We start from the raw sequence: 72089 nt of genomic DNA on the forward strand, positions 1-72089 counted from the left end.
GCCTGGTTTGGCTGTGCGGGCTCTGTAACAGCATTTTGCAAACTGGCTAAGTTTCAAAGATCGGTTTTAGTTAATGGTCGCTTTTAGTACATTAGCTGCATGCAAAGTTCTTAAACATCCAGCTTGTCTTTATTATCCAGAAGTTATCTCCTTAAATATTAAATGACCAAGGACAAGCTTTTCTAAATTTTCAGAGGTGCCTGTTTATTTACTTTCTCTGTTTGCTCTGTTTAAGGGAGTGAAGATTTTTTGTTTGTTTGTTTTCTATTAAGTTGTCACAGCTGGTAAAGCAACTGCAGCGTTCTCATCTTTTCACTTACTTTAATTGTTTCAGGTGGTGTACAGTGGGCCTGCCAATTGTAGGCAGCTTAAGGAATCATCTTCATATCCATTTTTTTCAAAACATTAACTCTTAGATGACAGGCAAGAGCATTGTGTTGAATATATATATTTTATGTAAGTGATCAAAACTTTGCTAAAATGTGATGGTGCATACTAATTTTCAACTCCACTCAGTGAGATCCTGGGTTTATTATCTTAGACTACGTTTAAGTCTCAAGATTTTTAAACATCAAAGTGTAGAAGAAAGCATGCTCTTTTAATTTTAGCATTCTTCACTAGCCAAGTTTTTAAAAAACTTTTCATTTTATATTGGAGTATAGCTGATTAACAATGTTGTGATAATTTCAGATGTACAGCAAAGTGATTCAGTTGTACATGTATCTGTTCTTTTTCAAATTCTTTTCCCATTTAGGTTGCAACATAATATTAAGCAGCGTTCCCTGATCATTAGCCAAGTTTTTGACCAGGCTAGTTCAGTTTACGCTCAAGTAGGGCCTGGGAGAGAAGAAAGGGTTTTGCCGTTTTCTCTCACAAGGAACTTCCACTTTACTGAAGGTGGAATAGTACCTAGGAAGGGATTTATGGCTCTCTTAAAGGCCCCTTGAAAAAAATGAAATTTCCACCCATTCAAATTCTTCTCTTCTCCTGGGACTGAAATTTCACCAATTAAAGATTGATAGTCACAAAAATTAATTGAATACAATTGATTTATTCAGATTCTTCCACCTATTCCCCCAACCCCACATCCTGCTGTTTATATCTAGCTGGGATTATTTGGCTCTGAGAGAATGGAAATGTTATAGGAAAAGAAGAGGTACACTTTAGAGTATAGCATTACATATTAAAAAGAAGAGGGCTCACAGTGCTTTCAAGTTTTTGTTTTTGTTTTGGCAGACAAAATATAAATTTGTTAATACAGAAAAGAGAAAACTCAACGATTTAAGTTCTGTTAATCTCAGATCAGTTATGACTGTTACTAGCGACAGAGGCATTATTTATTCATTTTTTGATTCCTTAGCAAAGTTAACTTTGTTAACGTTAACTACATCCCACCTAAATAAAACCAAGTTTCATCCAGGTCCAATTCTACAAAATGGATTCTGCTTCTACAATTCTGAATATTAGATGGAACATTAGCTGCAAATGTTAATTCATTCCTGCTGTTAAGATACTGTCTCTCTTTAATAATAGCTGATGAACTTCATTTTATACAGGAATCTTATAATGAAATTAATAGTAGAGAATGACCAATATACCATAGGTCAAGACAAATGTTGTTTGAAGCGAGAAATCTAGAATAGTCAAATTCATAGAGTCAGAACGTAACATTTTCAGAGGCCAGGGGCTGGGATAAGAAAGTGGGGAGGGGAAATGGAGAGTCAATATTTAATGGGGACAGAGTTTCAGTTTAGAAAGGTGAAACATTTGGGAGATGGTGAGAGTTGTACCACAATGTGAATATACTTACTGCCACCAAGCTATACAGTTAAACATGGTAAAAATAGTATGCTGTGACTTTTACCACAATGAAACACATTAAAAAAATATTAGACAATGAGTGAATCAAACGTTTATCAAATCCAGTTTTACTGGAGCCTGTATGTGTACCCAAACCAACAAATGAAAATGAAACTGTGGTATGGGGTGATTCTGGAATTAATTGTAAAACTTCCTTCCATCAGGCTCTCTCACCCAGGGCTGATCCACAAGTGAAACAGAGCAGGACCCTGCGGTCCTTCCCCTCCCATGTACTCTGCCTGCTTTTTGTTTGTGGAAAAACTTTGGTTAAAAGAGTAAGTTTAATAAGAGAAGTGAGAAAATCCAGAAACAAAGAAAACCAGCCAAATAGGATGAAATAATAATAGTCTAGTCAGTAAGCCAAGTCAAAGATATGAACTCCTTCTCAAAGTCTATAGATATTAATAATATTCTGAGCCATATCTTGTGAGCTGTCTTGTAGATATTGAAACCCTCATCAGGTGGAAGAAGTTCATTACATGTGACCAGAAAGTGAAGAAGAACTGAAGAGCCTCTTGATGAAAGTGAAAGAGGAGAGTGAAAAAGTTGGCTTAAAGCTCAACATTCAGAAAATGAAGATCATGGCATCCGGTCCCATCACTTCATGGCAAATAGATGGGGAAACAGTGGAAACCGTGGCTGACTTTATTTTTTGGGGCTCCAAAATCACTGCAGATGGTGATTGCAGCCATGAAATTAAAAGACACTCCTTGGAAGGAAAGTTATGACCAACCTAGATAGCATATTAAAAAGCAGAGACATTATCAACAAAGGTCTGTCTAGTCAAGGCTATGGTTTTTCCAGTGGTCATGTATGGATGTGAGAGTTGGACTCTAAAGAAAGCTGAGTGCCGAAGAATTGATGCTTTTGAACTGTGGTGTCGGAGAAGACTCTTGAGAGTCCCTTGAACTGTAAGGAGATCAAATCCTAAAGGAAATCAGTCCTGAATATTCATTGGAAGCACTGATGCTGAAGCTGAAACTCCAATACTCGGGCCACCTGATGCAAAGAGCTGACTCATTTTAAAAGACCCTGATGCTGGGAAAGATTGAAGGCAGGAGGAGAAGGGGACAACAGAGGTGGGATGGGTGGACTCCAGGAGTTGGTGATGGACAGGGAGGCCTAGGGTGCCACGGTTCAGGGGGTTGCAAAGAGTCAGACACAACTGAGTGATTGAACTGAACTGAACTGAAGACTGTATCCATAACATAAGCTGCTACAATTCCAAGAACTGGCCTCAGAAAACTGGGAACAAACCTACCCTGGACCTGAAGACAAACTGTACCTAAATCAATAGATGAAGTGTAGTGAAAGTCGCTCAGTCGTGTCCGATTCTTTGGGAGCCCATGAACTCATCTGTGGAATTCTCCAGGCCAGAATACTGGAGTGGATAGCCTTTCCTTTCTCCAGGGGATCTTCCCAACCCAGGTCTCCCACATTGCAGGTGGATTCTTTACCAGCTGAGCCACAAGGGAAGCCCTCAATAGATGAAAGTGAAGTGAAAGTTGCTCAGTCCTGCTCTACTCTTTGTGACACCATGGACTATACAGTCCATGGAATTCTCTAGGTCAGAATACTGGAGTGGATAGGCTTTCCCTTCTCCAGGGGATCTTCCCAACCCAGGGATCGAACCCAGGTCTCCTGCATTGCAGGCAGATTCTTTACAAACTGAGCTATCAGGGAAGCCCCAAATCAGTCAAGATGACAGTGGTCAAATCACCACATGACCAATGTCAAGATGACTGGCAGAGCTTACTGTACTGTTTCTGCATGGAGCCACCTCCCTCTATATATAAAATCTCTTGCCCATTGATTGTCAGTGTTGGGGAGTCGGCCTTGGATGGGGTGGGGGTGAAATCCACCCCTTGACATTGTTGCTGGCATCCAAAATAAAGCAAACTTTCCTTTCCACCAGCCTTGCCTCTAAATTGGCTTTTGAGCAGTGAGCAACCTTACCTTGATCACTTTCCATTACACAAGTCATATCACCTCAAATTTCAATGTCAAGGCATTGATGAGAATGAAGAGGAAGGGATTATATCACATATCTTGCAATTAAAGTTACTGAAATCCTTCTTTGTATTGCTTCTTCCTTCTCCGAATTTCCATTTCCCTTGGAGATTTCCGCTTGATTTCTTCTCTTTTGTCAGTGTCTTTGCCCTTTCAGCTCCTACATACCATCCTTCTCCTCTGCTTTCTCTTTGCGTTTCTGTCCAGCCTTGTTTGTCTAAACTTTTGGGCTTTTCTTCCCTTCTGGGCTTTTTCCTCTACAACATGTCCTATTACCCATGTTGTTACAGGTAAGTTAATTTATAATTCTCTGTTTCCCAAGGTTTTACCTGCATGATTCACCCATCTCAGAAAAGGAGCAATTGCTCAGAGGTACCCACTTTTAGAAGTCCAGCTGAAGGCAGTGGATGGCTGTTTGTATAACCCTCCTTCATTTGAACTTTGGCAGACCCAGAGCCAGGTGGGTCTGAGAAAAATATTGCCATCCTTCCTTTCAAGGACTTCATGGTAGAATTTAAGTGATTCAAGTTTTATTCAGGTAAAAAATAAGAATACTTTTGCTCTAATAGTGGGTCAAAGATTTAGGCAAAGTAACTTTTGATAGGTTGATTGGGTTACTTTCTTAGAAGAAGTGGCATTTAATTGAATCATGATGTAAATGGTGTGTTCATCGCTCAGTCATATCTGATGTGACCCCATGACTGCAGCCTGCCAGGCTCCTCTGCCCATGGGGATTCTCCAGGCAAGAATATTGGAGTGGGTTGCCATGCCCTCCTCCAGGGGATCTTCCTGACCCAGGGATGGAACCTATGTCTCCCACATTGCAGGCAGATTATCATTTGAGCCATGGGCATCTCAAAGGTTGAGATGGTTTTAGTGAAGGAGCCGTTCCAATAAACAGAGTCAATAGGAACTAAAATTTTAGAGTAAGAATCAGCAGTGCACACTTGGAAATGGTGTTAATTCTAGTTGCCTGGAAGAGCAAGAACCTGTGGAGGAGCTTAGTGGTTAGTAAGTTTGAACTACTTAGTAACGGGAAGCCAATGATAGCTGTTGAATACAATAAAATGGTGCTGAGCTTTGTGAAGACACACTTAAAGAATTGAAAAATGGGTAGGAAGAAGAAAGAGTTTGGAAGCAGAGATATTAGTAGCCATTGTGATATTGCTGGAAAGACACGTGGCTTTTTAATCATTTCTGAACATAGTATAATGGTATTTCCCCCCCCCCCGCCCCAGTGAAGATTTTCTTTCCTTTCTTTTTTCTTATAAACTGATTTAGAGCTCACTTATTTTGTTTTCCTATTTGAACAGATGTATGGTTCATTCATTAATACCTCCCTGAAGTTCAAGCATTTACATGGAAATATGTTTTAGAAGTTTTATATTCCCTTGAAAGGAAATAAAAGGATAAGATTGCAGTATTTCTTGGAATAGTCCTTTGAAAGTGAACGAAAGTTGTCAACTGCTTAATTAGTTTTCCTATTAAGAGATGACATCCAGAAGAGTGTTTCTGAGAATATTAGAAAATTAAATGAAACATCTCTCCCCTTTATTTAAATATTACAATATACCACATCACACTCTTATGCTTATTTAGGACATATAAGTTTCTGTTGAATTTTTCACTAAGAGTAGTGAAAATTTTAATGTGTAAGACAGGTTTCTACAACTCATGGACTATGATAATTCTGGAGGACTGTTCATTAGACAAACTTTTATTCATATATTTGTGAAATAAAGCCATTGTAAAATAAACTTTGTTAAACAATTCTAACTTATTGTTAGAAGTGAATTTATTTTAAGAAAATGTAATCTTCCATTTAGTAGTAAACTTCAGATTTGAATTTCTTTTACTGAATAAAAGATATTTCATAGAAGAGATCCCTATTCTTGGCACAAGGCTTTAACTGTTCTCTCTTACAGTCATAGGACTGACATTTTGTCTCAATATTTCAAAGAAAAGTTATGAATATTAAAAATCTTAAATGAATCACCAAGTTCTCCTTTTGGTCTCTAATTATCCTAAGTTTCTTTCTGAAATGTTTTCTTACTTTTTTCTCCCAAGTTGCAAACATAAATGCTATTTTTTTCAGTCTATGTTCTTTATCTACATTTGTCTTAGCCTAAATATTTTAATAAGAGTTATATATTTGGGTTGAGTCAGAATAAAAGTACTTATTTAAATCAAATTCATTTGTTTCACATTGCTTTCAAATTTCAGATTCCTTTTGTCTTTCAATTTAATATTCAAAATTTATTAAAATAGTTACATGATTTTAAGGTGCCTGGATGCTGCTAAATACACATCATACAGTGGACAGGGCAGCCTGCAACCAAAGAATGGACTCCAAGTGTCATTAGTACCAAGGCTGAGAAACCCTGGTCTAGAGGCTTGGTTAGACTTAGGCTATTCCTTTTACTTTCTTCCCCCACTCCTGCCCTCCCTGCCCCTTTCCCGGTCACACAGATGCCTGTGGCTCATTTTCCACATTTCCTGCCAGACCTGGAACCAGTCATTTCCCTAGGAAATTCTTTCCTTTTAATTCAAAATGATGCTAAGGGCACACAATCTGAACGCTATTTGCCCTCATTGCTACTAAGCTGTCATTGTAGACAATTTTAGTAGACAAAACCAGGAAGCTTGTAATTTTTAAGGAGAAAAGCACGCGCTGATTTTCCCCCCGATAGTTCTAATTTGAATTTATAGGATTTTTATCTTACTTCTTTGAATTTAAGCTTCTCCAGCATCTTAAGCTGAAAATCTTTGTTTTTTATTTACATTTTCTGATAGCTTTAATAGTTTCAGAATAACAGAACAAATGTTATTACTAACAATGAGATTACTGAATATAAATTCAAAGATTTTGAAGCCATTTCTTTTCATTTTAGGATTATTTTACCTCCAGGGATGTGCAGTACAAACTCTGTATGTTAAAAATCACTTGAAATAATTCTTTGAGGGGTTACACCACCATCATGAGATTTAGTTAGATTCATTTGCTTCACATTGCTTTCAATTTTCAGATTCCTTCTTTCTTTCTATTTAATTTTTGAAATGTATTAAGTTACATGATTACAAATTCAAATATATGAAAGGAGGTATATCCTACGCCCTGCATCTTGTTCTCCTTGTACTGGTAACTATTTTTACAAGTTTTTGATTTATTTTTCCACCCTTTTAAACATTGTAAGCAAAGGTGGGTAAACATTTGTGTGTGTGTGTGTGTGTGTGTATGTGTGTGTGTGAGTCGCTCAGTCATGTCTGACTCTTTGCGACCCCATGGACTGTAGCCCACCAGGCTTCTTTGTTCATGGGATTCTCCAGGCAAGAATACTGGAGTGGGGTGCCATTGCCTTCTCCAAAATATTTGTATATGCCTTTTTCTTACCCAATATGTAGCATGACAAAAATGTGCTGCACTGTGACATTCTTGGTTAGAAATTCTAAGAATTTATTCCTTAGAAATCCCTTGTGGGCACACAGGGATCTTCCCCCAATCGCTTTAGAGTTGCTTGACTACAAAATTATATAGATGTAGCATAGTTTATTCAGCCTGTCTACTGTTGGTAAAAATGTGGGTTGTTTTCAACCATTTACCTTTAAAAATAGTGAGGAAATGAATAACTTGCCATTGAATCATTGAGACAGATACTTAAGAAGTATCTTAGTCAAAAAGCAAATGCATGTGAAATTTTCCTAGACAGTGCCAAATTGCCCTTTCTGGGAACTGTGCCATTTTTCTTTTTTGGTGGTAACATCATGAGTCAATCGCAGTATTAAACAAATACTTCAATGAAAGCTGCACAATGAAAGGCTACTCTCCTCTCCCCTACATGCTGCTGCTGCTGCTGCTAAGTCACTTCAGTCGTGTCCGACTCTGTGCAACCCCATAGACGGCAGCCCACCAGGCTCTGCCGTCCCTGGGATTCTCCAGGCAAGAACACTAGAGTGGGTTGCCATTTCCTTCTCCACTCCCCTACATGCCTACCCAATAATTCAGTTCTACCTAGATACTTCTGTTACCCAATTTAATTTGGCTTTTCTGAGATAGCCCAGTACCTCTCTCTCTCTTTTTCTTTTCTTTTTGGTGGCACACATGTGGGATCTTAGTTCTACACAGTGCCAGGGAAATCTCTTTTCTTTCTTTTTTGTGTGCAGCATCTCTTGCTATCTTTATCTCCTTTCTTTGCACTAGAACCCAATATTGGGGAACACAACAATCCCGATAGTCTAAGCTTTTCTGAGCTACTGTTTTCTGCTAAAAGGCACAACAAAATCATAAAACAAAATACAGAGTCACGTGATCTGACTCAAGCTTTTACCTTGATTTGTGTCCTAAGCTATTGCTTTATTAGACTCTTGCTTATTCTATCACTTACTCTTATCATTTCACCCGTGCCTCTCAGATGGTACTTCAAACTCTTGACAACGTAAGAGCCACATGACCCTGGATAAATTACTTTAGGATGCAATCTCAAAAATGACAGAATGATCTCTGTTCATTTCCAAGGCAAACTATTCAATATCACAGTAATCCAAGTCTATGCCCCAACCAGTAACGCTGAAGAAGCTGAAGTTGAACGGTTCTATGAAGACCTACAAGACCTTTTAGAACTAACACCCAAAAAAGATGTCCTTTTCATTATAGGGGACTGGAATGCAAAAGTAGGAAGTCAAGAAACACCTGGAGTAACAGGCAAATTTGGCCTTGGAATATGGAATGAAGCAGGGCAAAGACTAATAGAGTTTTGCCAAGAAAATGCACTGGTCATAACAAACACCCTCTTCCAACAACGCAAGAGAAGACTCTATACATGGACATCACCAGATGGTCAACACCGAAATCAGATTGATTATATTCTTTGCAGCCAAAGATGGAGAAGCTCTATACAATCTGTAAAAACAAGACCAAGAGCTGACTGTGGCTCAGACCATGAACTCCTTATTGCCAAATTCAGACTTAAATTGAAGAAAGTAGGGAAAACCACTAGATCATTCAGGTATGACCTAAATCAAATGCCTTATGATTATACAGTGGAAGTGAGAAATAGATTTAAGGGCCTAGATCTGATAGATAGAGTGCCTGATGAACTATGGAACGAGGTTCGTGACATTGTACAGGAGACAGGGATCAAGACCATCCCCATGGAAAAGAAATGCAAAAAAGCAAAATGGCTGTCTGGGGAGGCCTTACAAATACCTGCGAAAAGAAGAGAAGCAAAAAGCAAAGGAGAAAAGGAAAGATATAAACATCTGAATGCAGAGTTCCAAAGAATAGCAAGAAGAGATAAGAAAGCCTTCTTCAGTGATCAATGCAAAGAAACAGAAGAAAACAACAGAATGGGAAAGACTAGGGATCTCTTCAAGAAAATCAGAGATACCAAAGGAATATTTCATGCAAAGATGGGCTCGATAAAAGACAGAAATGGTATGGACCTAACAGAAGCAGAAGATATTAAGAAGAGATGGCAAGAATACACAGAAGAACTGTACAAAAAAGATCTTCATGACCAAGATAATCACGATGGTGTGATCACTGACCTAGAGCCAGACATCCTGGAATGTGAAGTCAAGTGGGCCTTAGAAAGCATCACTATGAACAAAGCTAGTGGAGGTGATGGAATTCCAGTTGAGCTATTCCAAATCCTGAAAGATGATGCTGTGAAAGTGCTGCACTCAATATGCCAGCAAATTTGGAAAACTCAGCAGTGGCCACAGAACTGGAAAAGGTCAGTTTTCATTCCAATCCCAAAGAAAGGCAATGCCAAAGAATGCTCAAACTACCACACAATTGTACTCATCTCACACGCTAGTAAGTTAATGCTCAAAATTCTCCAAGCCAGGCTTCAGCAATATGTGAACCGTGAACTTCCTGATGTTCAAGCTGGTTTTAGAAAAGGCAGAGGAACCAGAGATCAAATTGCCAACATCCACTGGATCATGGAAAAAGCAAGAGAGTTCCAGAAAAGCATCTATTTCTGCTTTATTGACTATGCCAAAGCCTTTGACTGTGTGGATCACAATAAACTGTGGAAAATTCTGAAAGAGATGGGAATACCTGACCACCTGATCTGCCTCTTGAGAAATTTGTATGCAGGTCAGGAAGCAACAGTTAGAACTGGACATGGAACAACAGACTGGTTCCAAATAGGAAAAGGAGTTCATCAAGGCTGTATATTGTCACCCTGTTTGTTTAACTTATATGCAGAGTACATCATGAGAAATGCTGGACTGGAAGAAACACAAGCTGGAATCAAGATTGCTGGGAGAAATATCAATAACCTCAGATATGCAGATGACACCACCCTTATGGCAGAAAGTGAAGAGGAACTAAAAACCTCTTAATGAAAGTGAAAGTGGAGAGTGAAAAATTTGGCTTAAAGCTCAACATTCAGAAAACAAAGATCATGGCATCTGGTCTCACCACTTCATGGGAAATAGATGGGGAAACAGTGGAAACAGTGTCAGACTTTATTTTGGGGGGCTCCAAAATAACTGTGGATGGTGACTGCAGCTATGAAATTAAAAGACGCTTACTCCTTGGAAGGAAAGTTATGACCAACCTAGATAGCGTATTCAAAAGCAGAGACATTACTTTGCCAACAAAGGTTCGTCTAGTCAAGGCTATGGTTTTTTCCTGTGGTCATGTATGGATGTGAGAGTTGGACTGTGAAGAAGGCTGAGTGACGAAGAATTGATGCTTTTGAACTGTGGTGTTGGAGAAGACTCTTGAGAGTCCCTTGGACTGCAAGGAGATCCAACCAGTCCATTCTGAAGGAGATCAGCCCTGGGATTTCTTTGGAAGGAATAATGCTAAAGCTGAAGCTCCAGTACTTTGGCCACCTCATGCGAAGAGTTGACTCATTGGAAAAGACTCTGATGCTGGGAGGGATTGAAGGCAGGAGGAGAAGGGGACAACAGAGGATGAGATGGCTGGATGTCATCGCTGACTCGATGGATGTGAGTCTCAGTGAACTCCGGGATTGGTGATGGACAGGGAGGCCTGGCATGCTGTGATTCATGGGGTCACAAAGAGTCGGACACGACTGAGCAACTGATCTGATCTGATCTCTTTTCCTCAGTGCCCTCAACTAAAATGTGGGCATAACAGTAGACGGTGATTCCTCATCAGGATTTTGTGAAGATTATGAGAAATAATGCATGTAAAACACTTAGAGGAGAGGCAAATACATTAAGTATTAAACAAATAGTAATTTTTGTTGTTATTCTTACCAACTCAATGGACACGAATTTGGACAGGGGAGCCTGGTGTACTGCAGTCCATGGGACTGCAGAGACTTGGACATGACTGAGAAACTGAACAACAACTTATTGGTGCTAATTATAATGTTAATAATGTCCAGTCTGTCAGAATAGTCCTTTCTGTGTCTCTGGGAATTCTATGGATGTTCCAAGTGCAGTGGAAGGTATTGATGTCCAGAAGAAAGTATAATTTTTAGAGGTTACAAAATCCAGGTCTTAAACTTGACCAGTTGTCATACTTTGTTTTCTTTGTTACAATAAAGTTTATTTAATGGCACCCGCGATCATCATTTTAGTTTTGTTTTTTTAAAACTTCTCTCTACTTCTTTTCTTCTTTCCCAAGGACATAGTGATATTAAGTGATATATCACTTCCTTGTGTAAGGGAACAGTCTGAATTTATGGGCTTTTAGAAGATGTTCACAAAGGGTTTTAAAATATTAATCCAACACTCAGACTCTTCATATAGGAATAGTTCTATTTTCTATCTATGCCGTAAGAGAGTGCTTAGAAAAGAAAAGATGAAAATAGCCTATATCTAAGAAACATTTGGGCAACTTGCCTGGAACTAGTTAAAAATAAGTGTGGTTTTATTGGTGAGAAGATGTCTCAGTTCTCTGTTAGACCTGGGAAGGCAGTTTGGTTCTCTAGGCTTAACATGAATACTTTGCTTCTCTGTAGGTTCATTAATTCTACTATTACTGTTATTTCAAAGATAAAGCTTTTCATTGCTCTTGGCTGGACTCACTATTTACTCTTCTCTACTTTATAGAAAGGACAGTTTATTTAATTCTAATTTTTATTTCTATCATGATTATTGTCATGGCATCCTTCATCACGGCTTTTCCCATCTTTTTTCATGACTCTTAGGTCTCCAGTCTGACTCCCTCCATCTCACTCTAAACCCAGATAGTGTATTTACCTTCTGATGGCTCTTGGTGTTCTTAGGTATCAGCACAATTCGTCCCATCTCCTTTTTCCACTCCCTTTGCAAATTCCTGAAAGTCTGTGACTATATCTTTTAATCTTTATATTTTCAACAGTGACTGGGAAAGTACTTTCTACATAAAGGATACTGAATAGATATTTGTTGACTGAATAAATACACTGAATAATAAGATCAAAACTTTAAAAAGTTCTTTTTCATGGTACTTTAGATAACAATCTTTATTTATTCACTTCTGGTTTTGAAGTTATCTCCAAATTTCTGACTTTCAAACTTGAATTATATAGAGAACATTAAGCTTGATGTCAGGAAAATTCTTCTGTTTTGATGCAATGGTTGTGCGCTGACAAAGGAGTGTTCTTTTGAGTCATATATAAAATAATGAACAGAATCACAGCAATCACTAAAGGATCTAGGGTCCACTGTTTTATGACATTTAGGAGCCCTGATGATATTTTAAATTCTTTATTTATTTAGTATTTATTTTAAATTGGTTTGCTTCTCTGCTTGGGAAACTGAGGAAACAGATACTCTTGGACGAACTGTGCCAACAGGCATCTCTCATTTCTTACCTAAAGCCTGTGGTATGTTCTTCTCTGATGAAACTGAGGAATGGAAAAATACAGGAAGTAATGATAGCCAAAGGCTACATTAGCGTGATTGTTCTCTGACAATTGTTGTGGGACAATCTCTGTTCTGACAGATGGACTAGAAACTCAGAAACAGTGGAGATAGATTAAAGGTGTTTCCCAGCTGATGCTGTGGTAAAAGAATCCGCCTGCCAATGCAGAAGATGTACATTCGATCCCTGGGGCGGGAAGATCCCCTGGAGGAGGAAATGGCAACCCACTCCAGTGTTCTTGCTTAGAGGTTTCCATAGACAGAGGAGGCTGGTGGGCTACAGTCGGGGGTCTCAGAGTGGGACATACTGAGCACACAGAGCACACGTTTAACGAGAGTCGATGGGCTGCTGTTTTGGGCGCTAACAATTCCTGGTACCTCGCTGTTGGCCCCCGGCTACATTATCCCTGTGAAGATACTGGGACAGACAGAGCGGGGCTGGTTCAACGTGGGATGACGCATGCACAGTGATGCAGGAGTTGGAGGCAGACCAAGACTTAAGCTTCTCTGAGCAGCGCCTGTTACGCTGACAGCCTGCAGAGGGCAGCAAGCTTTAGGACATGGCTCCCCAGACAGTTCAAGGTTGACGCTGTTTGGCTGCTATAAAGATGCTACAATATTGATTTCATTCAGAACTTTTTTTCTTTTGCTTTATTAATTAGTCCATTAGTATCAATTAATTAATATATTTAAAAATGCTTATAAAAATGCACCTTTTGTGCCAGATCCTGTGATTTGAATGTCTCAACGCCTAAAATTTACAATGCTTTTCTCATCCTCTTCTTTTACCTCCGTTGACCCTTTGATCTGTAATTCCTTTGCTCACTTCTCTTGGGTCTTTTCTACTCTCCTATAGGAATCAGCCACTTATGTCCAACTCCAGGAAGCCTCCCAGGATTTCGGCAGTCTTGTTTACTGCTTTTTTTCCCTCTCTCTCTCTCTTTATATAAATATGAAAAGTGAAAGAGTTAGTTACTCAGTTGTGTCTGATTGTTTGCGACCCTATGGACTGTAGCCTGCCAAGCTCCTCTGTCTATGAGATTCTCCAGACAAGAACACTGAAGTGGGAAGCCATTTCCTTCTCCAGGGGATCTTCCTGGGTCAAACCCGGGTCTCCTGCATTGCAGAAGATTCTTTACCGTCTAAGCCACCAGGGAAGCCCCCCTCTCTCTGTGCTGCTGCTGCTGTTGCTTAGTCACTTCAGTTGTGTCTGACTCTGTGTGACACCATGGACTGTAGCCTGCCAGGCTCCTTTGTCCATGGGATTCTCCAGGCAGCAGTACTGGAGTGATTTGCCATGCCCTCCTCCACAGGATCTTCCCCACCCAGGGACTGAACCTGGGTCTCCTGCATTGCAGGCAGATTCTTTACCACTGAGTCACCAGGGAAGTCCCTCTCTGTATATATGGTTGGCCAAAAAGTTTGTTTGATTTTTAAGTAAAAATAAAAGACACATTTTTCATTTTCACCGAGATCTTTTTTGAAAAATGTATTCACTAACTGAATGAATTCTGGGGCCAACCCAATATATGTGTGTGTGTGTGTGTGTGCGTGTATGTATGTGTATATATATATATATTATATTATATATATCTTTCTCTCTTTCTACTTCTCTTTTTGAAATTTCTCAAGGTCTGTTTCCAACTCCTTTTCTGTTTTCCTTTAAATATCATTCAATAGTATGGCTTAAAATTTTGCCTCAAGGAGAATGAAGACTCATACAGTTTTTATACCACTTTATTACTTACATTATAGTGTGAAAATTTGGCAATACCATTAAACATTCTCCATAAATATAATTTGCAGTGGCTGTATAGTACTTACTAGAACCATTATAAAAAGTCCCTGCCAGAATTTAGTTCCAGGAAAAATGTCCATAAATGGATTTGGGGAGAGGCAGAATAATATAGTGAAAATTACTCTGTAAAGGGTATTGTAAAAAAATGACAGATGGAACACAGGCATCCACCTCCTGCTCCTTCACCACATCCCTAGAAATAATATGGAAAAGATAACTTCTTTTTTTTTTTAAATTATAACAATACTGGAAAAATAAAAAAAGATTGATATCAGAGGAGAACAGGAATAAGGCATCTCGCAGAGATGGAAAGAATCTGCCTTTGGTGCAGGAAACCCGAATTCGATCCCTGGGTCAGGAAGATCCCCTGGAGAAGGGAATGGCAACCCACTCCAGTATTCTTGTCTGGAGAGTTCCATGGACAGAGGATCCTGGTGGGCTACGTTCCATGGGGTCACAGAGAGTTGGACACGACTGAGCCACTAACACTTTCACTACAGTTTAAAGATGGGAAGCAGAGATGACTGGTCACATGCAGAACCATTGAAACAGGTGGGAACAATTGTGATAACCTGATGCAATAGAGATCTAGGAGCAAGTGGGTGAGCAGGTATCTACCCTTTCTTCCTTGTGTCAAGCAGGGTGCAGAAGAAGAATTCACCTCAAATTTGAAGCAGTGAGTAGAGAGCAAAAAGATAATGTCTCTTGATGGCTGGTGACAGTGGTGATGGAGAAATATGAGAGGATTTCAGGTATATTTTGGAGAATTTTGTGTCTGTGATGGATTGCATCTATGCTTCTGTGAATGCGTGTGTGCATGTGCATTGGTATGTGAGGTGTACTAGTTTTCTCTTGATGTGTAACAATATCATCACAAACTTAGAGGTTCCAAATAGCATATATATATATTATCCCAGTTTCTGTGGGTTGGGATTCTGGGCACTGCTTCACTGAGATATGTGCTTCAATGTCTCATCTGAGAGCTTCAGCCAGAGTGCCTGCTGGGGCTGCAGCCTCATCTCAAGGCTCAAATGGAGAAGGATCCACTTCTGAGTTCACACCATTGTTGGTGGAACTCAATTCCTTGTGGCTTATTGGACTGAGGTTTCCCTGGTGGCTCAGATGGTAAAGTGTCTGCCTGCAATGTGGGAGACCTGGGTTCGATCCCTGTGTTGGAAAGGTCCCCTGGGGAAGGAAATGGCAACCCACTCCAGTACCCTTGCCTGTGAAATCCCATGGACAGAGGGGCCTGGTGGGCTATAGTCCATGGCGTCACAGTTTCACTTTTCACTTTCACTTTATTGGACTGAGGGTCTCCGTTTCTTTGGTTGGCTGCTGGCTGGAGTTCCCTGCCATGTGGCTGTCTGCAATGTGGCACTTGTATTTATCAAATCCAGCAAGGGAGGGAGCCTCTCACCAAGACAGATGTTAAAATGTCGTGTAATATAATCAGAGAACTGACATCCTGTCACTGTTGTTGATCAGTCGCTCAGTTGTGACTCACTCTTAGAGACTGCATGGACTGCAGCACACCAGACTTCCACGTCCTTCAGTATCTCCCAGAATTTGCTCCAATTTATGTCCATTGAGTCAGTGATGCCATCCAACTGTCTCATCCTCTGTCTCCCCCTTCTCCTCTAGCCCTCAGTCTTTCCCAGCATCAGGGTCTTTTCCAATGAGTTGGCTCTTCGTATCGGGTGGCGAAATATTGAAGCTTCAGCTTCAGTATCAGTCCTTCCAATGAATATTCAGGGTTGATTTCCTTTAGGACTGACTGGCTCATCTCCTTGCAGTCCAAGGGACTCTCAAGAGTCTTAACCAGCAACACAGTTTGAAAGCAGCAGTTCTTTGGCACTCAGGGTTCTTTATGGTCCAACTCTCACATCCATACATGACTACTGGGAAAACTATAGCTTCAACTACATATAGCTTTATTGGCAAAATGATGTCTCTGCTTTTCAATACACTACCTAGATTTGTCATAGCTTTCTTCCAATTCATTATAAGCATGTCACAGGTCCCACACGCTGATAAGTATTTCTCAAGGGTGTGAATACCAGGAGACATGGATCATGGGAAAGAGCTTAGGTCTGTTCATTATAGCAGGTAAGGTACAGAAAAGGAATCAGTTTTATTTATTTATTTTTTTTCTGAGAAATTGGTTTGTTTCAAGTCTCTAATAGACAAGGACTCAAAACTTCTTGATCTATGCTCCAAGCAAAACTGATAGTGTAACATTGGATATTTCACTTTCTTCCTTGGATCTCATTTTCTTTGTGTGTAAAATGAAGAGAGAGTTGGACCAATGTTTCCTCCAACTCTAACACTGAGGATTTATATATATTTGTATATATACACACACACACATACATATGTACATGTGGATACACATATATATCACACAGCACATAAACATATTGCATGTATCTAACAACAAAGGTCTGTCTAGTCAAGGCTATGGTTTTTCCTGTGGTCATGTATGGATGTGAGAGTTGGAGTGTGAAGAAGGCTGAGCACCAAAGAATTGATGCTTTTGAACTGTGGTGTTGGAGAAGACTCTTGAGAGTCCCTTGGACTGCAAGGAGATCCAACCAGTCCATTCTGAAGGAGATCAGCCCTGGGATTTCTTTGGAAGGAATGATGCTAAAGCTTAAGCTCCAGTACTTTGGCCACCTCATGCGAAGAGTTGACTCATTGGAAAAGACTCTGATGCTGGGAGGGATTGGGGGCAGGAGGAGAAGGGGATGACAGAGGATGGGGTGGCTGGGTGGCATCACTGACTCGATGGACATGAGTCTGAGTGAACTCCGGGAGTTGGTGTTGAACAGGGAGGCCTGGGGTGCTGTGATTCATGGGGTCGCAAAGAGTCAGACACGACTGAGCAACTGATCTGATCTGATCTGAACATACATATCACCAAAACAGAAACTAATGCTTGATCGTTCTACCCTTCAAGCTATATTTTGTCATCTGTAAGTAAGTAAAGTTGCTCAGTCGTGTCCAACTCTTTGCCACCCCATAGACAGTAGCCTACCAGGCTTCTCTGTCCATGGGATTTCCTAGGCAAGAGTACCGGAGTGGGTTGCCGTTTCCTTCTCCAGCATCTGTAAAGGATAGTCAATGTTTATTCATTAAAAAAAAAAAAAATCACTGCTACAATTCTTAATCACTTGTGGTTCAGATTCTCCCCTTTCTTTTACTGAAATTTTTTTCTCAAATGTCATCAGCAAACTCTTTTTGCCAAATTCAGTGAGGTGATCCCAATCTCCATCCTCCTTGACTCTGTCTGGAATTAAGTAATATCAGCTTTTCTGACTTTAAAAGTCCCCACCTGTTATAGCATCTGTTAGCTTAGTTATCTTGACTTCCCCATCACACTCCACCCCTCTGACTTCTGTTGGTCCTCATCCCCCTAAAAACCCCTGTGTCCCCAGTATTCTGTTCTCACTCTTATTCTATCCATTGAATTTATTTACCAACATTGCTTGAAATATTACTTTAAGAAAGATGAAAGCTCGATCTTTGCATTACCTTCTTTCCTTTCAACAGAAGAACATTTTTTCCCAAATATTTATAATATCTTTGAGTGACGTCTCAAAATTAAACTCCTTCTCTTGATGTGCCTATGCCATTACTAGACACACCTTTTACCTAGGTACCAGAGGTAAGTCTTTGGTTTCCTTTCTTTCTTTCATAGATGACATTTTATTCATGCTAAATAAATCCCATACATTACTCCCCACCATGATGCCATTCAAATCTGCCTTCTTATTCCCAATTTTATTGCCACAAGCATCACTCAGAGGCTCAGTTTTTTTAAAATTGACAATTCTAATAGAATACTAATAGCTGTCTATCTCTTTCACAGCTCTCTCCCACAATCCATTATTCACACTAAGCCAGTTCTAATCACACTATTTCCTCAATTAAATCCTTTAGTAGCAGCACTTTATCTCTTCCCACACCTGCCCTGCATATAAGGCCATCCCTTCCCCAACTCTGGTATGGCTATGCTAGAAACTGTGCCTTAATTCCCTCCATATGTTCATTCCTCCATCTAAATGGATCAGCTCACTAATCCCTAAACAAACATGTGCACTTCTGCGATGTCTTTGCTGATGCTGTTTCTTCATCCTGAATATCTTTTGATCTCCCCTTGTTCAAATCATACTCTTCTTTCATTGCACCCTCCTACCACTCTCTCATTCATGCATTCATCTATTCATGAATTAAGAGATATTTATTGAGTTTCAACTGTGTATCAGTTAGGCACAAGCAAGACAGACAAGACGCCTTCCACCAGGGGAGACAGACAATGAGAAGGGTGACCACAATGGCTGGATCATCAGAAAGGAGGAAAAGAAGTATGAAATGAGGTTGGAAACCAGGCCATGTCAGAAATTTGAGCTTTTACTTGTCTCTTAGACAATAGGAATAGCAATAGGAATAGGAAGTCACTTAGCAATAGGAAGTCACTGATGGTTTTCTAAGTAAAGTAAAGCACAGTTTATTTTGAAAAACATGACATTAGTTGATGTGGAGGGACAGTAAAAGTGGGAAAAGGGAAACCAGAGAGGATGCTATGGCAGTGGTGCTGGGTAAGAATGGTAGTGGTTTGACTAGATGACAGCAGTCAGAATGGAAAGATGGGTGTGGGTTTGATAGGTATTTGGAAGCAGCACTGATTGGATCTGATGGATAAAGGAATTACATGAAAAAAGGAGTTAAGTTTTTGTTCTGAGCAATTAGATTGCAATATTATTTACTAAGATGCAAAAGACTAAAGGAAGAATAAGTATGTGGGAGAAAATTAGGAGCTCAACTTTTAACATTAAAAAAAATCATTCATATGCAAATAAATGTTTATGGCAGTGTTAATCATAATAGCCTAATACTGGGAAAAACTTAGGTGTCCAATCTTTTATTATTGGTCAGTTGCTCAGTTGAGTTGGACTCTTTGTGACCCCATGGATTGCAGCACACCAGGCTTCCTTGTCCTTCACTGTCTCCCAGAGTTTACTCAAATTCATGTCCATTGAGTCGATGATGCCATTCAACCATCTCATCTTTTGTCACCCTCTTCTCCTCCTGCCTTCAATCTTTCTCAGTGTCATGGTCCTTTCCAATGAGACGGCTCTTCACATCACGTGGCTGAAGTACTGGAGCTTCAGCTTCAGCATCAGTACTTCCAATGAATATTTAGGGTCTATTTCCTTTACGATTGACTGGTCTGAACTTGCAGTCCAAGGGTCTCTCAAGAGTCTTCTCTAACACCACAGTTCAAAAGCATCAATTCTTCGGTGCTCAGCTTTCTTTAGAGTCCAACTGTCACATTCACACATGACTACTAGAAAAACCATAGCTTTGACTAGACAGACCTTTGTTGGCAAAGTAATGTCTCTGCTTTTTAATATGCTATCTATCAGAGACGTATTAAAAGCTATGACTAATAAAGACATATTAAAGCTATGACCAACTTAACTTTTCTTCCAAGGAGCAAGTGCTTTTCAATTTCATTGCTATAGTCACCATCTGCAGTGATTTTGGAACCCAAGAAAATAAAGTCTGTCACTGTTTCCATTGTTTCCCCATCTATTTGTCATGAAGTGATGGGACCAGATGCCATGATCTTAGTTTTTTGAATGTTGACTTTTAAGCCAGCTTTTTCACTCTCCTCTTTCACCTTCATCCAGAGGCTCTTTAGTTCCTCCTCATTTTCTGCCATTAGGGTAGTGTCATCTACATATCTAAGGTTATTGATATTTCTCTTGGCAATCTTGATTCCAGCTTGTGGTTCATCCAGTCTGGCATTTTGCATGATGTACTCTGCATATAAGTTAAATAAGCAGGGTGACAATATACAGCCTTGACATACTGCTTCCCAATTTTGAAGTAGTCTGTTGTTCCATGTCCAGTTCTAACTCTTGCTTCTTGACCTGCATGCAGGTTTCTCAGGAGGCAGGTAGGGTGGTTTGGTATTCCCATCTCTTGAAGAATTTTCCACAGTTTGTTTTGTGCCACACAGTCAAAGGCTATGGCATAGTCAATGAAGCAGAAGTGGGTGCTTTCCGGAATTCTCTTGCTTTTTCTATGATCCAATGGATGTCAGAAATTTGATCTCTAGTTCCCCTGAGGTTGCCATTAGCCGCATTACAGAGCTGCCTGGTGGGTGATCCACAAATTGGAGAACAATGATATCAGAGAAGTTCTCACACTGTTGTGAAAGTTCTAGACCTCCCAACAGACTTCTCAACCTGGGGATCTGGCAAAGGGACTGAGAATCCCCAGGGAATCTGACTTTGAATGTCAGCGGGATTTGATTACTGAACTTCCACAGGACTGGGGAAACAGAGACTCTTGGAGGGCACAAACAAAACCTTTTGTACACCAAGACCCAGGAGAAAGGAGCAGTGACCCCACAAGAGACTGAGCCAGACTTGTGTGTGTGTGTTTGGGAGTCTCCCGTGGAGGCGTGAGTTGACAGTGGCCTACTCTGAGTTCAGGAGTACTGACAGCAGCAGTCCTGGGAGGCATGTTGTGCTGACGTAAGTCCTTTTAGAGGAGCCTTACCTCTGCTATACTTTGGCCTCAGGCCAAACTACAGGAGGGAACACAGCCCCACCCATCAGCAGAAAATTGGATTAAAGATTTACTGAGCATGGCCTTGCCCTCCAGAGCAAGACTCAGTTTTTCCCAAAGTCAGTCCTTCCCATCAGGAAGCTTGCACAAACCTCTTATCCTCCTCCAACAGAGGGAAGACAGAATAAAAACCACAATCACAGAAAACTAACCAAAATGTTCACGTGGATTAGAGCCTTGTCTAACTCAATGAAACTATGAGTCATGCCTTGTAGGGCCACCCAAGACCAACATGTCATGGCAGAGAGTTCTGACAAAAGATGGTCCACTGGAGAAGGGAATGGAAACCACTTCAGCATTCTTGCCTTGAGAACCCCATGAATAGCATGAAACGTCCATCTACTGAGGAATTAAGAAGACTATGGTATATCCATTCAATGAAATGCTACTTGACAATAACAAAGAATTAAATACTGATTCATGCTACAATATAGATGAACCTTGAAGACATTATGCTGAGAGAAAAAGGCCAGACCCAAAAGCCTGTAAATAGTAGGCTTAAATTTATTTGAAATGTCCAGAATAGGCAAATCATAGGGACAGAAGTTAGATTAGTGGTTGTGAATGGAGAGTGACTTTTATTGATTGTGGGGTTTCTTTTTGAGGTGATGAAATTGTTCTGAATTAAATAGTGGTTATGGTTGACAACCCTGTGAATATAAAAATCACCAAGTTACATACTTTAAAAGGGTGAAACTTGTCATATGTGTCTTGTCTCCTGCCAATGCAGAAGACACAGGAGATGTGCTTTTGATCCCTGGGTTGGGAAGATCCCCTGGAGAAGAAAATGGCAACCTACCCCTATATTCTTGCCTGAAAATCCCATGGACAGAGGAGCCTGGTGGGCTACAGTCCAAAGGGTCCCAATGAGTTGCACGCAACTGAGCACAAGTGCTTAGAAAAGTGCATAGTAAGTCTTCTTACTATGTTATCCATTCCCAGTATTTCAGCAGAACCCAGCACTAAGAGAACCATGCATAAATATTTGTTATTACTAACATTTAAAATAAAAATATTGAATAACAATCAAATACATGGCTGAGAATTTTCTCTGGGAAAGTCTAAAAGGAGACAGGAAGGTAAAAGAAACATGCCAAAGAGTTTTGTTTTTTTTTTTTTTTTCAATTGGGGGTAACTAATTCGGAGGCCCACCCAGGTGGATATTACCACCTGGTAAAAGATGCCTGCACACATCGCTATTAATTCCATTTCCATTCAGGTGTATCCTAAGAAAAGAATCAGAGCACAGGTGAATGGAAAAGACAGACTAAGGTTTTTTTCCTTAATTACCTGTATCACCCAGAGAGAAAGGAAATAGGCCACCTGTGACTGACACTGAACATGCTCGTCAGAGAAAGCTCAGCTCGGGGCAATTTCACACAGCCAAGCAAAAACAGATTCTTTGAGATCTCATGAAAGACCAGGTCCAGAATTTTTCAGGATGATTTATTTATGAGACTCACCTTACATACTCATTAGAAATATAGATTTTAAGGATCTTATGCTGGTAGTGGGAAAGGAGAGCTATGAAAATCTGAATCTCAAACAAGTTCTTTAGGGTGTTCTGCCTGTTTACATTTGAGATCCCAACTCCAGTCCAGTCCTTCAGACTAACTGAAATATCATTGCCATTTAGTGGCAGTAGATCCAAATTACAGGTTCAAATGTCACTGCATAGTTTTGTTGTTCAGTTGCTAAGTTGTGCCCGACTCTTTGAGACCCCACAGACTGCAGCATGCCAGGCTTCCGTGTCCTTCATGATCTCCCAGAGTTTGCTCAAACTCATGTCCATTGAATTGGTGATGTCATCCAACCATGTCATCCTCTGTCATTCCCCTTCTTCTCCTGCCCTCAATCTTTCCCACCATCAATGTCTTTTCCATAGAGTTAGCTCTTTGCATCAGGTGGCTGAAGTATTGGAGCTTCAGCTTCAGCATCAGAATATTCCAATGAATATTTAGGGTTGATTTCCTTTAGGGTTGACTTGTTTGAACTCCTTGCAGTCCAAGGGACTCTTGAGAGTCTTCTCCAGCAGCACAGTTCAAAAGCATCAATTCCTGGGCATTCAATCTTCTTTATGGTCCAGCTCTCACATCTGTACATGTCATTACATGGTAGAATCAGCAGTTAAAAATTTCAAGCAACCACAAAATTGTCAAAATTTAATGAGAGCAGTCACCTTTGTCATCTCCAACCCACAGACATATTTTCCAGTTTTCTGGGATTAGCTTATGTAGAATTTATACCATCTGGACTCTTGTGGATATAACCTCTATTTTTATTTATTACTTTTGTTAAAAATTAAATTTGAAAATAGACCTTATCTTTTTGATTCTAACTATAAATTCTCATAACATGCAGTCAGTTTTTAGAATTAAAAAAAGATGTCCAAAATTAAGTAATATGATCCGTAGGAAATTCTTCTGTCAGGAAACCTGAGAGAAGAGGAATTTTAATAGAGAAAATGTCTGGAATGATTAGTTTTGCTCTTTGGGCTCTATAGTTGTCCATTAAGGGGAGAATATGCAAAAGGAGTTGGTATCCAGGATGTTTTCTTTATCTATTTTCAGAGAATCTAGATCTTATAAAAACCAATTCTTTTCTAAACATTTGAATTAGAATAGACTTAGCTTTGCTGATCTCAAATTCTTTCTGGTTTACTTTTGTCATGAGAAGTGGCCCTACTTCTGCAAAGTGGGAGCAGAAGTAAGTGCTTCATCTTAAAATACAACTGGTATTACATAATAGATCATGGTATCAAAGCTTGTTTTACTAGGAGTGAACAAGAACCAAGCATGGTATAACACGACTTTAAACTGGGCATCTTTCCACTCAGCTCCAGTGTGGCAACCTCACAACAAGACAGCCTGGCAACATTCAACATGATTTACAACCAAAGACTGTGTGTCCCCCACGAAAAGAAAACCTTAACAAGGATAATGCTCATAAATGGAATACATGAAAATGACAACCACTTTGTCCCTAGCTCTCCTATTATTTAGTGTTCTTTCAGCTTCTCTAAAAAGTCTTGTTCTGATGGATTTCTGTAGCAATGTTTAAAAATTGTAAAAATTTGAGATGAAATTCACATAACATAAAGCAAGCCATTTTAATTGGGGGATAATTTTTTTCCAAGTTGTATTGGTTTCTGCCGTAAGTAAATCAGCCATAAGTATGCATACATCCCCTCCCTGTTGAATCTCCCTTCCCCTCATCCCTCCCCTTCTAAAGTGTTAGAGTTAGTCACTCAGTGGTGTCTGATCCTTTGTGACCCCTTGGACTATGGCCTGCCAGGCTCCTCTATCTGTGGAATTCTCCAGGCAAGAATGCTGGAGTGGGTTGCTATTTCCTTCTCCAGGGGTTCTTCCCTACCCAGGGATTGAACCTGGGTCTCCTGCATTGCAGGCCAATTCTTTACTGTCTGAGCCACCAGGGAAGCCCATGTTGAGCTCCCTGTGTTATACAGCAACTTCCCTTCAACTGTCTATTTTACATATGGTAATGTGTATGTTTCAATGCTACAAAATGTAAACACAAGATAAGCCATTTTTAAAGTGAATAATTTACTGTGATGCAATCACCACCTCTAGTTACAAATAATTTTCCTATTCCAGAAGAAACCCCATACCCATTAATATACCAATGTCTTTGAATGACATATGGAGATAATTTCAAGCTATAAAAGTGTTTACATTGTTGCCAAAGCTTTTTTCAGTTTAGTTATGTCAGCTGGGAGGAGTTTATAATCAGAGAATTTCAACAGCCTCACAGGATGCAATCAGAACAGTTGTTAAACCATGGGACACTGATGAAAAGAATTCATTTGCATGTCAAAGAAGGCACTGACTTTGAAGATACAACACATTCCTTTGCAAATAGAAAAGCAAACAAAAATGTGGGCAAAGAGTTTGTGAGTTGCTTTATATGCATTTTATTAGCAATAATAAATTATCTATGCAAATTTATGGCAAGATGTCTAGGCAAGCATGTCATGCCCACCAGCTTGAGGTATAAAAGGTCCCGTGCAGGATGAGAACTTCATTCCTTCTTGGGTAACTTGCTCTTCACATTCTATCCAAATCCTTCCCAACTCCTGCCACGATGACTCATTTCTTCTGCTGCGGAAGCTACTTCCCAGGCTATCCTTCCTATGGAACCAATTTCCACAGGACCTTCAGAGCCACCCCCCTGAACTGCGTTGTGCCCCTTGGCTCTCCCCTGAATTATGGTTATGGATGCAATGGCTACAGCTCCCTGGGCTACTGTTTTGGTGGTAGCAACTTTAGCAACCTGGGCTGTGGCTATGGGGGCAGCTTTTATAGGCCATGGGGCTCTGGTTCTGGCTTTGGCTACAGCACCTACTGATGGACCATGACTCCAGATGACTACGGGACTCGCCCTCAATTCTCTGTGTGCAGAACAGCCTGAAAAACAATGACTGTCTTCCTGCCTCCAGAAACGCTTGAGAGAGATACATCTTCCATGTTTTTGCAGTCTTCTTGCTGAGATCCTGATCTTTGACATTGCTGAACAAGTCACCCAGGCATCAAATGCTGAGCTGATACTCATCTATAGCCAGGGCAAGATTTTGTATTTCTCTAACATACTTGAATTTTACTAATGAAGCAGACAGTCTGTCTCCTATGGTAGCTCTGCCCATGTATCATTAAATTCTACATCAATATCAATGCATTACTATTAAATGTGTGAGTAGGAAGGGGTTTTGCTGTTCATCACAATAAATCCAAGTCATTCAGCACAAACATTTTTGTTCTGGTTGTTTATTTTATTGTGCCTTTTGTTTGTTCGTTTTGCTCTCATCAACCAGTTTCAACCTGTCAGGGTGGACTTCAATCACATATAGGGTGATGCCTAACAATTTTGTCCCTTTATGTTGAGATTTTCAATTTTTAAAAAAATTCTTTAAAAAGTCCTAAATTTAACCAGAATACAGATGACCCTTGAACAGTGTGGGAGGTTAATCCATGTATAATTTATGTTCAGCCCTTTGTATCTGAGATTTCTCTTTATCCATGGATTCAACCAACTGTGGACTGTGTAGCATTGTAGTGCTTACTACTAAAAAAATTCTGCATTTAAGTGGACTTTTGAAGTTCAAACCCACTTTATTCAAGAGTCAGTTGTATAGTCTGTACACTGCGATTGTTAGTGTTTCTCTATGCTGATTATAAATAGGAAATTTTCTTAGCTGTTCAATATTAAAAGAAAATTCTTTCCTCCTTTCATTATTGACACAATTTCATTTAGCTTCTTCCTCTTTTCCTGCTGCTTATAGAACTCATTATAGAGAGATTTAAACCCCATAAACTGTTGGAAAAATTTCCTTAAGTGGAATGAGTTATGAAACTGTTTTTAAGACTTCCTAAGATTTGGTTAATGAAGGCAAGCCAGAAACTAAAATCACATAATACTTTTTTCCCTTTTTGATTGATGGGTTTTATTTTTCCCACCTTCTTCACTTCTGATTATATATGTAGGCATATTAAAAATGAGGTATTTGTTCTTTGGAATGATCAATTCAGTTCAGTTCATGATAGTTGCCATCAAAAGCACTTGAAATGATATATGATCTGCGCTTAGAAAATGCTTCCTGAGAAAACTCTGCTCTGTTTGAATTAAAGCTCATTCATTCATGCATAAAGTATTTATTGAACCCCTACCTGTCTCAGAAAAGATGCTCAATAATTGTGCATTGACTTGTTAAATCTCTGCTTTATGGGTGCAAAATATTGTATAGTCTGATACAAGGTTCATTTATGTATGTATGAAGTTACTGGGCTCTGGTCACTCTGTTTAAAACTGGGTGGCTGTACAAACCTGCCACAATCTCTGGGCTGAGACACTCATTCAGTAGACACTCACCAAGAAGTTACAACACCACACACTGTCCTAAAATGTGGGGACAGAGATAAATAAAACATAATTCTGACTTTCAAGAGTTAAATATATTTTTGTTGTTGTTCAATTTCTAAGACATGTCTGACTCTTTGAGACCCCATGCATTGCAGCGTGCCAGGCTCCTCTGTCCTTCACCATCTCCTGGAGGTTGTCCAAATTCATGTCCATTGAGTCTGTGATGCTATCCAACCAGCTCATCCTCTGCCACTCCCTTTTCCTTTGGCCTTCAATCTTTCCCATCATCAGGGTCTTTCCCACTGAGTCAGTTCTTCACATCAGGTGGCCAAAGTATTGGAGTCTCAGCTTCAGCATCAGTCCTTCCAATGAATATTCAGGGCTGATTTCCTTTAGAATTGACTGGTTGGTCTCCTTGCAGTCCACGGACTCTTAAGAGTCTTCTCTAGCATCACAATTCAAAAGCATCAGTTCTTCAGCACTTCAGCCTTCTTTATGGTCCAACTCTCATATCCGTCCATGACTACTGGAAAAACCATAGCTTTGACTGTGCAGACCTTTAAAAGTCTCTTATTTTATGATAATTAATGTGTTATATTAATAAATGATTATCCAAAGACTCATTTCCTTCCAAGGACCCAAAATAAGAGATAGCCTATAACAAGATATATATCCCTTGATTTTGGTTTATCCAACTTTCGTCATGATTAGATTCATACTTAGCATTTTTTGATACAAATGCCATAGAAGTAATGCTGAATCCTTTTCAGTGCATTGAATAAGGAGACACTTTATGTTGGTTCATACAAATTTGGTTGTTTGGTTACTTTGTTCACTTGATGAAAGTAGTTTCCTATATGTTTCTTCACTGCAAATTTGCTATTTTTCTCTTTGTAACTAATAATTTTTATTGAAGCCTTGACACTATGCAAATATTCTATTCCTTATCAAGTTTTCATCCACTGTCTTAGGATTCATTCACAGTTTTTAAATTTTATACATCCTTCTACATTTATTGTTTGGCAATCTATTGTAAGAAAGAACTTTCTCTTCTCCCCATTTATTTTTATGTGCTTATTTATTGTTATCAAAAGCTATATCAGTGTGGGCTTGAAGATTCTTATTTTACTCAATGTGTTACCATCCATTAATATTATTTTTTCATTAAAATATTATTAACTTTCAAGCTCTAATTGCCCCAGATTTGGAGAGTGGGAACATCATCATTCTGGCTTCTTTGTCCTTTAGAAATGGTTCCCATTGCTGTCTGATCAATGCTTTACTTTCTGACTCAATGAGATATTCCAGGCTCATCTTGAACTCTTCTGCTTCAATCATGGGAGCACTGGATCCCTTTGGTAAAGACTGGTATTTAGAAAATATGAAATAGGTGTTAAGTGTACTCACTGCTATGGTATCATTGCTACATATGCTAATTTCTATCCTCTCGTATTAAACCAGTTAATCCTAAAGGAAATCAACCCTGGGCATTCATCAGAAGCTGAAGCTCCAATACTTTGGCCACCTGATGTGAAGAGCCAACTCATTGGAAAAGACCCTGATGCTGGGAAATATGGAGGACAGGAGGAGAAGGGGAAGAAAAAGGATGAGATGGTTAGATAGCCTCACTGACTCAATGGGCATGAGTTTGAGCAAACTCTGGGAGATGGTGAAGGACAGGGAAGCCTGGCGTGCTGCAGTCCATGGGGTCTCGGAGAGTTGGACACAACCTAATGGCTGAACAATGCACAACAACATACGTTACAACAGTCATTGCTATGGTTGTTAATCATTCTTTCAGATTTAATAATGGCACACTGACAAGCTGCACAGCAGTTCTGGGTTTGGGGGAAAGTCACTGACAGGCAGCATTCACATTAGGGTGAGAGAAGGGTGGCTGACCTTCAGGCTGGATGAGGTCTCCAAATGTCAGGGTGTAAAGGTCTAAAGTTTTGCTCTAAAGTTGAAATGACAAGTTGCCCTAGTACTCTCTTGTTCTTCAATGAGAGTTTCATTTAACTACTTTATCTTTGTTTCAGTCCCAAAGTTGCTTTTTTTTTTTTTTTAATATTCTAAGTCCCAATTCTCCCTGTGAATTTGAAGGGAAGGTCTGCTTAGTTTCACTTGTAGACTCCTCCTATCATAGTCTCTGCCATGACTTTCTCCTTGTTTTTCCTTCATTTCTTTTCCATCATCCAGACATTTAGTTATCTCTCCTCCACTGATATTGTCCCCACAATTCTCCTTGTCATTGTTGGCTTCCAACATTTGATTTAATTTAATGGATTCTGGGAAAGGGGAGGGGAAGAAATCTGGTTCATCTGCCAACCTAAAAAACATAAAATCCTTAAAGAGGACAGGAAGTGATTAAGAACAACAATAACTACCTATCTTCTTTTCTCCCACAGTAATTATGTAATAGATACAACAATTGATAATTTCACTATTTATTTGCATACAAATTTTTTGAGATGGATTTCTTTATTATGTTACTAAAGAGGAAACCAATGTTGAAAATTTAGTGATTTGTTTGAGGCTGCATCATTCATTTGGAAAGAAAAATGCCAAGCTATAGCAATGGGGACCTGACTCTAAATCCATCCCTCCACTATAAAACAAGTCATATAGCATTTTAAAAATTATGAACTCTTTCCCAGAAATATCCCTGCCTAATGCACTCCTTATGCCATTAATAACTATATCTAATATAGTTATTATATTATATATATATTGGATTTACATTTTACAGAATATGTCCTTAGAATTTTGTTTAATTCTGACAATTATCTTGGGAGATGGGTATCATGAAAATATTGATGGAAATTAAATAATTTCCCCAAATGGGAAAATATTTATCAACTGGGAGAGTTAAGCTTTGAGCCAAGGTATCAAACTGAGGTCTTCTGACTCCTTTCATGAACATTATTCTACCACTGATAACAAAGGCAAAACATTCATTATGTGTTTAGTGATTTGACTGTAATTGAGGTTATCAAGATCCTCCAGTATTTTCCTAAGCTTGTCAAATAATTTTAATAAATATTATGCTTCAATCTTTGTCTTGATTCCAAGTTCTTGGATTTTTCCCATCTCAGTATCTCTAAGAAATGGTGGCAGACCTTCACTCCCCATTTCTGCATCCATTCACACCCTTATCATTTCTTGCCTGGATTAAAACACCAGATGCCTGTCTGGTGTGTCAGGCAGAGTCTAGCCCATCTTCTACACTACAGATGAAATCGTCACTCAAAATGAAAATCTAATAACATGACTTTCTTCACAGACTCTGGCTATTTTGTGGTTAATTACAGATTTCAGGATAAAGATCAGTTAGTGGCACACAAGAACATCAGTTTCTCTAGTCTCATTTCCTACTTCATTATAACAAGCTTCCCTCTCTCCTGCAATGGGACGTATTACAGTTTTTTGCTGTTTCTGCCCTAGTCTTCATCTAGCAAACTCCTACAGAGCCTTCAAAAGGACTTCCTCTACCCCAGGGGTCCTCCCTTGTTTCAGCTGAAAAGCTTCACCTCTGTTACAGTGCTCACATGGCTCTGCTCACCAACTGAGACCACCTGGAACACACTATAATCAGCAAAGTTGGGCTTATTAACTTATTGTGACAATGGAGATCATACAACATGAGAAACTGTAGGATGTCTCAATAAGAGGGTATAGGAGGGGCTTGTTCTAGGATTTGCGCTTGAGGGATTTGATATTGGAGATGATTAAAGGAGGTGGTGGCTTCCCAGGTCGCCCAGTGGCAAAGAATTTGCCTGGCAATGCAGGAGACACAGGAGATGTGGGTTGGATCCTTGGGTCAGGAAGATCTCTTGGAGGAGGAAATGGCAACCCACTCCAGTATTCTTGCCTGGGAAATCTCATGGACAGAGGAGCCTGGTGGGCTACAGTCCATGAGGACACAAAGAGTCAAAACGCAACTGAAGATGCATGCATACACACAAAAGAGGCAGGGGTGTCTTCTGGACTGGGTACCACCTGCAACAAGTTTTCACAAAGTTAGTGGTTTAAAAACAACACAAATTTACTCTTACAATTTTGGAGGTCAGAAGTTCCAAAATCAAGGTGTTGGTAGGACTGTATTCATTGTGGAGGCTTTAGAGAACAACCTATTTCCTTGTTTTTAATAGGCTGCTCCAATTCCTTTGTTTGTGTCTTCTTCCTTTATCTTCAAAGGCAATAGCATAGCATTTTCAAATCTCATACCCTGATTCTGACTCTGACCCTCCTACTTTGCTCTTTCATTTTAAGGATCCTGTTGATTACTGGGATGACCCAGATAATCCAGAATAATCTCCCTACCTCTAGGCTGGTGGATTAGCAACCTCAATGCCCTCTTGTCATCTAATGTAACATATTCACAGGTTCTGGAAATTGGGATAGTGGCATCACTGAAGTACCATAAGTCTACCTTCCACAAGAAACAGACCTAATTCTATGGTTGGGTATTTTAATGAGACTTTTATCGAAGAAATGGAAAAATGCTGAAGCTGTCATTGGTACAAAGGGCAGCAGTCACTGTAAAGGACGTTAAGTCACTTTTTTGGCTTGGATAGTGTTCTTGTTTTCATCTGTTTTTAGGTGTGAGTACAGAGTGTTTTTGTTTTTGTCTCTCTCCATCTCTCACTGCCTGACCCTGTCTTATTTGATGTTCTTTCTGAAGACTGTGTGTGGGGAGCAGGGAATGCTCTGGTTTCCCATTTGTGTTTTCAGGGCTGCTGTTTATCTTTCTCACCATCATTAGTTGACAGGTTGGCTTCCCTCACTGTAGCATGTATGTTGTAAGGTTTTTGAGAGAAAGCCCCATGCTTTACTCAATGCTGTATCGCCAGTGCTGTATCCCAGACACTTGATAAATATTTGTTGAATTAATATAATTATTTAAAACCTTAGAGAAAAAGCCCACTCCCTTTCCATTTAGAATATGGTCAGCAGACAACAGACATGGAAATCCTCTGGAAGCGTCTTCAAAATGCACAGTCGTGGGCCTTCCTTGTCAGAATCATACTCTGCATACAGACAAGATCTGCAGGTGATTTGTGTGCACGTAAAATTTAAGTATTGGGTGGGGGGACTTCCCTGATGGTTCAGTGATTAAGAGTCCACCTGCAATGCAGGGGATGGGAGTTCCATCCCTGGTTGGGGAACTAAGATCCCCCATGCCAAGGGGTGACTAAGCCTGAGAGCTGCAAATACTGGGCCTGTGTTCTGCAACAAAAGATGCTGCATGATGCAGTGAAGAGCCTCATGCCACAAGCAAGACCCAGTGCAGCCAGAATAAACAAGCAAACATATAAATACAAACATAAATAAATGAAAAATTGATATAAAAAGATTTGAGTATTGGTCAAGTCCGGTTAATTCTTTATCCCAAAAGAAGGAGACATTTCTCATTGTTGATTTTTTAAAGTGTCGATGAGACGGTATTAACATCTTCAGCAACAAGTTAAATTATTTTCCCGTACTTTTGTTCTATTTTTTATTGCTATTTACAGAAAAACTAGTTCCATTTTCTTTCTTTTTTTTTTTTTTTTAATTTCTATTGAGGATAGAGAAATAGCTCTTAAAATTATAGCAGGAGAGCTTTCTACTAGATAAATGGAAATATTTCTTGTTTCTATGGCCTGCCAGGCAGAGACTGCTCAGCATGTTCTATGACTCCAGAGTATGTTGAGTATGGTTGTCTCTAAAAATACCCTGTTATTCCTCAGACACCAATTCCTTTTTAGTGACTTGCCTCTGAGGCTCCTGACATTATCTTTGACAATGATAATCGAGTTAGAGTGCACGTAAAATCCTGTTCTGTTTTCTTCGCTTTCAATCCTCCTCCTCTTTTAATAGTCTGCTTCGCACATATACCTCACTATTTCCATTCTGAAGCTTTTTTGTCCTACGCACTTGGTTGCCACGACAGAATTTTCAAGGCTTTCTTAATGAACAATGTTAAATGTTAAGAGAAATCTTTGGGACAAAAGCCCTCATTTTTTAAATTTAAATTTATTTTTATGTTCATCTTTGGTTAGCAGAGACCTTGAAGAAATGATGATTTTGGTAGATTGAACTCATCATCCTTTGTAGTTTGGCTGTAATAGGAAACACTGTTTTCAAATCATCAGATGAGCATGATCTCAGATATTCCAAAGGGTAACCAACAAATAAATACGTTGAAATGTCTCCCTTCCACTCATTAGCAAGTCTGCTTTAGCACTGAGGTAGCACGGCAGACCATGATTTCTCATCCTTGATCCTTTTCACTAACTCAGCTTGCCGGTTGCTGCAGTGGCTGAATTTTATATACATTTCCAGCTTCTGACTCTAACTCTCCCTTTATGTCACAAGAAGTAGACCTCAGCTCCTCCGTTTTGCATCAACAGGAACAGAAGGTAGATGCTCAAAAAGGACCTTTAGATCCCACTAGAGACTAAAATCTTGCAGCAAAAAAGGTAATGTCTTTGGGAATTTCTTTTTCATGTTGATTCTGAAACACATGTGAGATGTTTCTGGCCAGAGTCAGTGAGCCTTTTATGCATCTAGGCATTGTTGTGGTATCACATTATTTCTTAAGAAAACCACATGGGTTCTACATCAAATAGGAAATTTCATTAATTAGTTGCTTGCTCTACCATTAACCTAGTAGCCTCACAAATGTGGCTTAGCCCCAAGAGTGCTGCGATAGCAAGGTAGTGAAATTGTGTCTCAAGTTGGTCCCAGGACTTTGTCAGCAAGTTCTGATCCATGTCAGGTGACCACTCTTGGAGTATGCTGCATGTGACCTTGACTTCAGACCAGCGTTTTTGACCTTGGCTCTGTTGACATTTGGGGCTGGATAGTTTTTTGTTATTGAGGGGAGAGGAGTGTTCTGTGCACTGTAGGATGTTTGGCAGCATCCCTGGCCTCTCTCATTAGATGGAACGCAACAACCTACCAGTTATGACAAGTGAAATTGTCTTTAGACAGTTGCCAAATGTCCCCTGGGAAGCAAAGTTGTCCATGATAATAAGTTATATAAATTCTGCTTACTAATCCTGGCTAAGAAGGTGTCAGGCTTCCTGGGTAGCTCAGCTGGTAAAGAATCTGCCTGCAATGCAGGAGATCCTGGTTTGATTCCTGGGTCAGGAAGTTCCCCTGGAGAAGGGATAGGCTACCCACTCCAGTATTCTTAGGCTTCCCTGATGGCTCAGACAGTAAGGAATCTACCTGCAATTCAGGAGACTTGGGTTCAATCCCTGGAGGAGGGCATGGGAAGCCACTCCAATCTTCTTGCCTGGAGAGTACCCATGGACAGAGGAGCCTGGCGGGATACAATCTGTAGGGTAGCAAAGAGTCAGACACGACTCAGCAACTAAGCATACGGCACAACACAAGAAGGTTTCTCCTTTTCTTCTTTCACCATTTTAAGCTCATCCCATTTTAAGTTGTGTGTCTTCTTAACGAGGACACCTTTACAGATGGCTTACCAGTGAACAGTACTGGTTTCTCAAGGAGTGGCCAAAGCACTTTCTTCTTATTTTTTCACAGCACCACTTGGCTTATGTGGTCTTAGTTCTCTGATCAAGGATGAAAACTGGGCCACAGCGATGAAAGCACTGAGTCCTAACCACTGGGCAGTGAGGGTTCCCCAAAGCACTTTCTGGGGATGATTTGGGCTACTTATTCAAAATGCAGACTCCTCAGACCTAGCCCAGACCCAGGGAATCAGAATCTATATGAAGAGAGCTCAGTAGTAAGCATATTAAATAAGTATTCAAGGAGATTTTTGCAGTCTAAACTTTGAAACTACTGCAGTGGAATGTCTTGTAGAAATTTCAACATTTCTCTTCTGAGATTCTGTTGTTACATTCTGTGCTTTAAATTGATGGCAGCTGTGAGCTCCTGAGTGTGTCTTAGCAGGGGTGTGTAACACAGTGAGCAAAATTATTCTGTACAGTCGCATGCTTAATTGACCAAATCTGATGGGAGATGGTTGGATTGTAATCTTAGCTTCTCAGTGATTTTGATGTTAGGATCATAAGTCTCAGGGAATCAACTTACCTCTTGTTACAGTAGAATGACTTGGGGCCCAGCAAGTGATTTGCCTAAATTCTTTCAGCAAGTGAGTGGCCAATTTAAATTTAGAATACAGTAAGTCCTCTACATGCAAGCAAGTTTCTTTCTAGGAGTGCATTTATGAGTCCAATTTGCTCATACATACAACAAAGTTAGCCTAGATACACAACTAACACAATTGGCTATTTAGTGTTGCTGTTGTTTAGTTGCTCCATCGTGTCCAATTCTTTGTGACCCCATGGACTGTAGCTCCCTAGGCTCCTCCGTCCATGGAATTTCCCAGGAGAGAATACTGGAGTGGGTTGCCATTTTTTCCTCCCAGGGATCCTCCCCACCCAGGGATTGAACCCGTGTCTCCTGCATTGGCAAGTGGGTTCTTTACTGCTGCACCACCTGGGAAGGCCATTCAAGGGTTCTACATAATACTGTACTGTAATAAGTTTATAATACTTTTCACACAATACTTTCCTACAGTAAAGTACCTTGAAAGAAGGTACAGTAGTACAGTGGAATGGCTGGCATTTCTTAGCAGTACTAACTACATCACTGCTGCTTTTACACTTGCTTCTGGACATCCTGGGCTTGAAATAAAGATACTGTGCTACTGTACCCTGTAAAGTACACAAAGCACAACCACTTGTAGGGGATGCACAACATGACGATGCACACCAGACACATGAACTAACTTATGTGATTGGACATGGGAACACACGCTTTGAAAGTTTACAACTTGAAGATTGGTATGTAGAGAACTTACTATATTTGTTCATTCACTCATTAGCTCAAGTAATATTGATTAAAAACTTACATTATGTCCAGTATGGCACCCCACTCCAGTACTCTTGCCTGGAAAATCCCATGGGCAGAGGAGCCTGGTAGGCTGCAGTCCATGGGGTCGCTAAGAGTCGGACACGACTGAGCGACTTCACTTTCACTTTTCACTCTCATGCATTGGAGAAGGAAATGGCAACCCACTCCAGTGTTCTTGCCTGGAGAATCCCAGGGACGGGGGAGCCTGGTGGGCTGCCGTCTATGGGGTCGCACAGAGTTGGACACGACTGAAGCGACTTAGCAGCAGCAGCATAGCATTAGGAAACAGTCAGAAAAATGGTAGAGCAGTGAGGCAGAGATTGATAGAAATCAGTGCATTCCAGAGAGTGTTAGAAGGTAAAGTGACAGCACTCGATGACAGATTGCAAATTTGGGAAGGTGTCAAGGGTGACTCCTAGGTGTCCATTCTTATTATTCAGATGGCATCATCTCAAGGGTGTAAATCTTAATTTCATATCTTTGATATGAAGATGCGATTTCTGAATGTGAGGCCCTAGACAACAATAATTAAATTTTGTATGCCAGTTAGTAAATTACCCGAAAGGAAGTCATATTTTGAGACTCACAGTATCTGATTACCAAAAAGTAGTAACCCAAAGGCGTTAGGAGGATTTTAAATCAAGAGTCTAAGAGAGCCTCCACTTACATTCTGGAAGCGTGAAGATTTTCTTTATTTTTTTCTTGTAGCAATGATTAGATGTAGTATCTACTGTCTATTTTATCATCTCTAATTGTCCCAAATATCTTACAAAGCTTTGCAATTAGAGGACATCAGCACAGAATTCGGAGAAGGCAATGGCACCCCACTCCAGTACTTTTGCCTAGAAAATCCCATGGACGGAGGAGCCTGGTAGGCTGCAGTCCACAGGGTCGAGAAGAGTTGGACACGACTGAGCGACTTCACTTTCACTTTTCACTTTCATGCATTGGAGAAGGAAATGGCAACCCACTCCAGTGTTCTTGCCTGGAGAATTCCAGGGATGGGGGAGCCTGGTGGGCTGCCGTCTATGGGGTCGCACAGAGTCGGACACGACTGAAGCGACTTAGCAGCAGCAGCAGCAGCAGCAGCACAGAATTACAGGTGTGCAGGGGTATTGCTGCTTGTTAGTCTCCAGCTGACCTGGGCAGGATCTGGGGTGTCAGAGCTCATGGGGTGGCCATCACTTCGAGTGAGTCTTGTCAGATTATCCCACCATATAGAGATGTGTAATGTACTTTGTGTGCTATTATGAGAAAAAAGAGATCAAATTGCCAACATTGGTTGAATCATAAAGAAAGCAAGGGAATTCCTGAAAAACATCTACTGCTTCACTGACTACACTAAAGCCTTTGACAGTGTGGATCACAATAAACGGTGGAAAATTCTTCAAGAAATGGGACTCTCAGGCCATCTTACCTGTCTCCTGAGAAACCTGTATGCAGGTCAAGAAATAACTGTCAGAACTTTACATGAAACAGTGTACTGGTTCAAAATTGGGAAAGGAGAATGACTAGGCTGTATATTGTCACCCTGCTTATTTAACTTATATGCAGAGTACATCGTGTGAAATGCTGGGCTTGATGACTCACAAGCTTGACTCAAGATTGCTGGGAGAAATATCAACAACCTCAGATATGCAGCTGACACCACCCTTATGGCAGAAAGTTAAGAGGAACTAAAGAGCCTCTTGATGAAGGTGAAAGAAGACACTGAAAAAGCTGGCTTAAAACTCAATATTCAGAAAACAAAGATCATCGCATTCAGTCCCATCACTTCATGGCAAATAGAAAGGGAAAAAGTGGAAGCAGTGACAGCCTTTATTTTCCTGGGTTCCAAAATCACTGCGATGGTGACTGCAACCATGAAAGTAAAAGACACTTGCTACTTGGAAGAAAAGCTATGACAAACCTAGACAGCATATTAAAAAGCAGACATTCATTTTGTTGACAAAATTCTGTATAGACAAAGCTATGGTTTTTATGTGGTCATGTATGGATGTGAGAGTTGGACTATAAAGAAAGCTGAGTGTCAAAAAACTGATGCTTTTGAACTGTGGTGTTAGAGAAAACTCTTGAGAGTCCCTTGGACAGCAAGGAGATCAAACAAGTCAATCTTAAGGGAAATCAACTCTGAATATTCATTGGAAGGACTGATGCTGAAGCTCCAATACTTTGATCACCTGATGCAAAGAGCTGATTCATTGGAAAAGACCCTGATGCTGGGAAGGACTGAGGGCAGGAGGAGAAGGGGATGACAGAGGATGAGATGGTTAGGTAGCATCACTGACAAAATCAAGATTAATTTTATCAAACTCCAGGAGATAGTGAAGGACAGAGGAGCCTGGCATGAGGCAGTCCATTGGGTCACAAAGAGTCAGACATGACTTAGCAACTGAACAGTAACAACAATGAAGAAAATTTGGCAAGCACTGCCCTTTGTTATTTCTTCTCCCAGTGTCTTCCATGGATGTCCTGCAATTGAATTCCTAGTAGGGATATTATCCTGATAGATGGCTATTAACTTACTTGTTATCAAAAATCTCTCTAGCAGTTCTTTTTTAAAAAACCTAAGCAAAGAAGGATATTTATTGGTTCACATAACTAAAAAGTCCAGAGAATATACTAGCTTCAGGCATGGTTGGATCCAAGGCACAAACACTGTCATTAGGACTCAAGTCTCTCCATTATTTGGCTCCTCTTTCCTCTGTACTGACCTCATTCTCTGACAGGCTCTTTTGATATGATGGGTCCTGTTGGTTTGAGTTTTTCATCCTACAGAGCTAAGCAACCTCAGCAAAAAGATTCTGAGTCTGGATTAAGGATATAGCCTTCTCCTGGGCTGATATTTCTTGGTCAGGTAAACAGGAAAAGGAAAGTTCCTGTACCTGACCATCCTTTAAGATCAGAAAATTGTATCCAGAGTAAATGCTATGAATTAACTCTGGAGTACTCAGGGTTAAAACTTATTTACAGAGCTTTGACATTAGAGTGCCGTTCTTCCAGATTACTACTACTACTACTAAGTCACTTCAGTAGTGTCTGACTTTGTGCGACCCCACAGACGGCAGCCTACCAGGCTCCCCCGTCCCTGGGATTCTCCAGGCAAGGACACGGGAGTGGGTTGCCATTTCCTTCTCCAATGCATGAAAGTGAAAAGTGAAAGTGAAGTCGCTCAGTCGTGTCTGACTCTTCACGACCCCATGGACTGCAGCCCACCAGGCTCCTCTGTCCATGGGATTTTCCAGGCAAGAGTACTGGAGTGCGGTGCCATTGCTATTTATATGGCTTGCCCTGAAGAAGAAACCTTACTTACTTGACTATATACCTGACCCAGCCTTTCCTTTCCCTTTGACATGTTACTGCAAACTGACTGGCTGTCCTTGAGAAGACTACAGCTAACCCCAGCCTATCTTACACTTAGTTACACCATGGAGTTTTGAATAGAAGCAACCTGAACCTCACCCCACTCAGACTTTATGTTCTTCGGTGCTGGTGTTAATTTAGTCGCTAAGCCTTGTCTGATTCTTTATGACCCACCAGGCTCCTCTGCCCATGGAACTCTCCAGGAAAGAATATTGGAGCAGGTTGCCATTTCCTTCTCCAGAGGATCTTCCCGACCTAGGGACTGAACCTATGTCTCCTGCATTGCAGGGGGATTGTTTACCATTGAGCCATGAGGGAAGCCCTAACAATTCTTAAATTCACTCCCTTACTAACACTGCCACCTAGTTAGTGAGATGGCTTTTGTGTATTTCTTCTGATTATCTATCCAATGACTATTCCTCCCCCTCCTTCTAGGTTGGCAGAGCCTGCTTTACACAATACAAGCAGAAAATTCCCAATGTTACTTTTTAAGCTTCCCTTGTAGTTCAGCCCTGGGATATTATTCAATTCCAATATGGAAATTGGAATTTTCCTGTGGGAAATCTATGGGAAGACAAATGTGAAGTGAATTCTTTCTTATTGCACAATGAAAAGGAGCTTTGAGGAAAGTCCTTTTTTAACTCCTCTGTTTCTGGATGGTGATGTGTATGAATCTGAAGCATTGACCTTCTGCAATGATCTTGAAACCATGAGAAGGCAGAGAATCACACACAGCTCTGAACTCTGATGTTGTCAAGCCCTGGAATCATCTGCAAATTGCTTATGTTCTTGTTTCTTATTATTTGCAAAAAAAAAAAAAATGCTTTTTATTTAAGTAACTTTCAACTGGTTGTTGTTACTTGTACCCAAAAGCATTCCTAATGCATACAGTTTTAAACCTGGTCTTCGTTGGTGGCACAGTGGTAAGGACTCTGTCTGCCAATGCAGGAGATGTGGATTTGAACCCTAGTTGGAGAAGATCCCCTGGGGAAGAAAATGGTGATGCACTCCAGTATTCTTGCCTGGAGAATCCTATGGACAGAGGAACCTGGTGGGCTAAAGGTGGGCTACAGTCCATGGGGTCACAAAAGAGTGAGAAATGACTAAACAACTGAGCAGGAGCACTTCGTACCTCCAGAATTGTTTCTCAATTCTAATTCATCCTCTACACTGTCAGAGTAGTGATCGCTCTATAATGCAGAACAGATTAGTATATGAGTGGCTCCCTTTGCTTTCATAGAACGCACAGTCCCATATGTCCCCTGACTGTCTCGCCAGCTCCATACTCCACTAATTCTTCTGTTATAAGCAATTTTATAACCATTGAATTTTCTATGCCTCCTGGAAGACACTGTACTATTTAACACCTTTGAGATTTTACTTCAAACACTTCTTTCTGGAATATCCTCTAAATCTACCTCTTTCTAGCTGATACCATTTTCAAGTCCTAGCTCAAATATCTATCCCTATCATAATGAAGATTTCCAGGAACATTACCCTCTACATCATGTAGGATAGTCTGTTCTCTGTTTCATGCCCTGAAGTCTACAGGAGGGAAATCTGGACTTCCAGTGTAGAACATATAACATTGCATTTTCATTTATTTGTCACTTTCTACTTAATTTTCCATTTCTAATTCTAAATGCATGTTTTTAGATTTCTGACACTTAACAACACACTTGGAACACAGGAGATGCTCAATAAATATTTGTAAGAATAAATGAAAGGATGAATGAAATATAATTTTTATTTTAGACAGTAACCACTGATGTATATTCTAAAACTCACTTAAAACATTTCCTTGTAATTTCTCTCTCATTTGTAATGAATTATAGTGTTTTGAAGCTGGAAAGTTTATACTTGAAACTGATAAGAAAAGAACTGTTTTATTGTGCACACTGGAATTGACTCTTTATGACCTGTACATAATTCATTTCTTGCTCCTTTGCAGAAAATCAAAGAGCAAGGTTTTCTCCTATTTTTGTTCATGTCAGACCTTATTTGAAATGAAAGAAATATGAAATAACAAATCAAATTATTTATTAAATAACAACTTAATATTGGTATTAAAAGAGAAAGGGTCATGGGCTTTATCCAAACCCGTAGATATCTAGTAATGATGTTGTTGTTGTTCAGTCGTGTCTGACTCTTTGCAACCCCATGGACTGAAGCAAGCCAGGCTTCCCTGTCATTAACAACGATTAGTCCAATATTATGTCATTTCATATGTGAGAATATAATATTTTTCTATTTTCCAAACCCTCAAGTCACAAGACCATTTTTTTTTTTTTTAAGAAACTCACAAAAGTAAGACATTTTAGCTCCAGTTGTTTTAGCCTGCTGCTGCTTTTCACCTGGGGTTCCTACAATCACACCTTCCTTCATGTTGGGAGGCATTAGTGAGCCACAGACCTTTCTGGGATCTGGCTAGGGAGAAGCTGAAGTTGGATATCAGTTCAGTTCAGTTGCTCAGTTGTGTCCTACTCTTTGTGGCCGATGAACTGCAGCACACCAGGCTTCCCTGTCCATCACCAATTCCTGGACCTTGCTCAAACTCATGTCCACTGAGTCACTGATGCCATCCAACCATCTCATCCTCTGTTATCCCCTTCTTCTCCTGACGTCAATCCCACCCAGCGTCAGGGTATTTTCCAAAGAGCTGGTTCTTTCACATCAGGTGGCCAAAGTATTGGCACTTCAGCATCAGTCCTTCCAATGAATATTCAGGACTGATTTTCTTTAGGATTGATTTGTTTGATCTCCTTGCTGTCCAAGGGACTCTCAAGAGTCTTCTCCAATACCACAGTTCAAAAGCATCAATTCTTCAGTGCTCAGCTTTCTTTGAGGTCCAGCTCTCACATCCATAATGACTACTGGAAAAACCAAAGCCTTGACTAGATGGACCTTTGTTGGCAAAGTAATGTCTCTGCTTTTTAATACACTATCTAGGTTTGTCATGGTTTTTTGTCCAAGAAGCAAGCTTCTTTTAATTTCATGGCTGCAGTCACCATCTCCAGTGATCTGGGAGCCCAGAAAAATAAAGTCTGCCACTGTTTCCATTGCTTCCCCATCTATTTGTCATGAAACAATGGGACTGGATGCCATGATCTTAGTTTTTTGAATATTGAATTTTAAGCCAGCTTTTTCACTCTCCTCTTTTCACTTTTAATGAGAGACTCTTTAGTTCTTCTTTGCTTTCTGCCATAAGGGTGGTGTCATCTGCATATCTGAGGTTATTGATATTTCTTCTGGCAATCTTGATTCCAGTTTGTGGTTCATCCAGTCTGGCATCCAGTGGAGTTTGGATATGGGGGATAGATTTTGTGTCTAATTAGGCTGCTTTTAGCCATCCTTGTATGGTGATGGCTTCCAGGAATTCTCTCCCATCTGCTCTTCCAATTCACCCAGAATTTGTGACATGAATGTGCAGCAGGAGAAGTCATATCTCAGTGTGAATTTGCCCTATGGCATCCAGAGTAGAATGAGTAGTGGAGGAAAAAATTTGAAACGGCGGAGCCAGAAGCTAGTCTATGGAAAGAATATTGTAGAATTGTGTCAGGCAGTTCTGTAGTAAAAAAAGTTTTCCAGAATTTTGTAATTTTTGTGTCTTTTATTAGTATTTAATTTTATGTGATTTAGCATTTTAACAAATATTTATTTTTATATTTTTATGTGGTACTGTTTTTCATAATGAGGGTTCTCAACATTGCAGACATTTTTCCAGGCTCTTTAAAACCTGGATCCTTCTTAGATACAACTACGTTAGAATAAAGCTTTCATAGGTCTAATGCAAGATTAAACTAACTGTAGATTTTATTTTTAAATAACTTGATAAATCATGTTGTTGTTCAGCCACTAAGTCTTTTTTGACTCTTTTCCACCCCATTGACTTCAGCATGCCAGGCTCCTCCGTCCTCCAAAATCTTCTGAAGTTTGCTCAAATTCATGTCCATTGAGTTGGTGATGCCATAAAACCATCTCATCCTCTGGACCCCCCTTCTCCTTTTGCCTTCAATGTTGCCCAGCATTAGGTTTTTTCCTAGTGAACCAACTTTTTTTTGTTAATTTATTTTTTAATATAAATTTATTTATTTTAATTGGAGGCTAATTACTTTACAATATTGTATTGGTTTTGCTGTACATCAACATGAATCCGCCATGGGTGTACACGTGTTCCCTCTTTGAATCAGGCAGACAGAGGATGGAGCTTCAGCTTCAGCATCAGTCCTTCCTTTAGGATTGACTGGTTTGATCTCCTTGCAGTCCAAAGAACTCTCAAGCATCTTCTCCAGCAAGACAATTTGAAAGCATCAATGCTTTGGCACTCAGCCTTCTTTATGGTCCAATTTTCACACCCAAACATATCTACTAGAAAAACCATTGCTTTGCCTGTGTGCACCTTTGTCAGCAAAGTGATGTCTCTGCTTTTTAATATGCTATCTAGGTTTGTCATAGCTTTCCTTCCAAGGAGCAAGCATCTTTTACTTTCATGGGTATTGTGTCCAGTAGGGCAGGCTAGCATTTTGTCAGACTGGGTCGGCAGGTGGGAGAGGAACTCATTTAAACAGAGCATCACAACTGAACTTTGATATTAATGCAATCTTTTTTCTTTCCATTGTGCCATACTATTGTTTGTTTAATTTTTATTTCCTCCAAATATTACCAGTTTTTTCTTTATGAAGGGGGGACAAGTGATGACAGCAGAATCTAGTCTATGATTTTTTAGACAAGGCTCTGTGGTTTAATGTGTTCATATTTTGTGAAAGGGAGAGTGAAAGTCGCTCAGTCATGTCCGACTCTGTGACCTCATGGACTATACAGTCCATGGAATTCTCCAGGCCAGAACACTGGAGTGGGTAGCCTTTCCTTTCTCTAGGGGATATTTTAGTGAGTGAAGCTAATTTTAATTCCTTGCCCTTATTTAGCTATAAGTCACATGAAATGCTTGAATTTTAAATGCTGAATCACCTTAGGGGCCGTAAAGCTTTGTTCATGAACAAGAACGGTGTAATAACACTGTATATTTTCAAAAATGCCTTTGCTGTAATTAACCAATTAGTGGTTGGAACTCTGTTATACTTTTGCATTTTCCAAATATTTCACCTTGCCCTTGGAATTTACCTGTGAGCTCTACATACCTCCAGAAATTTAAGTCTTAGCTGCTGGTAACAGGAAGGAAAGTTACCTCTGAGATCTAAAGTAAAATCTTGGAGGCTAGTGTGTAATGCATACTGTTCTGTACCTTTTAAGAATGATTCCTGATAACTCTGTGCCTTTCTCTTTCTGTCATGTGTGCTCTTTTGCTGTATCTTCTGTAAATTTTCTATTAAGTGCCATTCAGAAGAATCTCAAGGCAGGTATCTGAGAATAATTTTTCAAGACTTCCATTACCCAAGATAAGTTTGATCTATCTTGTTCCTCCTTTAATTCGTATTTGAGAACTAAGTTTCCATTTAGAGAGAAGAAGATTTTCTTTCCCAATCCTGGGGTGCATGATCACCCTTAAAGTGAGGTAACTTAGATTTAATATTGTCATCTGGCTCTTTACAAGATCACCATATTTGTTACACAGTCTGGTTTTATTAGATCTAATGAAAAAATTATGCACATTTTAAGGTAAAAGTTCCCATTCATTATTCTGTTTTTACCCTGTTTTTATTTTCAACATTTATTTTAAAAAGTATATTCGACCAACATGATATTTGACAATTAATTTCTAGGATAAATCCACAAGCTTCATTTTTTTTTTTTACACTTACAAGATTATTAGTTCAGGCAGTGGTTTAGAAACGTGATGTTAAATATAGTTCAGGTGGGTACTATAATTAAAACAAATTTTATTCAGTTTTGTAAACACGGTAGCTATAAATAGAGGGAAAAAGAGTCTTTCCAATGAACTCTTTGGTATTTGTCTTGGATAAAGCCAAAATAAATTCTTTAATCAGATAAACGCAAAAAATATCTCAGTCTTGAGGTGGTTTCACTATGTATCGGCTTCCCACATAGCACAGTGGTAAAGAATTCGCCTTCCAATGCAGGAGATGCAAGAGATGAAGGTTGAATCCCTGGGTTGGGAAGATCCACTGGAATAGAAAATAGCAACCCATCCTCGTATTCCTGCCTGGAAAATTTTATGGACAGAGGAACCTGGCAGACCACAGTTCACGGGGTTGCAAAGAGTTGGACGCAACTGAGCGCGCACACGCACGCACAAACACACACACAGTATGTATATGTTATTTCACTCATTTTTTTTTTTCAACACATAGTTATTGAATTCCAACTGTGTGCTGTGGAAATTCAGAGAGCGAGAGGACTGGATAACAGTTAACAACGTCAGAAAATTTCGTAGTACTGTAAAGCCTGCTTCCAGAGGTTTGTGCTTAGGACTTTATAAGACCCAGAGCTTTGAAGACTCTGCAAAGGATATTTTAATGAAGGGACACAATTTACTTGAAGGACTCCAGCCCCTGTTGTTCTATCACATGAGAGCGTTCTGAAGCAATTGTAAAGACATCTTAAGCAAGCAACACAAACTAATTAGCAAATTGGTGTCAAGAATGAAAATGATGCCTTGTGTTTTTCACCGCATCCCCTAGCCAGGGCATATAAAGAAGGAGGAGCATAGGAGCATTTCCATCGTACAGAGGAAATTCATTCCCTGCTCGCCAAGCCGCCCAACCCAGACACCATGAGCTACTGCTTCTCCAGCACCGTCTTCCCAGGTTGCTACTGGGGCAGCGATGGCTACCCGCTGGGCTACAGTGTGGGCTGTGGCTACGGTAGTACCTACTCCCCAGTGGGCTATGGCTTCGGCTATGGCTACAACGGCTCCGGGGCCTTCTGTTACCGAAGATTCTGGCCATTTGCTCTCTACTGATTTGCTGAAATACCGGAGGCATGGAATTTTCTCCCCCAAACCCAAGAGGCGCACTTCCAGGTCCTCAGAGACCCATCAGCCTCCCAGGTGGCTGCTTTTCACATCAGCACCAGAGTCTCAAGGGAAGAAGATGAAAAACCGCTTGCCTCCAAGCTGCCTTCCCTGCATGATGTTTGTTGGGACATTTTGGGAAACTTGACATCCAAACACGTTTTACTTTTGAATTTTTCACCATGCTCATGACTCTTGTCATTATCAAGTTGTGGATGTGTCTGTCAAATTCTCAATAAACTTGTCTCAACCTCTATTATATTCTCACCTGAGTGGAGTTTCCTTTCTTGGTGCGCGCATATTTTTTGGAACAGGCAGTGAGGCGAGGAGTTAGTTTTCTCATGCGGGTGTTAGAAGCAGTGAGAAAGCAAATAATACCTGCTCTTGTGTGAGAAGCAGGCAACAGGGGTCTGCTTATGATTTTTTAAAAAATCCTATCTTAACCTTTTTTAAGTCTGTGACATCCTCCTCCAATTCTGGCCCCAATGTTACACCATCCATACACCATCCATTGCTTGGTGTCCCTCTGCATCTTGCCACTCCTGTTCCTCACAAGGGAACCCAACATTGAGGGACTCTGTCAATTATTTCTGTATCAATACAAATAAAACCCACTATTTTCCCTCTCGGGGACCAAGGATTGTAGAATAAAATGCTATGTCCCTTATTTAAGGATTCTGGAGAATCTATAGACCTATTTTAGGGATCTGAGAGTCTTTTAAGGGAAGGGTAGGTCCCCCATCTCAAACCACCTAGGATACCTACTTTACCACTTACAAGGACCAGTTTAGAAACAACAGAAAGCTTCTTAATCTTTGAAGAATCAACATCAGGTAGTGAGTTTTACTCTTAAAAGAGCACTTCTTATAGACCTGAAGATACATCAGCCTTTCTCTGTATTCCTTTAGAGAAGAGAGTAATATTCTTTTTATAAGCCAAATAAAAAATTCCTCAATCCTCTTGTTGAAAATATTTTATGTAGAGTACACATATTCTTGGGGACAGCAGGGTTTGGCTTAAACTCTGCTCCTCTGTTGAGTGTCTGCAAGTGGTATCTTGCATATTCTCCGCATTAGCTATAAATACAGTGGCTATTTGGAGAGATCATATTAGGAAAGAGTATTTTCTGCACCATATTTCATCCAACAAATATCTTTTTAAAAGAATTCAAAAGACATCATGTTCAAGAATTGACTTAGTAGATTCTTTTCCAGTGGGCTATTATAACCTAGAAAATCTCTAGTTTGAAACTTTCTAGCAGCCGTAGGTTGATTCACGCTGAGAATTGTAACTTAATCAAACATGTAGGTTAGAATAGAATAATAAAAGGAAAAAAAGGGGTTTTCAGGAATTGGAGGGTCAAACTGAGGTTAGAAGGTGTCTATTTGACAGTTCTAGAATAAGGACTGACTTATAAAAATTTTGTGCTTGAGAAAACTACACAGAACATCTAATTGTGTTTTTGAAGCTGCAGGATGCAGGAGCATCACCTGGCAGCTGGCTTAAAATGCAAATTCTTATGCTTTAGGCCCCGGAATTCTGACGACGTTTCTGAGATGTGATCCAAAAATATAATTTTTTTTTTCTCTAGCTTGACTGAGGTATAATTGACAAATAAAATTTTTTTTATCTTTAAAGTGTAATAAGTAAGTATAAAGGATGTTTGATATGTGTATACATTGTGAAATGACTACCATAATCAAGTGAATTAATGTATCATTCACCTCAGATACGAGGATTCCCAGGTGGCGCACTGGTAAAGAATCTACCTGCCAATGCAAGAGACACAAGAGACATGGGTTTGATTCCTGGGTTGGAAAGAGCCCCTGGAGGAGGAACAGCAACCCACGCCAGTACCTTTGCCTGGGAAGTTAATGGACAGAAGAATCTGGTGGGCTACAGTCCATGGGGTCACAGAGTTGGACATGACTGAGTGACCGAACACACACATCACCTCAAATTACCAATTTTTTTTCAGATGTATGATGTTCGCATCATTAATCTTAAGGGAAATAAAGCCACAAAGAGTTATCACTTCATACCTGTTGGAATGGGTATCATCAATAAGATGAGAGAAAATAATTTTTTTCCAGGATGTGGAGAACAGGGACCCTGTTAAACACTGTTGATCGGAATGTAAATGGATTCAGCCACTATGAAAAACAATGTGGTTTCTTAAAAAATTAAAAATAGATTTATCAAATGATTCAGCAATCTCTCTTCTCAAAGGATCTCAAAGGAAAGGAAGTCATTATCTTGGAGAGGTATCTGCACTCCTGTGTTCATTGTTCAACATTATTCATAGTGGCTAAGGTATGGACACAGCTTATGAGTCTGTTGAGAGATGAATGGATAAAGAAAGTGTCATGTAGATACAATGGAATATTTTATTTGTTACATTGTATTGCATCCAATCTTAAAAATGTAAGAAATTTTGTCATTGGAAACAACATGGATGAACCAGAAATCTAAAGTTTTTAGAAGTGCCCTAGGATTATGTTCTGCCTCCCCAGGACAAATTTTGGAAGATAGTGAGGGGCAGGGAGGCCTGGTGTGCTGCAGTCTCTGGGGTTGCAAAAAGCTGGATACCAGTTAGTTACTGAACAACAACAGCAACAGGATTCTATATCAGATGGTCTGACCCCCATGCTTTAAGAAGCACTGTTTCAGTACATTACACACACACACACACACAGTTATTTATCTATTCATTCATTTATGCTCAGATAACTTAATCTTCAGAGAAGGCAATGGCACTCCACTCCAGTACTCTTGCTTGGACAATCCCATGGATGGAGGAGCCTGATAGGCTGCAGTCCATGGGGTCGCTAAGAGTCGGACACGACTGAGCGACTTCACTTTCACCTTTCACTTTCATGCATTGGAGAAGGAAATGGCAACCCACTCCAGTGTTCTTGCCTGGAGAATCCCAGGGACGGGGAGCCTGGTGGGCTGCCGTCTATGGGATCGCAGAGTCGGACACGACTGAAGCGATTTAGCAGCAGCAGCAGCAGCAGCAACTTAATCTTGATAGAAGAATATTATCTACATCTCAACTCAACAAGATTAAGGCCAGAAGAAGGAATCCTTTACAGCCCCAGAGACATACAAGAGGTACATTGAAGTATGACTACTGTGCTTGGCACTTTTAACTGCAGTATTGGGGTTGAAGTTTCTGATTATATACTCTGCTTAAGAAAAAATGTTTCACAGACACCACAAGAATGGTCTAAGTATAGCGGGAGGACAAAGTTTTAGAGAGCCAAGGGGAAATTACTGTGCAGGAATGAAGGCTTATGTCATTAACAGAAACTCTCTGTTGATGAATGAGAGAGTGAAGGAATACAGCAGGAATACTGTCTTATGAACAAAAGGGTTAACTTTCCCTCCTCAACTTTATTACTCTGATATGTAAAATATATAAAGCCTATTGAAATAAGTCAAGGGAACAGATTATATCAGAAATCTTTTAGCCTTTCTAGTAGGCTCTATTTTATTTATTTCTGCATAGGGAAGGGGAGGAGAAGGAAGCAAGGAAAGACAAAACTTCTAAGAGGTTTCCCCCAACTTCTGCATCTCATTACACAAGATTACCCACAAAACATCATGTAATATTGTAAAATATTAATAATAAAATCAAGAAAGACACACACAAAAAGAAAAAATGTACTTTGGGATGATTTTATAAATTCATATTTTTCCATGTAATAAAATGTTCTGCATTACTTCATGTTGGTTATTTTTATTTATTTATTTATTTTTCTTTTTTTCTTTTAAATTTTATTTTATTTTTAAACTTTACATAATTGTATTAGTTGTTATTTTTAACTGTAGTTCACTTTTATTACTTATGTTTGAAAAAATGCTTGTACTCAGATCCCACCCTTGGAAATCTTGATAGGAAGATCTTCTATGGGCTCTGGAAATTTGTATTTAAAAAAGTTCTCCATAAGTAGTTTATCTTTGTGCTACCAGTTTGGGATAGTTGCAAAATTCTTATTCATGGCTTTTTATTTCCCATCCTTTTCAGCTTCCTCCATTTATTTTGAATCTAGGAACCAAGTTGTTTCATCTATAGTTACATAGGATTCAGTGAAAACAGAATTAATGCATTTTACACACAAAGTGAGAAGAAAGAGGAGGAGGAACATTTGATGCTACTAAGTTCAGGCTTGGCTGTGGTCTGTAGGGAATATGGCTAGATATTTATTTCTAATTGTACATGAGTTTTGGTATTGAGCTGGGCCAGTTTAGTGTTCTACACATAGTAGAAATTTAGTAAATATGACTGAGTTATCTGACAAATTTCCTCAACAAACATGAAAAAAAATACCAAGCATTCTTTTGCTAACATCTTGTAAGTATTCTTTAATTCATTTGCAGGTTGGAAGTCTGATGTCTGTGCATTTTATGATTTGGATTCATTGCAGAAGGTCACACGTGAAGCAAAGTATTGTTTTTCTTTCCTGTTTTCCATGAATTACTTATTTCTTCCAATTACCTGAAAAACTGATCTATTTTTTTTTTTTTTTAAAGATTTCCATGCTGAATAAAGCCTGTAGCTGAGAAAGGTGACATGAATACTTAACAGACACCTTATCTATAGAGGAACCTGTAAGAGAAAGAGAAAGAGAGAGAAATACATATTTTCCTCTTATATTTTAGAATGTTTCAGAGCAATTTTTCCTGGAAGAAAAAGGCATGGCTAGAGAATATCCTGGAATGATGAGTCTGTTGCTCTCAGAATCACACTGCAAAACCCTCACAGGGATTCAGACAGAGTGCAGTGTTGCTGCTGCTCTGCTTACTGTTTTCTTAATGACTTGTTCCCATAACCAACTTTTCGGCATAAAGGTGGGGTTTTGAATGCTGAAAGTTTCTTTGGGAATTTGTTTTTGGTATGTGAAAACCCTAGGCATCAGTAATGCACTCTGGTCTCTCACTAATGTCTGCCACATGGATTCTGACTTTCTGTCGCCTCTCCTAAAGCTTCTATTCTAGACATTAGGCTTCCCAGTTCCTTGATTCCTTGGAAGTCATGGTTCAGTAGTCATAGCTGAATGTATGACTGCTCATTTGTGTCTACCCATTCACAGGACAGGTTTAAAGCCTCAAAGAATTTTCCAAGATTAACTGCAAACAAATTTTATTGGAGTAGAGTTGCTTTACATCATTGTGTTAGTTTCTACTCTACAGCAAAGTGAATCAGCTGTACATATATATCCCCTCTTCGTTGGGTTTCCTTCCCATTTAGGTCACCACAGAGCAATGAGTAGCCTTCCCTGTGCTATGCAGTAGGTTCTCATTAGTATTTTATACATAGTGGTGTATGTATGTCAATCCCAATTTCCCAATTCCTCCCACCCTACCCTTCCCTCTGCTCCCCACCCCCCACCCCCCAGCCTTGGGATTTATTCTCTACATCTGTGTCTCTATTTCTGCTTTGCAAATAGGTTCATTTGTACCATTTTTCTAGAGTCCATATAAGTGTAAATATATCTTTTTCTCTTTCTGGCTTACTTCTCTCTGTATGACAGTCTCTAGGTCCATTTACATCTCTGCAATTTCATTCCTCAGGTATGGAGGCTCCTTAAGGAGCTACCATATGACCCAACAATGCCACTCCTGGCCATATACCTGGAGAAAATCTTAATTCAAAAAGATATCTGCACCCCAATGTTCATTGCAGCACTGTTTACAATAGCCAGGATGTGGAAGCAGCTTAAACATCCATCAGCAGAGAAATGGATAAAGAAGATGTAGTACACATATCCAAAACTAACTTTGATAATAAATCTATTAGCAATGCTCCCTTAAACAGTTTCCTAGTATTCTCTTAAGGCCATTTTGGAGGCATCTAATATGCCCTCTGTCACAAGGTTGGTAGAGAAATGTTCTCTAAATGTGGATCTTTATGAGACCAGAGTATTTGATTACACCATCCCATAAAGAGGGCTTCCCTGATAGCTCAGTCAGTAAAGAATCTGCCTGCAATGCAGGAGACCCTGCTTCGATCCCTGGGTTGGGAAGTTCCCCTGGAGAAGGGAAGGGCTACCCACTCCAGTATTCTGGCCTAGAGAATTCCATGTCCATTGGGTCCCAAAGAGTTGGAAACGACTGAGTGACTTTCACTTTCATCCAAGATGTTGGCCATGAAATTATGACAATGGAGAATGTGAAGATGACAGTCTTAGCAAGCTTGGTGCAGGCAGGAAATTTTATACCATATTTACATTGTTCTTGAAAATAAGAAAAGATCAATGATTTTCCCTCCCTTCTTCATATTTTTTTCACTTGTCTGCAGCTTTTCCTCTTTTCCTTCTATATCTTTGTCCTCCAGGTTTTTACTTTTTAGAGGACCAGATTCACCTCTATTCCCAGAGATCATATGAAGCCAGGGTAAATTTCTAACTAGATGTACGAGCAGTTTCTCAGAAAGTTGAATGATCAAGAGAAGCACCTTCCCAACACAGAGAAATCTCACAGTTGCAATGAGTCATCGCTTTCAAAGACTCACACCAGCTCTGCCGTCCATATGTGAAAAACCTTTCAACTACGATGGATACCTAAGGAAGATGTCAGACACCTTATAAGCCAGAGTTCTTCTTCATTTGCTGAACATGCTAAAAGAACATAAATGTACAATACTGGAGAATCAGTGGATGACACTGGTATTTGGTACAGTTATTCAAAGTGAATTTTACTTATCCAAAGAAGGTTTTGCTCACTCTTTTGTCCAAAACTTCAGACACAGGAAGCAAAGCAGAACTGGGAAAAGTTTCATACTTACATGGCTTGGATTTTTGACTTCCCTCATTTCTTCTGCTGTCAAAAGAACCATCCAGAATGTGATAGTTGCTGCCCAGTGGATACATTCAACTCATGGCTTTACGATGGCAACCGTGCAAGTAACTTTTGCCTAAATCCAACCACCCGCCCAACCTTGTGTATATCCTGTGGTCAGTTGCTCAGTTGTGTCTGATTCTAGATGACCCCATGGACTGTAGCCCGCCAGGCTCCTCTGTCCATAGGATTTCCCAGGCAAGAAAACTGAAGTGGGTTGCCATTTCCTTCTCCAGGGGATTGTCCTGACCCAGGGATCAAATTTGTGTCTCTTGCATTTCCTGCATTGGCAGGCAGATTCTTTACCACCGAGCCACCAGCTCCCTAGTACATCCTAGAACAGCACAATAACTTTTGAATTAAGTGTTTGGTAAGCATGCTTTCATCCCTTTGCTGTCCTACCACACTAAATCTTCTGAAGTGAGGTTGAGATTTTAGATGAGGTCATCTTCTTGAGCATAGTATGATTTTTCAGTCATTTCCATGATAAAAATGATTAGGCAAAAGAAGTAATATTTCATTTATTCTTGGGGTCGTAATACATTACTCTTCTTTACAACCCCATGGCTTTGGTTTTGTTCTAGATTCTGTTATCCTCATTTTGCACAAGAGGAAGCTGGAATTTAGAACGTTCAATGATATTCTCAAAGCAGGAGAGTGGCAGACCGGGATTTCTAATCTGGTTGTGTTTGATGCTGAAGCTTTGCTGCCTGCCTCCCACTAACAAGAGTTGACTCTAATTGCATCCTATAGAGCTGTGTGCTCTATAAAGGGCCATTATCTGTCTTGCTCACCACTGTGTCCCCAAAATAAAGCACAGCACTGGGCTTATATTGAGTCCTGGATAAAAGTCACATGAATGAAAAGACAATATGCCATTTTCAAATTCAAATAAAGAATCCCTAATCATGGCGATGAGACCCTTTGAAAGTCTTTTGTTCAAATATGAAAATAGCACTATTTAGTGTGTTTGTTTTTTGACACTTACAAGAGATTTCATGAATGTGGTGACTATGAGCCCAGAAACATATCCCTGAGATGGAGGAGTGGGCTGTGGATGCAATGTAGTCAGGATCTACTGACAGGATGAAGCAATGACGTCATGCAGCAATTTCACAGCCCCCAGAATTCTCAGTGACATTCAACTGTGTCTCTTAGAATTTCAGAGATATCAGTTATAGGGCATTTCTCCAGTACAATTCTTTGTAAATGTAAAAACTGATTTGATGTTCTGCCTTAAATGAAGAGGTGAGTGATCTATGTAAAATTGTACAGTCTAGAGGTAGGAGGCCAGTGAAGAAGGAAGTAAAGGTAAGGGAAAGAGGCTCATTATCTGACAAAGATTTTCTCCTTGATCACACTCTAATCAGACTTCACTGAACTTTCTTCTCGACTAGGTTCTGACTTTTGGTTTTCTGTGTTTGTCTCTGCATCACCCAGTTTTAGCAAGAAATCTGCTAATTCAGCTAAACCAGAGCCCTTCCACCCACTCTCCCAACCTCAGTGTCTCATCACCCTCAATACATGATCTGATTGCTCATCTTCCGCCATCTCCCAGTCTGATCTCTCTGGAACTGACTTCAGTAAGAACCCTGTCAGATTGGTTTAGCCTGAAATCAACCCTCTCTCCCTTTAGCCTTAATATTTTCTCTTAGTAATTTTCCATCCACTGATTCTCCCTTGCTCCTTGGCTAAAAATTCCCTCTTTTCCTTGTATTCCAAGTTCAGCCCAATCTCTCTCTACTATTACAAAACCTGTATGACTACATTGTAGTAGCTCTCCTTGAATAAAGTTGGCTTTATCATTTTTGGATGGCATCTGGATCCAACCAGTCCATCCTAAAGGAAACCAGTCCTGAATATTCACTGGAAGGACTGATGTTGAAGCTGAAACTCCAATACTTTGGCCACCTGATGTGAAGACCTGACTCATTTGAAAAGACCCTAATTCTGGGAAAGATTGAAGGCAGGAGGAGAAGGGGACAACAGAGGATGAGATGGCTAGATGGCATCACCAACTCAATGGACATGAGTTTGGGTAAACTCTGGGTGTTGGTGATGGACAGGGAGGCCTGGCGTGCTTCAGTCCACGGGGTCACAAAGAGTCGGACATGACTGAGCGACAGAACTGAACTATCATCTTTAAAATGCGTCCTGAACAATTTTTAAAACATTTTCAAATTTTAAATTTTCAAAGTATCCTTTGAAAGAATTGCTACTGTTTTGTTAAATTTGTACTTTGATACAATAATCTAGTTTTTTCTTATTTCATTCAGCTTAATGGGTATTTTTCTGACAATATTGATCATATCCTAAGGAAGAAATAAGTGAAAACCAGTTGGTTAAATGATTTAAATAAATGTAAGGTGGAAAGCAGTTTCAGAAATTCTTTAAGTTTCTGTTGAAAAGCTAATGTTACATTTCTTTTTTTTTTTTAATGCAACATTGATTATTATTCTTCTCATTCTCAGTACAAGCTGATAGTTAATCATGCAAAGTCATGTTTCTTGAGGGTAGATTATTGAGAGAAACATGAAGGAAACTACATTTGTAATTTATCTCACTTGGATGACCCTGTGAAGTACTCTGTTCTTCCAATTACTTATTTTCTTATGTATAGTAGATATTGGTTAACATCAAGGCTATTTAATAAACTTAGAGCTTAAACATGGTTCATTATTCATGACAAAGGAGGAACAGTGAAGACATTGAAAATTCATTAAAAATTTAGTTGAAGGTAGTGGCTATTCTAGAAAACTGATTACTTATAAACATAAAAATATGTTTCTTCATCATTGATAGATGTCAAGGGATCACTGAACATAAAATAATTGCAGTTAAATTGTGGAATATATTCTCAATGAGAAATAAAAATTTCTATATTTCATGAGCTATTACCAGAAGATTTGCCTTAGTTTTGAAAACATCTATAAAGGGCTCAATCGTACATCAGAAGTTTCTTGGGAGAGCAATCTCTGGTATATTTAGTCACAGAGTTTAGACAGCATTAACAGTCCCTTTTATGTGGTCAGAAAATGCCTGCAGTCTCACAGGCCATGTTAGGTAACATACGAAGAATATTTCTGGTTGTTTGGAAGCCTGAGTTTTGAAGGTTAAATTGGGAATCTGCTTTTACCAAAGACTTTGATGATTCTTCAGTGGCTTCTCCATTTTAGGGTCTAAACTAATTCAAGGAACACTAGGCAGTCAGTCATCCTCAAACAATTTTAAAGAGTCATGAAGAAGCCTAGGAACAAGGGTGGGTATTTGTTGCTACACCCCTTAGCGGCAGTGCACAAAACGCTTGGACAGATGGAGCAAGTCATTCCCAGGAAATGTGGTCTTTGCCTCTGAACACTCATCTCTTAACAAAAATGTCCTGTGGCTTTTTCAGTGAGGGCATCTACCCAGGTTACTACTGGGGCAGTTGGGGATACCCCCTGGGCTACAGTGCTGCCTGTGGATATGGTAGCACCTATTCCCCAGTGGACTATGGCTTCAGATATGGATATGGTGGCTTCCGCCCATTTGACTACAGAAGATACTGGACATTTGACCTCTATTAATCAACTTCTAACCTCATGAACTGTACAATAATCTGCATCACTCAGAACCAAACTTGAAGCAATATTGTACCGACAGCTTTCCAGAGTATAGAATGTGGACTTCCTATTCTCTATGTATCGAACTGTGCAAAGTAGAGAGATCATAAACTTTGTGAACTGAACTGTAACTGAAGCCTTAATTTTTGTTGATAGAGTACTGTACCTTAGGATTTTCAATGGCCTAGTGCAGTATATTTGATTTTCATGTTCCCCCTAAATTCTGGTTGAGTTTTTACATTGATTTCCCTATTCTAATAAATATACTTAATTTAGCCTATCAGTGTGACTTTTCAATTTTGTGGTGTTCTGTTGATTCATTCTTTGTGGATATATTTTCCTTCTGCATTTTGCAGTGAGGGTAATGTTTTGCTATTATAAACATTCTATCTACTGGAGGGATATTGATTTAAGACAAAAGTAAGCAGCGCATGGTGAATGTTCATGGACTCTTCTTTCATTCTTTTATTCATATTATAGTCTTGAATGAGAAATCTGGGGATTAAAATTAGCCATAACCTCTTTAATCTCCAGTGTGTTGTGTCTCAATAAGGTTTTGACTTTTTAAGAATGCTCTCCAGTTTCCTGTTGTCTTCTTGATGTCAACAATGCCAACTAGAACAACTAGTGTGCAGGAGGAATCTTAAAATTTACATCCCTTCTATGTCCATTATATTCTAAGTTTGATTTTGGTTTGTATGGCTACTTTCTTGAATCCATGAATTTAATGGTTAAACTATTACTAACAAAGGGACAAAATTATGAATTAAAATAAATCCCAGTGATGTTACAGTGGTATATGCCTCACACAGCAAGCTAAGAAAAGGTTATTCTCTCGAGTATTCTCAATGGACGGCATGAAGGAAGATGAGAAATATGTTTTAAACCTCTTTAAATATAAAAGGTCAAAGAAGGTGAATTTTCTTTACAGTAAGTTGTAGTTCACATTCTGGTTTATTCCTGAACCACCAAACTTGACAAAATGGACATGGAAGAGAAATGGTAGAATTTACTGCATTAGATCAAACTTGACCAAAATGACAGTCCCCTGTGTAATATCCACATCCTCCTGGGTCCCTAATTGTGAATTCAAGCATAATTCAACTGTGCACTGAATTAACTGTTAATGCTTTTTCTAAAAGATGTTACCATAATTATTATATATCATTTTAAGAACACTTCTAATATTAACATTATAATGAGTTTCTAATGTCTATTTCTTGTAATCTCTTCCAATGTAAGCCTATGAAGCAACATAAAAGCTAATCCAGGATAATGCATTTGTATAGGCAGCAAAATGATGTGATAGAGGTAAGGCTCTCTGAAAAATTTAACATTATCCAAGTGTATAATCAAGATCATCAAAACAAATGGAGTATTTTATATATGTAAGAAAATTTTCTATCAAGCAAGGTTAAAAACATTTAGAAATCAGCATATAGTAAAATCATGTACAAGTTTTAAAACTGGAATATATCTGTGTAATTATCAGAAAAATCAAGATATAGAAATTTTCCATCACCCAAAAAACTCTCTCATGCTGTCCATATTTTAGTCATACTCTCTCTCCTGACTCTTGGCAACCATTGGTCTGTTCTCCAGCACTATGCATTGTCTTTTTGACAAGGATATATAAATGAAATGATTCTTTAAGAAGTTCCTATATGGGATTTGCTAGGCTTCTTGAACCTGTTTTGGCTAGTAGTAAGCTAGGTGTTGGAGAAGACTCTTGAGAGTCCCTTGGACTGCAAGGAGATCCAACCAATCCATTCTAAAGGAGATCAGTCCTGGGTGTTCTTTGGAAAGAATGATGCTAAAGCTGAAACTCCAATACTTTGGCCACCTCATGCGAAGAGCTGACTCATTGGAAAAGAGTCTGATACTGGGAGGGATTGAGGGCAGGGAGAGAAGGGGAAGACAGAGGATGAGATGGCTGGATGGCATCACCGACTCAATGGACGTGAGTTTGAGTGAACTCCGGGAGTTGGTGATGGACAGGGAGGCCTGGCGTGCTGCGATTCATGGGGTCGCAAAGAGTCATACATGACTGAGTGACTGGACTGAATTGAACTGAACTGAACTGAAGCTAAGAGCACAGTCTATCCAGAATTTGGGGTAGGCCTGGATCTCTAGGTTGATTGAAAAAGAGGAAATGTGGGGAGAGACAACCAGGCAGTTTTTGAAAATGTCTTAGCAACCATGGTGGATATATAAAATATGTGAAATTCATTTTATAATAACCTAGATTTTGTGATTTTTGAATCTGAACACACATTGTAAACTATTGCCAAGCTGTTAAAGGATGCACAGTTTGCAGTTCTGCCTCCACAATTTTTGGCTTAGAGTCTGGCGCACACCCTATTTTTCTGCGTGTTTAACCAGCACAAGATGATTACAGTGTCAGAATCACCTTTTAGAAACACTGATCTAGACAAAGATTTCGATATGTTCACCACATTTTCCTAGTGTCACTAACTTGAGTGGCATTCCCAAACCTTGAAGGTTAGGAGTAGATTTCAAAGGTGACCTAAACAGTGATCTGCAAGAATGAAGGTTGGCCTGGGAGAAATAAGTGCAAGTCAGTGCCAGGGAAAGCATGGAGCAATCCTGGCTCAGGAAAGTATTGCAGAAACCAAACATGCCATACACTAGGAATGAATCAGCAGTGTAGTGTATAATTAAAAAAGAACCTGAGACAAATATGAATTACTGGAAGCATGACACATAGTTGATATTAATCCTCCCGCTATATGGCTCTGTCCAGACCAGTATTAGAATACCGATTCCATATTTATCACATGAATTTTATTAAGAATGTAGGATATTCAGGAAAAGAAAAGCATTTGAATGTATTGCTTAGAAATAACTAGAAATTTCTCTATATTAGAAGTAAGGGGAGAGAAATGGAGCTCCATAGGAAAAGATTAAAAGAATATGGGTTGTTATTCACTTTTGTAGGAAAATTTTTAAAAATTACATTTTTTCTGTGATTAATCACTCATTGCAAACAGTATGGAAAATAAAGTAAGAAAAATCATGAATATTATTCATTAATCAGGAGTGACTAATGTCTTATCTCTAGTGACTGAAAGTAATTTTTTATACTTTTAATAGTGCGATTATTCTAAATACTCTTTTATAAAATTAAATATTTGAAAACATAATTTTAAAATGACTGCATCATATTTCTCTACAAAGTACAGCATATTTAATTGTTTAATCACAGTTTTACACAATTTGGGGTGTTTTCAAACACCGCTCACTTGAAATAGTGTTTTAATGAATATCATTAATAATCACTATTCCCATCTATGATTATTCCTTGTTTTAGACTCCAAGTAGAACCAAGACATGAAGTCAAAGGTCATAACATTTTTAGGATTCAGGATATATGTTATCCTTCAATGATAGGCCATTGCAATGAAAATAAATTCCTTATTTCTTGCTGTGTCCAATAAGATTCTGGAGAGAACTTTCCTGAGTTAGTATGTCTTTATGTAAACTTCGTGAGGTCCTACATTTATGAAAGTATGTTTACTTTACACTGACAGTTAATTTATAGATTGACTGGCTTTCTCAGCTAAAAAAATTGTAGAAAATTTGTCATCTTGTTAAAAAAATTGCTTTATTTTCTTCTGGCTTTCAATTTTGCTTTTGAGATATTTAACATCATTCTAATCTCTAGTCCTTTATATGAATGCTTTTTTCCTTCCCTCTGTGAAAGTTTTTAGGGCTCTTTTCATAGGTACTGTTTTGGAAATTATTTTTAAGATAAATTTTACTACCAGGTTAGGGTTAGGGTTAGGTTTGGGAATGGTTTTCCGGTGATTTTCTTCCAGAATGTTACCTTTATTAATATACTTATGTTCTTTTAAATGCTGTATATTTTGATACTCAATCTTTTAAAAACTTCTATTTCTTTCTTAGGAGATTCTTGCCACTACTTATGACCCATAACACAGCCCAAGTAAAGGAAAGTTAAAACAGTACAGGGTGAGAAGAGCAGGTGATAAAACAACAGCGACTATTCTTGTAAACTGACTGCGGTTGAGCAAAACAATCAGCTGACAAAACTGACTGTTTTGTCAATCACAAAATGGTGAAGCCAACACTCAGGGCGACATGATACAGAGGTTAACACTACTCCATGGGGAGTGAACAGTGGAAAATATTTTTCATTGACTGCTGACAAAAGGCAGGATTGGGCAAGAGAGCAAAGAAGTATTAGTGATAGCATGGAAGAGGATTACATTCAGACATGTTGTTTCTAGTAAGCCTTTTACAAATATTGTCGTTAAGGCTTATTTAATTCTTGCAATCCTTTATGTAGTTCTAGCCTTCCTTTTATAGTCCCTACACAAATGTGCCTGGTTTCTGTCATTACAATAAGATATAAGATGTTTTTATTGAACATTATGTTAAACAATCCTACTGGCTCTAATTTTGCCTTGAAAGGAAAATGGCTTTTCGTTTTACTACATTTATTGATACATGTATAGTTATTTCTATTTACTTTCTAAATTTAAGCTTGTGATCGCACACATGTTTACTTTGTGTTTGCACAGCAATCCAGAGTATTTTATTGATTGTACCTGCACTTTGGTGACCCTTTATGAGTATATCAGCACATTGTACTCTCAACATAATATAAGAACAAATAGAAAAGTAGAATTCTGGAGCTAGAATGGGATTTCTGGAGGTTACAATGTCCAGTCTAGAGCCTACTGAGTAGATAAGCTTTGTTTATGTTGCTTTATAGTTATGATGACAAATCAAAGTGTAGGATAGGTTGCATTTTCAAAACTTTCTAAGGCAGGGTCTTGAGGTCTCTATTTGAGCTTTTCATCAATTCGGGGACAAGCAACTGTTAAGATTAATATGGTTCCTATAGCACAGAGGTATTCACTGAAACACTTGCATATCCTGAAAAGTGAGTGAAACCATATACTATCGTTACAGAGTATAAGCTCATATGGCTTGCTGGCTGGCAGGTCAATAAATTGAGACTAGTTGTTGGGACAAGGAATAGAGAATTTGTTCAGAAAGCCAGTAGACTGAGAAAATGGTTAACTACAGTCCGGAAGAACCATCCTACTCAGTTTTAGAATTCAGATTTCTTATATACTAAAGGGGGAGGGGTATGGTTGTTTGTTGTTAACTTCTTGGCATCAAAATCCTTTGTTTTTGTAGTTGTGCATGTAGGTCAGGTCAGGACGTCCCTGTAAACAAGGCAAATGTGATTCTCTCTTCTGCAACTTTTTCATCTCTGATAGTGGTAGTTTAATCGCTCAGTTATGTCAGACTCTTGTGATCTCCTGGACTGTAGCATGTCAGGCTCCTCCATCCATGGGATTTCCCAGGCAAGAATACTTGAGTGGGTTGTCATTTCCTTCTCCAGGGGATCTTACCAACACAGGGATCGAACCCTCATCTCCTTTTTCATCTTTATATCGATGCAAAAGTGTTATGCCTTTAAAGGTCAGAGTCTTGAGAATGGGCCATCCTGTATACTTCAGGCTATAGGCAACATTCTTAACTTGTAGCAAATCAGTAGAATACAAAAGTTGAAGTAAAAGAAACAGACACAATATGGAGTCAGAATTGTTCTTCCCTATTACCTTATCTGGATGCTTTTTGAGAGAAATAGGTATTTGACTTTCACTATAAAAATTCAAGGCAAAAGCCTTAGAGAAATGCTTAAAAAAGAAAGACACTGCCTTATGATTTTGAGTCTATGGAAAATGTATGTTGAAATGAAAACCACAGATTTTTAGGCTGAAATTAGTGCTACAGACTCACGCTTTTTTTTTTTTTTTTAAGACTTTTGAGATTTCCCCAAGTTACAACTGTAAGGCACGTAATTTCTTCTAGAAAATATTTAATTTTAACTTAAGTTTTCTTTTCCTGAAGTAAGTTCTGTTTCCCAAAGGGTAAATGATGTAATTAAATGTGCTATTCTGTATCTTGTATACTAGACAATGAACATGATGAAGCAATGAAAAAAATCTTTCTCAGGTTGATAATATGTTTGTGTTAATAACGAAACTCATCTTGATTCTGTTTTACTCTTTTGCTGATAAATCTCTGCAACTCACACAGTTAACAACATTGGGAATCTGGTGGAAAAATATATTTAGAGAAAGGAAAATCAGTAAAAAAAAAAAAAAGTGATTACAATTGCCAGTGATGGTGGGAAAAACATGATGAAGGCTCTAAGTGATTTAGTAATTACATATATCATGATCTTTGTCCTCACCCTTTAGTTTTATGTTCAGGGCATAAATACAACACATGGTAGAGAAACAGAAATACCGTCTATAATTCATGAGATAGTGAGCTAATTAAATTATTATTGTTTAGCCAAGGACAAACTATATGACACACAGAATTTGGGGACTTTTTTGTCATGCACTTATATAAGATGTTCCAAAAAAGATGGAATAGCATTTATTATGTTAAATGATATTTGAAGAAACATCAAAATTTCACTTGTCAGATTATACCAATATAGCTCAGTCATGTCCAACTCTTTGTGACCCCATGGACTATACAGTCCATGGAATTCTCCAGGCCAGAATACTGGAGTGGGTAGCCATTCTCTTCTCCAGGGGGATCTTCCCAACCCAGGGATCAAACCCAGGTCTCTCACGTTGCAGGCAGATTCTTTACCAGCTGAGCCACCAGGGAAGCCCAGATTATACCAATATAGCAGGACATCTGACGACTTGCAGATAGTTTATCTATTGCTGGAATCTGCTGCCTCAAACTCATGTATGTATGTCTCCCCTCATATCTGTTTCCTGCTGTTCTATTCTAGAGGAGATGCTAAGCTTAGTGTCCATGTAATGAAATCTGAGGTATAGATAATTCATAAATCATTTGCTTTGAAATTTAATAATACTGCTCCATTACCACCCAATGTTGAAGGAAAAACTTTTCCTCAAGTCATGGAATGAAGCAAAAAGTATATATAAATGTACTAGCCAAGTCCTTTATTTTCTATATTCTGATGCTTTGATAACTGGGTCTTGCTGACCCTGGAGGAACTCCTCCTCCCAGGCTTAGCCAGTTTCCTGAGAAAACAAATCATCATGAGCTTATTACATTTTCAATGCAAATCAATGAATCCAGAACCTGCAACTCAACCTATTCTGCTATCTGGCTTTCACACTCTAGGCCACTACCCACCTCTTCAAACCACCCTAGGACCACATATCAGATAACTAGGGATAGTCCCAAGGCCCCAGAGCCTGCTGAAATTATTCACACTAGCCAGTCCTAAGCCTGTTTACCCTGCCTCCCTGTTCTTTCCTGTGGAAACTATAAGAAAGTCTCTTATCCACATTTTTACCTCTTCCTTTACCTCCTGACTGACCCTAGTGCCTATGTGACCTCTTGTGACATGGCATGCCTAACTAACTAAATTATCAAATCTTACCTTTTGTCCATATAATTTTTACTAATGTGATAATAATACTTAAAAAACCTTAGCTTTATTTCTATGAATAGGAATTATATTCTGTATTAGTGATAGATCACATTGACCTCAACTTCAGTTGAAACTTGATTTTAACCATAGCCGTTTGGCTTTGGTCAAAATGTGTCTTTGAAGTGTACTTCAAATACTAGGCTTATAAGTGAACATAGAGGATTGCTGTTAAGTACATTTTTTTTTATGGTAGATTTTTCTGTGTATCCATTAGATGAATTCAGAATGAATATAAACATGTTAAGGATGAATAATTGAGCTAAAAAGGGATAAATAAGTGTCATCAAGATTTGTGTCCATAAAAAATGAATTTCCAGTGTGCAATATTTTTTGGAAAGTTATCAAAAATATGAGTCTGGATAAATGTTTAAGAAAATGCATAACTAACATCTGTGGTATTTGATCCTTTCCCTTGAAGATATGAGTGATTTATTGCAAGTAAATATGGAAAAATTTTCCTCATCAATTATATCACTCAAAATATGCAGTAACACATAGACCAAGACATATTAAGTTCCCAAATGCACTTGAAGACTTAAATCTGTATCTCCTGGCCTTAAAATTCTTCAGTATGTTCAGATTTCTTTGCTTCTTTATTTGCTGAAAGTGAAAGTCGCTCAGTGATGTCCCACTGTTTGTGACCGCATGGACTATACAGTTCAGTTCAGTTCAGTCGCTCAGTCATGTCTGACTCTTTGTGACACCAAGGACTGCAGCATGCCAGGCCTTCCTGTCTATCACCAACTCCAGGAGCTTGCTAAAATTCATGTCCATTGAGTAGGTGATGCCATCCAACCATCTCATCCTCTGTTGTCCCCTTTTATTCCCGCCTTCAATCCTTCCCAGCATCAGCGTCTTTTCAAATGAGTCAGTTCTTCTCATTGGGTGGCCAAAGTATTGGGATTTCAGCTTCAGCATCAGTCCTTCCAATGAATATTCAGGATTGATTTCCTTTAGGATGGACTGGTTGGATCTCTTTGCAGTCCAAGGGTCTCTCAAGAGTCTTCTCCAACAGCACAGGTAAAAAAGCATCAATTCTTCAGTGTTCAGCTTTCTTTATAGTTCAAGTCTCAAAACCATACATGACTACTGGAAAAACCATAGCCTTGACTAGATGGACCTTTGTTGGCAAAGTAATGTCCCTGCTTTTTAATATTCTGTCTAGGTTGGTCACAGCATTTCATTCAAGGAGCAAGTGTCTTTTAGTTTCATGGCTGCAGTCACCATCTGCAGTGATTTTTATAGTCCCCCAAAATAAAGTATCTCACTGTTTTCATTGTTTCCCCATCTATTTCCCATGAAGTGATGGGACTGAATGCCATCATCTTAGTTTTCTGAATGTTAGGTTTCAAGCCAACTTTTTCACTCTCCTCTTTCGCTCAAGAGGCTCTTTAGTTCTTCTTTGCTTTCTGCCATAAGGGTGGTGTCATCTGCATATCTGAGATTATTGATATTTCTCCCAGCAATCTTGATTCCAGCTTGTGCTTCATCCAGCCTGGCATTTCAGATGATGTACACTGCATGTAAGTTGAATAAGCACGGTGACAGTCTACAATCTTGATGTACTCCGTTCCCAATTTGGAACCAGTCTGTTGTTCCATGTTTAGTTCTAACTGTTGCTTCTTGACCAGGATACAGATTTCTCAGGAGGTGGGTAAGGAGGTCTGGTATTCCCATCTCTTTCAGAATTTTCCACAGTTTGTGATGATCCACACAGTCAAAGGCTTTGACATAGTCAATAAAGCAGAAGTAGATGTTTTTCTGGAACTCTCTTGCTTTTTCCATGATCCAGAGGATGTTGGCAATTTGAGCTCTGTTTCCTTTGCCTTTTCTAAATCCAATTTGAACATCTGGTAATTCATGGTTCACATACTGTTGAAGCCTGGCTTGGAAAATTTTGAGCATTACTTTGCTAGTGTGTGAGATGAGTGCAATTGTGCAGTAGTCTGAACATTCTTTGGCATTGCCTTTCTTTGGGATTTGAATAAAAACTGACCTTTTCTATTCCTGGGGCCATTGCTGAGTTTTCCAAATTTGTTGGCATATTGAGTGCAGCACTTTCACAGCATCATCTTTTAGGATTTGAAATAGCTCAACTGGAATTCCATCACCTCCACTAGCTTTGTTCGTAGTGATGCTTTCTAAGGCCCACTTGACTTCACATTCCAGGATGTCTGGCTCTAGGTGAGTGATCACTCCATAGTGGTTATCTAGGTTATGAAGATCTTTTTGTATAGTTCTTATGTGTATTCTCACCACCTCTTCTTAATATCTTCTACTTCTGTTAGGCCCATACCATTTCTGTCCTTAATTGTGCCCATATTTGCATGAAAAATTCCCTTAGTATCTCTAATTTTCTTGAAGAGATCTCTAGTCTTTTGCATTCTATTGTTTTCCTCTATTTCTTTGCATTGATCACTGAGGAAGGCTTTCTTATCTCTCCTTGCTAATCTTTGGAAGTCTGCATTCAAATGGGAATATCTTTCCTTTTCTCCTTTGCCTTTAGGTTCTTTTCTTTTTTCAGGTATTTGTAAGGCCTCCTCAGACATATTACATCCATCAATCAAGGCAAACTGAAAGTGGTCAAACTTTGGTAGGAGATGGCAAGAGTGAACATTGACATTTTAGGAATCAGCGATCTAAAATAGACCAGAATGGTTGATTTTAACTCAGATGACCATTATATCTACTACTGTGGGCAGGAATCCCTTAGAAGAAATGGAGTAGCCATCATAGTCAACAAAAGAGTCCGAAATGCAGTGCTTGGATGCAATCTCAAAAATGACAGAATGATCTCTGTTCATTTCCAAGGCAAACCATTCAATATCACAGTAATCCAAGTCTATGCCCCAACCAGTAACGCTGAAGAAGCTGAAGTTGAATGGTTCTATGAAGACCTACCAGACCTTAGAACTAACACCCAAAACAGATGCCCTTTTCATTATAAGGGACTGGAATGCAAAAGTAGGAAGTCAAGAAACACCTGGAGTAACAGACAAATTTTGCCTTAGAGTACAGAATGAAGCAGGGCAAAGGCTAATAGAGTTCTGCCAAGAGAACGCACTGGTCATAGCAAACACCCTCTTCCAACAACACAAGAGAAGACTCTACACATGAACATCACCACATGGTCAACACTGAAATTAGATCGATTATATTCTTTGCAGCCAAAGATGGAGAAGCTCTATACAGTCAGCAAAAACAAGACCAGGAGCTGACTGTGTCTCAGATCATGAACTCTTTATTGCCAAATTTAGACTTAAATTGAAGAAAGTAGGGAAAACCACTAGACCATTCAGGTATGACCTCAATCAAATCCCTTTTGATGGTACAGTGGAAGTGACAAATACATCCAAGGGACTAGATCTGTTAGACAGAGTGCCTGATGAACTATGGATGGAGGTTCATGACATACAGGAGGCAGTGATCAAGACCATCCCCAAGAAAAAGAAATGAACTGTACAGTCCATGGAATTCTCTAGGCTAGAATCCTGGAGTGGGTAGTGTTTCTCTTCTCCAGGGGATCTTCCCAACCCAGGATCGAACCCAGATCTCCCTCATTGCAGGTAAATTCTTTCACAGCTGAGTCACAAAGAAAGAAACTATCTTCTAGATGTACACAGATATGTCTCAAAGTTATAGCTCAGCTGAGTTTAATGTTTTACCACTCAATCTTGATCATCCTTCTACATCCACTGCTTCAGTGAATAGCCTCCTGATTGTCACCATTCCCCAGCTTAAAAATCACTCAACTGGCCTTGACCTGTTATCTCCACAATGCAACAAATCCCCAAATCCTGATGACAGATCTCTATCTAAAAATTTCACTTTATCATACTCTTCACAGCCTCTGAAGGAGTTTAGACAATCTCAAACTTGGAAGGCTTGTATCAGCTTCCTCATATATTCCAAATCTTGCATCCTCCATTCAGTTTCATTCATTTTATTAGTATCAAAATATCTTTTTTAAAATGCATATTTGCTTATGCCACTTACTGGTTTTAAGTCCTCTGATAGCTTCCAACTGCCTATGAGGAAAAAAATCCAAATTTCCTAGCATGCCTGCCATATAAGTAGGGTATCTGTATAATTGATCATGCAAACTGGAATATTTTGGACAGCTTGAAGGAGGTGCTATGGTCTGAATGATTGTACCCCCCATATTCATATGTTGAAATCCTAATAAATGCTCAAAGTGATAGATATTATTAGGAAGTGGGGCTTTTAGGTGGTGTTTAGGTCATGAGAGTTGAACACACATGAATGGGATTGGTGTTCTCATAGAAAATGTCCAAGAGAGCTCCCTAGTCCCTTCCACCACATGAGGATACAAAGGAGAAGTCTGTGACAGGGAAGAGGACCCTCATCTGACCCTGCTGGCACCATGATCTCATGCTCTTACCCTCCAGAACTGTGAGAAATAAATTTCTATTGTTTATAGCCTACCCAGTCTGTATTTAGTTATAGCAGCCAGGATAGACTAAGACAAAGCCTGTTGATACTAAAACTAGAACGAGTGGAATTGTCTTTGACAAATCAGAAAGTATGATCAGTCTACAGGTAGTTAAGTTTTGTAGATAAGGCTTATATTTCAAGTTTCATCCCTTATGAAACTTTGCCCTATGCTTCATTCACCCACTAATCATTCATTCAACAAATTGGTTTTGGAAACCTCTCTACTAATTGTTAATCTAGATGAAAATCACTGTAGTGGTAGAGTTTACATTTTAGTATTGGGGGAATTTACAATAAATAAGTGAAAAACATATCAGATGGTAAAAAGGGCTTTGGAGAAAGACAAAAAAGGTAATGAGATAGAGTACAAGGGAGGAGAGCAGAAATTTTAAGCAAGGTGGTCAATGAAGGTCTCCCTGAGAGGATGGCATTCAAGAAAATCTTAAAGGAAGACAAAATGTGACTCATGTTTATGTGGGAACAACATTTGAGGAGAGTGAACAGTGAGTGTAAAGCCTGAACTTTGATGAGTGTGTTGAAGAAGAAACAGTTGGAATTGGGCTGGGAGGAGTTAAGTTGGTGAATGGGTAGTGGGAAATGAGGTCAGAGACCTAAAATAGGGGTTTTAGTTTTTATTCTAAGATGGGAGGCCATTGCATGGTTTGGGGAAGAGGAGAGGCACAAATTGATATATTTTAACCAGACCTCTCTGATTGCTATGTTGATAATATCTTGCTAAGCAGTAGGGGCAGGCAAGTCTGGGAGCAGGAAGACCAGTCAGAAGGCTACTGGCTATTGCAGTTGGCTTTTGGTGATAGCAATGGAAATGATGATATAGTTCAAAGGTTGAATTTACCAATTTTGCTGAATGATTGGATGGTGAGGTGTAAATGAGGTGTTAAGGATGATTCCAAAATCTAGGCTGAGTTACAGGAAAGATAGGACAGTCTTAAACTGAGATAAAATAAATAGATAAAATAAATTGCCAGAGGAGTGGGTCTGTGGGGCAAGATCAAGAGGTCAGTTGTTTGAGATGCTCATCAGATACCCAAGTGGAGATATTGATTAAGCAATTGGGCAAAATCATCCAGGAAGATATCTGGTCAGACTTTTAAATTTGGTAGTTGTCAGAAACATAGATAAGTATTTAAAGCCATGAGATTGGATGAGATCACAAAGGAAGTGAATGCAAGCAGGAAAGGGAAGAGTTCCAAAGAGAGAATTCCAAGTGCTCTGTATCAAAATCCAGCTTCACCCTAAATGCTTCACAATTCTCTCTATTCTCTACCCCCGTATACTTTTTCTTTCTCCCTTGAATATTTTCCTTGATTCTTGCCCTATGGTATCTTACTTAGCCATTTGGAGAGTCTCAGAACCCTCTGGGTTAACCTACTACCCATCTCTGTTCTCCTTGTCATATTACCTTAATTTGCCTATTTAGATGTTTATTCATGTATGGTCCTTGAGGACAGGGATAATTTTGCATTTCCAGGACTTACCACATGAAAAAATATTGAATTAACATTTATTGCACAAATGAATGGATACTTTAGCTCATGTAATGCACCTGCTTATCAGACAGTAGTAATGAAAAACTAGAACTAAGATTTTCATTATATGATCCAGTATGCTATTTCAATGATACTAAGAATTTGAAAGAATATGGTCTTGTGTTACTGTATAGATAAACTTATATTTAGAACAAGGAGAGTGAGTGAAGTTGCTCAGTCATGTCCAACTCTTTGCGACCCCATGTACTGTAGCCTGCCAAGGCTCCTCCATCCATGGGATTTTCCAGCCAAGGATACTGGGGTGGGTTGTCATTTCCTTCTCCAGGGGATCTTCCCTACTCAGGAATCAAACTCACGTCTCCCTCATTGCAAGCGAACTCTTTACTGTCTGAGCCACCAGGGAATCCTATTAGAACAAGGAAACTAGGGACAATTCCCCCCTTTGTCCACTATTTGACCATCTGCAAATAGTTTAATGTCTCCAAACCTTAGTTTTCTTTTCTGTAACAAACAATTAATAAATTTTAATCACTGTACAAAATTAAATCACGGAAGTGTTACTGACCAGGGTTCTTGGCTGTCTTTAGTAAATAGAAATTGATAACAGGTCAGATAAGAAGTTCAGGCAAGGCTTAACTGAGACTCTGTTGCAGCAGTGGGGGAATGGAAATAAGTAACAGATTCCAGGGCTCTCTCCTCCAGGGTAGGGTGAGCTAGTTCCTTATATGGGGTGAGAGTAAGAGTGGGTTCAGATTTCAGGCCAGAAGTGTGGCTTAGGTGGTTTGCCCACCCCTTTGGTGGTATCTGGTGTAGGGTACTTGTGCAGTACCTTGCTTTTGCTCCCAACAACTTGGTTATGCTCCCAGCTCTTCAGAAGTGGCAGTTGGTTTTTTTGGCCTTTTTGTATCTTGTTGCCCAAAATTTGCCTCAATTGTGCATGCAGTCAGTTCCTTTTTGAGCTTCCCAGGTGGCACGGTGGTAAAAATCTGCCTGCCAATTTAGGAGATGCAAGAGATGCAAGTTTGATCCCTGGTTCAGGAAGATCACCCGTAGGAGTAAATGGCAACCCATTCCAGTATTCTTGCCTGGAAAGTTCCATGGACAGGAGAGCATGGAGGGCTATAGTCCATGGCTTTGCAAACAGTCAACCCGACTGAGTGAATGACTTAGCCCCTTATAGTTTCTTTGCATTTCATTGATTGAGGAGACATTTGTCCAGGTGCAAGGACTGCAACAAAACGTCCCAGGTCTCAGGTTCCAACTTGTCTCAAAAGCACTTTGTAAATGGAAAACACTGTAAGATATAAGATGCTGTTATTATTTGTCTTTCTGGAAAGACAGCCATTATCAGCCTGTGTCTGCCCTTGATGTTGAGTGTTAAGATAAGGTGTGATTGGGGTTAGAGTGCTGTGTTCCAACATGCCACTTATGGCTGACGCAGAAGATGGCAATTGAGTTTCTATTAAGGCAAATCTCCTTTCATTTCGGGGACTGTAATGCTCTACCTGGCTCCTATTACATTTTATATGTTGTCAGTTACAGACTCCAGAGCAAGCTATCACAGTGATGTCAGATGCAGATTATAAGAAGGTTATACTGGCTTTGAATAAAAGAGATCATGATGTTCATGAGTTGGAGGCTTGAGTTGGAACATGTTTTCCTCATTTGTGGCTAACCAGTCCATGTTCTGAGGTGCTAAGCTGGTTTGAACCTTCATCCTCCTGCTGGAAATCAGAACACATGCTGCTTCATAGAGTTGAGGTAAAATCAGGGAGCTGGCTTCTCTTTCATATTTGAAATACACAAAGGCTATCTTCAAGGTCTCTCCCTAGGTCTGGGCTGCCTACATATAGTACAGGAACTTGCCTTTAGGAATGAAATCTCCTAAGGCTTCCTGCTTTTCTGTCAGGCTCATTTCTCTCTGGAATTCAGTCCAACAAGGTCTTCATGTGTCTACTGCTCTTTGTTAGCCCTGTGGAGGAGTGTGATTTTCTTTTGTTAAAGA

The 72089-nt window shown here is 39.4% G+C and overlaps 2 protein-coding genes across 2 annotated transcripts; both read left to right on the forward strand.

Annotated features, from left to right (window-relative positions):
- Positions 1–25164: 25164 nt before the first annotated feature.
- On the forward strand, positions 25165–25904 carry LOC102406445 (keratin-associated protein 7-1). Its single transcript, XM_006053845.4, has one exon. It carries the CDS (start codon positions 25241–25243, stop codon positions 25502–25504), a length of 264 nt encoding a protein of 87 aa, XP_006053907.3. The 5' UTR covers positions 25165–25240; the 3' UTR covers positions 25505–25904.
- Positions 25905–45903: 19999 nt separating this feature from the next.
- LOC102406135 (keratin-associated protein 8-1) lies at positions 45904–46284 on the forward strand. The gene has a single exon (XM_006053844.3). The coding sequence runs from the start codon at positions 45945–45947 to the stop codon at positions 46131–46133; it is 189 nt and encodes a 62-aa protein (XP_006053906.3). The 5' UTR covers positions 45904–45944; the 3' UTR covers positions 46134–46284.
- The last annotated feature ends 25805 nt before the right edge of the window (positions 46285–72089 follow it).

The sequence above is a fragment of the Bubalus bubalis genome, chromosome 1, assembly GCF_019923935.1.
Source record: "Bubalus bubalis isolate 160015118507 breed Murrah chromosome 1, NDDB_SH_1, whole genome shotgun sequence".
Lineage (NCBI taxonomy): Eukaryota > Metazoa > Chordata > Mammalia > Artiodactyla > Bovidae > Bubalus > Bubalus bubalis.

Excerpts from the sequence above, each read along its gene's own strand:
- LOC102406445 (XM_006053845.4), top strand. The coding sequence starts at position 25,241 with ATGACTCATTTCTTCTGCTGCGGAAGCTACTTCCCAGGCTATCCTTCC.
- LOC102406135 (XM_006053844.3), top strand. The coding sequence starts at position 45,945 with ATGAGCTACTGCTTCTCCAGCACCGTCTTCCCAGGTTGCTACTGGGGC.